General features: G+C 41.8%; 3 protein-coding genes across 5 annotated transcripts; 2 read left to right on the forward strand and 1 right to left on the reverse strand.

Moving 5' to 3' along the window:
* Positions 1-15,542: 15,542 nt before the first annotated feature.
* On the reverse strand, positions 15,543-16,485 carry rps29 (ribosomal protein S29). The gene is made up of 3 exons (XM_073039630.1): positions 16,324-16,485; positions 16,044-16,143; positions 15,543-15,672 (listed from the first exon to the last, which is right to left on the reverse strand). Exons 1-3 carry the CDS (start codon positions 16,383-16,385, stop codon positions 15,664-15,666), a joined length of 171 nt encoding a protein of 56 aa, XP_072895731.1. The 5' UTR covers positions 16,386-16,485; the 3' UTR covers positions 15,543-15,663.
* An 8,079-nt stretch (positions 16,486-24,564) lies between these two features.
* Positions 24,565-54,607, forward strand: lrr1 (leucine rich repeat protein 1). 3 transcript variants are annotated; one of them, XM_073039634.1, is made up of 5 exons: positions 24,565-24,679; positions 32,391-32,584; positions 32,662-32,760; positions 52,278-53,005; positions 53,716-54,607. In XM_073039634.1, the coding sequence occupies exons 2-5, from the start codon at positions 32,396-32,398 to the stop codon at positions 53,966-53,968; spliced, it is 1,269 nt and encodes a 422-aa protein (XP_072895735.1). In that variant the 5' UTR covers positions 24,565-24,679; positions 32,391-32,395; the 3' UTR covers positions 53,969-54,607. The 3 variants fall into 3 exon arrangements, with proteins under 3 accessions (XP_072895735.1, XP_072895733.1, XP_072895732.1); XM_073039632.1 differs by lacking the exon at positions 24,565-24,679 and adding an exon at positions 31,634-31,913; XM_073039631.1 differs by lacking the exon at positions 24,565-24,679 and having other exon boundaries at positions 32,248-32,584.
* A 2,151-nt stretch (positions 54,608-56,758) lies between these two features.
* On the forward strand, positions 56,759-60,001 carry mgat2 (alpha-1,6-mannosyl-glycoprotein 2-beta-N-acetylglucosaminyltransferase). The gene is made up of 2 exons (XM_073039635.1): positions 56,759-57,097; positions 57,356-60,001. Exon 2 carries the CDS (start codon positions 57,380-57,382, stop codon positions 58,682-58,684), a length of 1,305 nt encoding a protein of 434 aa, XP_072895736.1. The 5' UTR covers positions 56,759-57,097; positions 57,356-57,379; the 3' UTR covers positions 58,685-60,001.
* The last annotated feature ends 4,114 nt before the right edge of the window (positions 60,002-64,115 follow it).

Genomic DNA, 64,115 nt, shown 5'->3' on the forward strand with positions numbered 1-64,115 from the left:
TTCGCCCAGGCATTCACGGTGTAACCCATTGCAAGCGATATTAAAGCTATTGCCTGTTCATATTAAGATTGATCATGATATCAAGATTCTCTAAAATGAATACAAAAAAATTAAAACAACTTCAAAAAATTATGCAAATCGTTCTTTTATTTTTAAAATTAAATTTGAGCAAGTCAATAATTACGTAACCTGAATAACAACTGTACTTCAAATCCATTATTTGAACCGTGCCAAAGGAATTTAAACCGAGTGGGGAACCCCAAAGGATTAGCAAACACTGGGAAATGGAGCCACAGACTACAGCTGGCTCATTGCAGAGTAAGAGCTCTAAAAATGTTAGAATAAATGCCTTAGCTAAAACAGGAATGATAAAGGCTAAGTCAAACCATGCAGTTGTTTGACTAACATCAACTAATTACCCCAGATGTATTGTAAAGAAGATGAAATAGTTTGGTTTGAAGATGCTGGCCAATGGGGAGCTGAAAAGCATACAATCCATGCTAACGCTGCGCCATCTAGTGGTAGGTGATGATATAACACCAACCAAAAAAATGTGAGTGTTATTATTGAATTGAAAAGCAGTTTGGACCCTTTCTGAACTATTTTTTAAACATTTGAATTGTTATTGTTATTAAAATATAGATCTGGGCTATTATTATAAAACACTATATGGTAAAGTACTCTTTTTTTCTCTTTTTTTTACTAACCAGCTTTGTCTTGGTAATGGGTGTAGATTTTTTTATAATATAATTAACCATATTATTGTATTTCATAATTCAATTTATTTTATTTGATTGATCATGAATATGGATACCGTGATTCTATCGGTGTGATTTATATATAGTGCATTTTGTGCTATCTTATTTTGATTTATAATAAGTATCCTTACGAATTCTGTATTTGTGCATATGAAATTTAATTAAAAAGTATCTATCTATCTATCTATCATAAAGCTGTGCCAAACATGTCCCTACCTTAGAACTGCCTAGGCTTTACCCATAGCCCTCTATTTTTCTAAGCTTCATGTAGCCATCCAGGAGTCTCTTAAAAGACCCTATCGTTTCCACCTCCACCTCCACCACCGCTGCCAGCAGCCCATTCCACGCACTCACCACTCTGCGTAAAAACTTATCCCAACGTCTCCTCTGTACTCACTTCCAAGCACCTTAAAACTGTGCCCTCTCATGCTAGCCACTTCAACCCTGGGGAAAAAGCCTCTGACTATCCACACGACCAATGCCTCTCATTATCTTATACACCTCTATCAGGTCACCTCTCATCCTCCGTCGCTCCAAGGGGAAAAGGCTGAGTTCACTTAACCTATTCTCATAAGGCTCCCCAATCCAGATAACATCCTTGTAAATCTCCTCTGTGCCCTTTCTATGGTTTTTCCTCTAAATAACCTCCAGCATTGTCTTTTTTAACTAGTTCCAAAAGCACACATTTCTCAGAAGAGTTGTATGGAAATTCCCATTATAGGAACAATTCTGTACACATTGAAGAGTAAGAATTTGTTCAACGTGTACTCTTCAAAGCAGTCAGAATCAGGTTCATTATCACTGACATGTGAAATTACTTGTTTTGTGACAGCAGTATGGTGTAAGATGTTTTAAAAAAAATAAATAAACAAACAAACAACCTGAAAGAGGAGTGGCAAGGTAGTGTTCATTCAGCAATCTGATGGCAGAGGGGAAGAAGCTCTTCCTGAAACACTGAGTGTGTGACTTCAGGCTCCTGTACCTCCTTGATGGTAGCAATGAGAAGAGAGCATCCTGGATGGTGAGGGTCCTCAATGATAGAGGTTGCTCTTTTGAAGATGTCCAGCAATGCTGGGGAGGCTTGTGCTTGTGTTGGAGTTGCCTGAGTCTTCAACCTGTCACTCCTGTGCATTGGAGGCTTCATACCAGGTGGTGAGACTGATTGTGGATGATCAGCCATGATCACAGTGAATGGCGGTGCTGGCTAGAAGGGCCGAATGGCCTACTCCTGCACCTACTGTCTATTGTGATGTAACCAGTCAGAATACTCCCCATGGGAGATCCGTAAACATTTGCTAGAGTCTTTGATGATATACCAAATCTCTTCTGAAAGCTCCTAATGAAATATATCACAAACAAAAGGAAATCTGCAGATGCTGGAAATCCAAGCAACACACACAAGGTGTTTCAGCCTGAAACATTGGCAATAATCTTTTTCAAAGATGCTGCCTGGCCTGCTGAGTTCCTCCAGCATTTTGTGTGTGTTAATGTAATATGTAGTCGCTGGCATTCACTTTTTGTGATTGCATCAGTATGTCCTCTGAGATGCCGATGCCCAGAAATTTGAAACTGCTCATCCTTTCCAGCACTGACCCCCTCACTGAGGACTAGTGAATGTTCTTCTGTCTTCCCTTTTCTGAAGTCTACAATCAATAGGCCAGGCAGCATTTTGTGTGTGTTGCTTGAATTTCCGACATCTGCAGATTTCCTCGTGTTTGCTCTACAATCAATTCCTTGGTCTTGTTGACATTGAGTAGAAATATTTTGCTGTGGCATTGCTCTACCAGCCGGTCTGTCTCACCCCTCTACGAGATTCTGCCAACAGCGGTTTCATCAGCAAGTTTATAGAATCTGCCAGGTGTGCATTTTGAAGCTGCTTTGTAGCTACAAATTGTTAGATAAAGACAAGCATTTAAAGTGTTTTATAAAGCTGGTGTGAAGTGATTCTCTATTGTTAATGCCTCACAAACTGCTTTAATCAAGAGAATTTTACTACCTGCAGAATTGAATTTGAATTGAATTGACTTTATTACTTACATTGTTCACATATGAGGAGTAAAAATCTTTATGTTACGTCTCCGTCTAAATGTGAAATTTATAGAACTTTGTAATAAATAGTATGTACAACAGGACAGTCAATATAACATAGAAATACAATCGTATCAGCGTGAATTATTCAGTCTGAAGGCCTGGTGGAAGAAGCTGTCCTGAAGTCTGTTGGTCCTGGCTTTTATGCTGTGGTACCGTTTCCCAGATGGTAGCAGCTGGAACAGTTTGTGGTTGGGGTGCCTCGGTTCCCCAATGATCCTTCTGGCCCTTTTTACACACCTGTCACTGTAAATGTCCTGAATAGTGGGAATTTCACATCTACAGATGTGCTGGGCTGTCCGCACCACTCTCTGCAGAGTCCTACGATTGAGGGAAGTATAGTTCCCATACCAGGCAGTGATGCAGCCAGTCAGGATGCTCTCAGTTGTGCCTCTGTAGAAAGTTCTTAGGGGCCTATACCAAACTTCTTCAATTGTCTGATGTGAAAGAGGTGTTGTTCTGCCTTTTTCACCACACAGCCAGTATGTACAGACCACATGAGATCCTCGGTGATGTTTATGCTGAGGAACTTAAAGCTGTTCACCCTCTCTACCCCAGATCCATTGATGTCCATACCGGTTAGCCTGTCTCCAGTCCTCCTGTAGTCCACAACCAGCTCCTTTGTTTTTGTGACATTGAGAGAGAGGTTGTTTTCTTGACACCAATGTGTCAGGGTGATGACTTCTCTGCAGGCTGCCTCATTATTATTTGAGATTTGGCCAATCAGTGTGGTATCGTCAGCAAATTTAATTAGTAGATTGGAGCTGTGGGTGGCAACACAGTCATGGGTATACAGAGAGTAAAGGAGGGGGCTTAGGACACAGCCCCGAGGGCCTCCTGTGTTGAGGGTCAGAGGGACAGAGGTGAGGGAGCCCACTCTTACCACCTGCCGGCGATCTGACAGGAAGTCCAGGATCCAGCTGCACGAGGCAAGGTGAAGGCCGAGATCTCTGAGCTTCTTGTCAAGCCTGGAGGGAATTATGGTGTTGAATGCTGAACTGTAGTCCAGGAACAGCATCCTTCTTCTCCAGATGTGTAAGGACGGTGTGTAGAGCGATAGATATTGCATCATCTATTGATCGGTTCTGTCGGTAGGCAAATTGTAGGGGATCCAGTGTGGGTGGTAGCATGCTGCAGATGTAGGTCTTGACCAGCCTCTCAAAGCATTTGCTTATTATTGAGGTGAGTGTGACAGGATGCCACTCGTTCAGACATGTTACCTTGGTCTTTTTAGGTACAGGAACAATGGTGGATGTTTTGAAGCAGGAGGACACTCTACACTGGGAGAGGGATAGATTAAAAATGTCAGTAAACACACCTGCCAGTTGTGCCTCGCACATCCTGAGTACCCACCCTGGGATGCCGTCCGGTCCCGCAGCCTTGTGACTGTCCACTCGTTGGAAACAACTGTGTACTTCAGCCTCAGAGATTACCAAGGTGCAGGTCGCTTCGATGTCTCTCCTCGGGGGCTCAGTGTTGGTGACATCAATCCGAGCGTAGAAAAGGTTCAGCTCATCTGGGAGAGAGGTAGCGATGTTGGGAACTCCACTGCATGTAGCTTAGAAGTCTGTGACGGTATGCAGACCTTGCCATAAGCTGCGTGTGTTGTTGGTGGAGAGTTGTGTCTGGAGTAGCGTCTACATCAGAGGTTTCAACCACATCCGAAAACAGTGACATCTATATTCCTAGCCAGAATGAAGGTGATTAGTTAACTCTCCAACAATCACATCTAGAAACAACAGCTGGACTTATTTTTAAAAATATGAATTACAGAATCACTTACCTGTAGTCCGAGTATTTGCTGGAGAATTTAATGCTTCTTTGGATACTGTTGTTAAATTATTGCACTGGTACAGCACATGAGACTGGAAATACGACATTATTAGGCAGGAACTTGGGAGCAGATGTTCTCAGGGAACTGCACGGCAGAAATGTGGGAAATGTTCAGGGAACATGTGCATGGTGTTCTGCATAGGTATGTTCCATTGAGGCAGGGAAAGGATGGTAGGGTAAAAAAACCATGGTGTACAAAGCATGTAGAAAAGCTAGTTAAAAAGAAAACAAAAGCTTACAAAAGTTTCAAGAAACTAGAAACGAGTTTAGAGCTCTAGAAAATTACAAGGGTGCCAGAAAGGAGCTCAAGAATGAAATTAGGAGAGCCAGAAGGGGCCATGGGAAGGCCTTGGCCAGCAGGATATAGGAAAACCCCAAGACATTCTACAAGAATGTGAAGAGCAAGAGGATGAGCCGAGTGAGAATAGGAACAATCAGGTGTGAGAGGGGAAACGTGTGCATGGAGCCTGAGGAGGTAGCGGAGCTACTTAATGAATACTTTGCTTCAGTATTCACCAGTGAAAAGGACCTTGGCAATTATGGGGATGACTTACAGCAGACTGAAACACTTGACTGTATAGACTAAGAAAGAGGATGTGCTGGAGCTTTTGAAAGGTATTAAGTTAGTTAAATCGCCGGGACCAAAAGAGATATACCACAGGCTACTGTGGGAAGCGAGGAAGGAGATTGTTGAGCCTCTGGTGATGATCTTTGCATCAGCAATAGGGATGGGAGAAGTACCAGAGGATTGGAGGGTTCTAAGCATTGTTCCCTTGTTCAAGAAAGGGAGCAGAGATAACCTTGAAAATTATAGACCAGTGAATCTTACTTCAGTGGTGGGCAAGTTGTTGGAGAAAATCCTGAGATGCAGGATTTATGGGCATTTGGAGAGACATAGTCTGATTAGGGATAGTCAGCATGGCTTTGTCAAGAGCTGGTCATGCCTTACGAGCCTGACTGAATTCTTTGAGGATGTAACAAAACATATTGATGAAGGTAGAGCAGTGAATGTAGTGAATATGGATTTCAATAAGGCATTTGATAAGGTCCCCCAGGCGAGGCTCATTCAGAAAGTAATGAGGCATGGGATCCAAGGAGACTTGGCTTTGTGGATCCAGAATTGCCTTGACCACAGATGGCAAAGGGTGGTCGTAGATGGTTTTATTCTGCATGGAGGACAGTGACCAGTGGTGTTCCGCAGGGATCCGTGACCCCTCCTCTTTGTGATTTTTATAAATGACTTGGATGAGGCAGTAGAAGGCTGGGTTAGTAAGTTTGCTGACACAAAAGTTGGGGGTGTTGTGGATAGTATGGAGGGTTGTCAAAGGTTACAGCGGGACATTGATAGGATGCAAAACTGGGCTGAGAAGTGGCAGATGAAGAACAACCCAGATAAGTGTGAAGTGGTTCATTTTGGTAGGTCAAATTTGAAGACAGAACATAATATTAATGGTAAGAATCTTAGCAGTGTGGAAGATCAGCGAGATCTTGGGGTCTGTGTCCATAGGACACTCAAAGCAGCTACACAGATTGACAGTGTTGTTAAGAAGGTGTATGGCATGTTGGCATTCATCAACCATGGGACTGAGTTTAAGAGCCGAGAGGTAATGTTGCAGCTATATAGGACCCTGGTCAGACCCCACTTGGAGTACTGTGCTCATTTGTGGTAACCTCATTACAGGAAGGATGTGGATACTATAGAGAGGGTGCAGAGGAGATTTACAAGGATATTGCCTGGATTGGGGAGCATACCTTATGAGAATAGGTTGAGTGAACTCGACCTTTTCTCCTTGAAGCGATGGAGGATGAGAGGTGACCTGATAGAGGTGTACAAGATAATGAGAGGCATTGATCATGTGGATAACCAGAGGCTTTTTCCCAGGGCTGAAATGGCTAACACAAGGGGGCATAGTTTTCTGGTGCTTGGAAGCGGGTACGTGGGATGTCAGAGGTAAATTTTTCACACAGAGTGGTCACACTGCCGGCAGAGGTGATAGGGTCTTTATAGGGACGCTTAGATAGGTACATGAAGCTTAGAAAAATAGAGGGCTATGTAGTAGGGAAATTCTAGGTAGCTTCTAGAGTAGGTTACATGGTTGGCACAACATTGTGCACCAAAGGGCCTGTAATGGGCTGTAAATTTCTATGTTTCTAAAAGGAGTTGACTACAAGTTCTGCCCGGACACCATTTTATTAACTCATACAGTGGTATCAATAGGCACACTGCACAACTGCAATGCCAGGCGTTCTTCCCACTGCAGTTGTTACTTCTCGCCACTAGATGTCGCTGTAGAGGAGGCAATACAGAGAGCTCGCTGCAGTGTTCATGTCCATCCCCACCTAGTGTTAAGAGTTGGAATTGCAGCATCAAAATGTTCAGTGGGCAGATCACTTCAAAAAGTTGGAAATCGGATCTCAAAAACACAAAACAAGTATTTTTTTTTATTTAGCTCAATTTTTAATCAATATGAAAGTGATGAAACTTCAGAGGGAAAAAAAGACACAAAATGATTTAATTAAAATGAAATATTAAGAACTTATCCAAGCACAGTAGTATTGTGGTTAGCAGGACATTTTACAGTACAGGTGACCCAGGATAAATACCCGGCACTGCCTGTAGGGAGCTTGTATGTTCTCCCCATGACCACGTGGATTTCCTCTGGGCTCTAGTTTCCACCCACAGTCCAAAGAGTCCCAGTTGGTAGGTTGTAAATTGTCCCATGATTAAGCTAGGATTAAATTGAGGGACTTGCTGGGTGCTGTGGTTCAAAGTGTTACGAATGTGCCGCAACTCTGAGGGGCCGAAGGGTACAAAGTCGCCCCCTCCTTTTTGAGAATCGCAAGATCGATATTAATTCGGGTCTGGGACCCAGGAAATGAGAGAGAGACGTCCAGAATCCACAAGGTTTGGAATGTGTCCTGGCCTCAGCGAAACAAAACCACTGATAACGGCCATTGTCTCTTGGAGACGGAATTGTGTATTGAGTACTGTACTATTCATTGAAGCCCCTCGGGGACGACCAGAGTGGTCTGGTTGAGGGATTGCATCATCCCAACCTGATTGACATCTGAGACCCCGTGAGTAAGGATAAAAGAGGGTCTGGGGAACAACCCCTTTCGACGCACCAGGAGAAATGCTAGAGATCCCGTGACAGCATTTAATAGCAAAAGCCGGTGGGGGCTCGTGTGCATCCTCCTTTGCCTGGGTGGCGAGCTCACCACGGAAGAACAGTTTAGCTAAAGGAGAGGTCACAATTGAATAACCACGACAACGAGACCCCTGACGGATCGAAATCATAAAGGAAAGCTGGCAAGTTATTCTCCTAAATCTCTCTCTCTCCAACAAGTGAAACACAGCGGTCCCCAAAGGCTGCAGCCTGTATGAACTGAGTGAACTTTATATTTCCATCGGACAATACATTATCCCCTAGATAACGATAGAGCTTATTTCTTATTGATTATTAGTATACCCGCACTTTTAGATTTAGTATTGATGATGTATATTATCTGTATATTTGCATTGATATTATTTTTGTGTATTTTTACTAATAAATACTGTTAAAAATAGTATCATCAAACTTCAACGGACGTCTCTATCTTTGCTGGTAAGTAACCCAGTTACAGGGTTCGTAACAAAAGGCCCAATCCTGCAGTATATATATCAACAATAAATAAATTGTTTTAAGTAGGTTAGGTGAAAAATATTTGTTGAGCATCAGCCTTGAATAATTTAAACCAGAAAGTGTAAGGAAATTCCACAATGTCAGATGAGCAAAATGCGTCAACTAGATTGCAGAGAATGGTTTAATTTGAAGAGTGTACTAATCACTGCATCAATAAAATACTGAATTAATTGTAAACCAACGTTAAATTAACTCCAACTAAAAACTGACCAAAATTTCTGAACCACCAGGAACAATGGGATTTCTAAAGAAACTTTTAAAACAGAAGTGGCTGAAGAATTTGTGAATCGTGCCCATAGATGATTGACCCATAGATGCGATTAATCCATCTGCTTGCTCCACACAAGGAATTATGACATAGAAGTACAGAACTATGACTTCAGAAGCAGGGGTAGAGGCCTTGGCTCCTCACCCCTGCATTACCTGCCAATTAAAAAAACGATGACCACAGAATTTTCATGCTCACAGATTATTGCTCATTATGATCATTTATGTTCAACGTGCTGAAAACTGATGATAGTTACTAGCTAAGTCACCAGAATCATGGCCATGTGTGGTCTTATTTGGAAAACTGTAGTACTGTAAAGAGGTGGGCATTTGTACCAATAACTTGTGATTTTTTGTATTATTAAAAGATGGTAGAAAAATCTCTGACAGTATTTCAGGAGGAGGTGAGAGAAATTATGGAGGATTTCTAATACACACCTGTTATGACATGGACTCAACAGGCCTAATACTCTTCTTCCATAACGTGAAGAAATATACTAGGAACAGCCAACGTCTGTGACAGATCAGAACTGAGTTATTCTTATGTCAACTAGATTAATGTAAGTGTGTGTGTACTAAATTAAGAAAAATGTTACTAGTTTCCACACAAAAGGGGCTTGGAATACGGCTGTTGTTAACAATATCACTCTAATGTGTGAGCTGACGTTAGGCTAGGAGTTCTGATATCAGTTCAGAATCTGTTTATTCTGGAACAAGTTGAACTTCAGCAGCACGGGGTGATTTGAACCATACTAGGTGGGTGGAACACAATGATGAACTGAATGGAGTTCTGGGTGAAATCAGTCACCATCAGCTGCTACAATGCGTTAGGTGGGGCGCTGAAAATGTATAAACCACTGGGGTGAGAAACCTACGACTAGGTACAAAAGAACAGTGAATTTGGATTTCTATAATAAGGCAAACACATATCCAAAAACGGTGAAAAATAATAGCAAGAAAGAATGCAACAAAGCACCAAAAAATTAATAAACATGCAGACTGGCAAATTAATTTCAATCGAGTGTGAGGGGATGCATTTTAAGAGAAGTAAGAAAGCTACAAACTTTAGAGGAAACATATTTAGCATCATGATTCTAGAGCATGGAAGCTTGTTCTTCCAAATGTATCAAAATTCAGATCTTAATTTGCAAAATTATCCCTCTCTGCAAGTATATTATTCTTCTGTGTGCAATGAATTAAATCAAACTTTATCTTTGAAACACTGCATGATTCAGTAAGCATTTTTCAGTTTGAATGGTGACATGGTTTGCTGTTCCATATTTTGTTCAACCCACTGATCCTTTATAGAGAGAAATCTGTGATACTTATCAAGAAGTAAGCTGCCATTTAAAATTGTGAATAGTCTGTCTGCAAGCAGACTATTTGGGTGCTGCTGGCATTTCATGTCTATCCCTGATCACCCTTGAGAAAATAGTGATGAGCCTTCCGCCTGAACCACTCAGATGCTTTTGGCAGGAATTTCCACAATTTAGAATCAGCGATGATGAAGGATCAGCAATGTACTTCCAAATCAGGTCTGTGCATAACTAGGAAGGAAACATGCAGGCAGTGGTGCACTCAGGCATTTTCCTTTCAAATAACCACATTTTGTACACACAAGACAAAAAGTAATAGGTAACGTTGATAGCATTTATCATTTGCGGAAATCATCAACAATCACCTGTTGTAATTTGTGTCTAAAATGTTGGAGGTTTTTTTGTTTGGTCTTATCTGTTGCTTCAAGGATGAGGTCACTTGCCTGGATGAACATAACAAGCTGGTTCAGTGTCAGATTAATCCGAAGGTTCATTTATATATGGCACACCATTATTCTTGTTGGTGCAACCTTCAGATTCACAGTTATAATTTCCTGTACACAAATGCAATGGAGAACGAAATAATCATTACTCCAGATCTGATGCAGCACAAAAAACCACAAAGGTAAAGAACACAACTATAATTTTTAAAAATCAAAATAACACAAACAGGTCTGCAGATGTTGGAAATCCAAAACAACACACGGAAAATGCTGGAGGGACTCAGCAGGTCAGGAAGCGTCTCTGGAAATGAATAAACAGTCCATGTTTTGTGCCAGGACCTTTCTTCAAGACTGAAAATGAAGGGGGAGACAACCGAATAAAAAGTGGGGGTGGCCAATGTTCCCTCTAAGGTGCGTGCACACATCTTTAGCTACTAGCACACAAAGGAACTTAAACTGCGCACAAAAGATTGTCACCCTCTACCTCATTGGCATGGTCAGTATATTTCATGATCATACACAATCACGTTTCTTTCCCCAGTTTCTGATGCAGACATTCTTGACAATGTGGAGTTTGTTATGACTTCTCTACAGATTTCACAACTGGCTTATACTGTTTCTATTGAAGAAATTATTTAGTGCATACACGTCATTGGCACTGGGCAAAAAATTGCACAGCACAAGATTTTTGCACACACTGGTCATTACAAATTAAAGGGAACATTGGTTGGGGGAAGGAGGATATCTAGAAGGTGACAGGTGAAGCCAGGTGGGTTGGAAAGATAAAAGGCTGGAAAAGGTGATATGAGAGGAGAGTGGACCATAGGAGAAAGGGAAGGAGGGCACCCAGGGGAAGATGATAGGCAGGTGAGAAGATACAAGAGGCCCAAATGGAGAATAGAACAAAAGGGGAGGGGAAGTAACATTTTATCTTACCAGGAGAAATCGATATTCATGCTATCAGGTCGGAGGCTACTCAGACAGAGTGTAAGACAGACAATAAATACATAGCTTATATACATAGTTTGATTGCATGTCCATAAAGTGATGCTAGGCTGTACATAAGGTGACTGACAGGAAATAAAGTAGTGGTGGAGTTAGTGGGTGGAGGTGTTGATCAACCTTACTGCTTGTGAATGCTACGAGGCCTCCTCCCTGATGCCAGTGGGTGGAATTTTTCATGTTACCGGGCCTTTTCAGCACCTTCCAGCGCCATGTCCTTGATGGTGGGTACGCTGGCACCAGTGATGAACTGGGCAGTTCCAACTACCCGTTGTAGAGGCTTCCTGTCCATCGCAGTGCAGTTTTCGTACCAAGCAGTGATGCAGCTGGTCAGGTTGCTTTCTACTGCGCACCTGTAGAGTGATGAGAGTATGGATATGCTCTCTTCAGAAAGTTGATAAGCATATGAGCTTTGACTGTGAAAAATGTGTTCTGAAACCATGAGGCGACATGCGATGTGCACTCCCAGGAGTTTGAAGCTGCTCGCAGTCTCCACTGCTATGCTGCCAGTATGGGGGAGGGGGTGAATTCTTCTTAAGTCAACAGCCCTTGTATTGTTGACATTGGCCTGGCACCAGGCCTCAAGCTCTTCCACCTCTTCCCTGCAGGCCACCTCATCATTGTTGATGAGCCCCACCACTGTTGTGTCCCTGAACCTGCGAATGTGGTTACTCGGGTGTCTGTGCCGTCAAGAGTGAGCAAAGTGTACATCAATGGCCTCAGAATACAACCCTTAGGGGGTGGAGGAGCACCCACATTGAGGATGATGGGGACGGAGGAGCGGTTGTGCATCCTGACTATCTGAGGTCTGTTGGTTAGGAAGTCCCAACATTCAGCTGAAGTGGTGTGTTTCGACCAAGGAATAGGAGTTTGTTCACCAAAGCCCATGGGACAATAGTGTTGAATGACAAACTGAAATCCAGAAGCAGCATTCTTAGACTACGTCCACACTAGACCGGATAAATCCATAATCGAAGCTTTCTCTCTTCGTTTTGACCCTCCATCCACACTGAAACAGTATTTTCCTCCCCCAAAAACAGAACGTCCTCCAGAGTGGATGAATTTGAAAAGGCCGATTGGGCAGTGGACGGGGTAACTGGAGATTTTTAAAACACCGTTGTGATGTGCCAGAACAGATGGCGGCAGCAGCGCAGCATTTCATTGTTTTCTTGAACGCAACCCCCCCCCCCCCCCCACATAACCTATTTCAGGACAGACGGCAACGAGACTGAAGCCAGAAGAGTTAGAAATGTACTCACCAAATACTTTGACCCATAACTTACTGAATAAATAAGTATACTCACTTTGCCATTTTCTGTCCTTGCTTGTATGAAGGTGGTTTACCTATTTATGCAAATACCTCTGACAATAGATGTGTAACAGCTTAATGTAACATTGTATGGAAATACAAAATAACACTGATGCAGTCATGTTTTATACATTTAACAAGGTGCTTTATTAATGCAACAGAGTTAGTCAGTTTTTGAATGTTCCTCATCAGTTGGGTCATACTGTCCATGAACTCCGTCAGTTGCCTCCATACGCTCCAGCAATTGTTTTTTTAGTTTTAAGTCCTCCTGCGCGAGAGCCAACTGTCTGTCATTTGGTAATTTCCTTTTAAGTTTTCCTAGTCTGTTTACTGCACAAACGCACTTTCACAGCGAGATTCAACATCAAACATGTTGCTTGCTTTCTGTAGATATGTCCTGCATATATCCAGGAGATTCGCCCAAATACCTGTTTTAATGTGGACACCTATCGTTTTTACACGAAACTGGCGTTTTAAAAATTATTCGGTCTAGTGTGAATGCAATCTTAAATAAGTGTCCTTGTTTTCTAGGTGTCAGTATCTGTTAAGTGATTCTGTCAGAATCTGATTAAGGATCTTGGTCCGAAACATCGACTGTTTCCTCTTTTCCATAGACGCTGCCTGCACATAGACGCTTGTTACTGCAAGCACAAGAACAGACCTTTTGGTCCACTGTCTGTCCTGCAGAATTAAACTAAATCACTTTTAACAACACATGACCCATCTTTCATTCATATTAACAGCTTCTTAAACACCCTTTCCTCTATCAGTGTCAAAATAACTTTCCCCCTCTCACCATAAATAAATTTCCTTTAGTACTTGACATTTTTACCCTGGGAAAGTTTGCCTATCCTACCCACATCTCTCATAATTTTAAACTTAAATTATCAGGTCTCCCCCTCAGAATCCAACATTCCAGCAAAAATGTTTGCTTAAGCTTTTCTTATAGTTCATAACCACTAATCATGGCAGCATCCTGATAAAATCTCTTCGGCACTTTCCAAAACCTCCACCACCTTTCTTAGACAACAATTGTACAGTCCCTGGGGATCAAGGATGACTTGCTGCCAATCTGCTTTTGAGTGCAAAACTTAGTGAGACCATTGTTGAAACCATGCTCTCTTCCACGAAAAGAGCACAACTTGGCTGACAGGATGTTGCATTTCTTAAGTGAGACTGAAGGGATCCAATTCATTCAGAAACATGTGTCTATATACAACAGACAAAAAAATGCTGGAAGAACTCAGCAGGTCAGACATCTATGGAACAGGTAGAAAGGGTAAACAGTTTACATTTCAGGTCAAGACAAAATGAAATATGCATCATATATATCATTAAATATATAAAACTAAGTGCAAAAAAATCAAAAATAGTGATTTAATGATCATGGACGATTCAGAAATCTTAATGGCCCACAAGGTGAGAACATTCCTATAACATTGTCTTCAGGTTACTATACTACCTACATGGGCATGTCCTGGCTGGTGGGGGTACTTAATAATAGATGCTGCATTTGAGTTATTTTCTTTTGACCTCAGTGCCTAGACTCATACTCATGATGGAGCTCTCCGAGTTTACAACCCTCTGCAGCTTTTACCAATCCTGTGCATTGGCCCCTCCATACCAGATGGTGATGAATGCTTTCCACAGTACAGCTGTAGAAATTTGCCAGTCATCAATGACATACCAAATCCTCTAATCCTCTGCAATGACAGAGCTAGGTAACAAGCGTTTAGGGAATCACTGGGAATACAGAAAATCTGTAACCTGAATGTAACTAGGACCTCAGTTCAGGGAAGCATTGGTTCGCTTTAAGTATTTTCCAGTGCCTTGAGATACCAGTCTCAGAAGCACATGGGGAGTGATTGTTGCCCAGCAGATTCTAGGTCCCCAAATTAACTTCCAAGTGTTGAAATTCCTGCATACGTTTTTATTCCGCTGCACATTGCTCAGTATAACCCTACACCACAAGGGGGTGAAAATCTGATAAACTGTACTGAGGAATCCGGGCTCCAATTTAATTCAAACCATCATATTGAGGCCTGTTTGGAGACAACATTTTTTTTAAAAAAAGGAACTCAATGGACCAGGTAGCATCTCTGGAGGTAAAGGGATGCTTAACACCCCAAGTCAAGATCCTGTACCAGAATAGATTTGCAAGTATCATTAGCAGGCCACTCACTACAAGTTGTGAATTCTGAGCCTTAAATTAAATTTTACCTCATCTCTCATTTCCAGGATGTAGTTTAGAAAACAATAATGGTGTTGGGTGAGACTGCCCTAAGACAGCTTGAGATCAAGATGGTAGTGCAAAGCACTCAGAATGTAATGACTATAGTGACATTGTATAAGAGCTTCTACAGAAAGCAGGAGGAAAAGGGGAACTGGAGAGAAGGCCAGTTGAGACTGAGGGTGGTTCAGAAGCAGATAGGGAATTACGATGCACGAAACAAGGGGACAAAGGTTCACACTTCTAAGATCACAAATGCAGAATATATTTCCATTCTTTAAAAATGCTTTCTGGACTATGACATGGAATAACTCAAAATTCTACTTGCATCCTCAAACCCATGCCAGACCAAAGATGCAAATGTGTAAGATCCTAAACTTCAGGTCTATGTTTTAAATCCAAACTCAACACCAAGGTTTCTGCCAGAATACACAATGTAGATCAGTCTCTCACCCTTATTGATAGTGCTTGGACTGCTTCTAAACACACACCACTCCATTTCACCAACGTGCTTATAAATTTCCAAGTTGCATTTGAGTAGCAAAAGCAGACTAGAACAAATGCTGATCACACACCCAATATATTTAATGCTATGAAAGACAAGTCTCAGCACTAACAAGAAGGAACTTTATTTACAAAATTGGAGCATTACAAAACGTTTGCTTCTGTCAGATGATCACAGCTGAGTAGGTCAGGGTTCTTTTTCCTCATTGCAGTCTTGCTCCATTCGTAATTTAGTCCAACTACAGGAAAAAAAAATAAGATTAGGCATTTCAATCAGAAAAGCATTTACAATCAAAAGGTAACAACACATCAGACATTCACAGCACACAGACATGAACAGTGACTCATTCGATTCTGACAGTGTACTGAAATAGCAATCAGTGCAGGAATCGAAGTGACAGCTTCTCTATAAAACGGATGGAATCCAAAGACCATTTCCCACAGAAGTCGGAGTCTTGAAATAGTTTATACCCCACTTATGTTATCCTACCCGCAATAAACTCCCAAAACATGGGGCGACGTTATTCCTCCATCCAGCCAGCAGCTCAGCAGGCGAGCAAGCCGCTGGAGATCGCAAGGGGAGAGGTGGGCCAGGTACCCGATTTCTTACCTTGACGAAGCCGATGTCCTTGGCGTACTGTCGAAAGCATTGCCGGCACATGTTCAGACCGTACTTCCGGATCAGTCCGTGACGGTTCGCGCACACGCGGCTGCGAAATGACAATAAAACAGGGGGAATTAGGAGGGCGGGATGGTGAACCGGGCTGCAGGCCTGGGATGGGCCCGAACGCCGCCTGAAACTTAGGCTTCATCTGCACGTTCCTAATACCACGGATGCCGCTGCCCCATGGCCCGGGTACCGAGAGACACCACGGCGATAGAATACGCACCAGGAGCGGGAGCCCTGTCCGAATTTTCGGGGGTGAGACCAGTAGAGCTGCTGATGGCCCATGTCGGCGCGGCGGTGGATCCAAAAGAGAGAGAGAGAGTGTAGGCCGCGCACGCGCTCTTCAACCCCTTCCCAGCGGCCCCGGCGTTCTCATTTGAATATCACGTTAATTAGCATGCGCCGTGACGTAACGCAGAACTAATTCGCAAGTCTTCCACGCAACCCCGAAAAGTTGCTGTCTTCCTGCAAATTTCCCCTTGCTACTCCACCCCTGCTTTGTTGGTATTGGCATGGGTATCGACATACAGTAACAAAATAATTCCATACATCTATTGAAATCCTGAGATTCTGCAGATGCTGAAAACCTTCAGCAACACACAAAATGCTGGAGGAACTCAGCATCAATAAAGGGAAATGGCCTGCTGAGGGGCCTCAACTGGAAACATGGACTGTTCCCAGCTGCAGAGGGCCCCACCTTCTGTTCACCCCTTTCCTCCTTTGAGGAAACCCTTAAAAATGTCATATTGCCCACATATATAATCCTGATGTGAAATGTTATTTGATAATGTATATGAACTGCTCTGGAATGTTTCACTACATTAAAAGAACTAATTAAATGCAAAACTGGACGATGGAAAGCTGACATAAAAGCAGAAAATGCTGAAATAATGATCGGGTCGAGCAGCACGCAAGGAAAGGATTAGGTTTTCAAGTCAAAGATCTCATCTGGAAGTTACTTTGAAATTATAAATGTTCCTCTGAAAAGAAGACATTAGAAACAGAAAAACCGACAGCACAATACAGACCCTTCGGCCCACAAAGTTGTGCCGAACATGTCCCCCCATCTTAGAAATTACTAGGCTTACCCATAGCCCGCTATTTTACTAAGCTCCATGTACCTTTCCAAAAGCCTCTTAAAAGACCCTATCGTATCCTCCTCCACCACCGTTGCCGGCAGCCCGTTCCACACACTCACCACTCTCTGAGTAAAAAACTTACCCCTGACATCTCCCCTGTACCCGCTCCCCAGCACATTCATGCTTTAATTTTTCCTGACTAATTATATAATCATCCTTGTAAATGATTTAAAAGAGTATTGTATCTTGGGTGGCTGGAAAGTATCTCTTGCACAGGGGAATGTTGACCTAAGCATTCGACCAGTGAACTAGTATGTGGACAGGTTTATCGGGGTTGCTAGCCAAGGTTTCTGGTGGGTTGTAGTTGTATCATCATGATGTGCCAAGTTGTATGAGGTGGGTAATCAGGGCCTTGACCATGATTGTCCGTGGCAGCTGTACCAGGGGTTTTAATTGTGACCTGAGACCACTTCTTCCAACACTTCCTTTCATGGCATCTGAGTGACACTGCCCAGCATCCAAGTAATTGGACACTTCAGCTGACTGGGTGAACTGTCTTGGCCAGGACCATGTTATTCCTTACTGAGTCAGTTCGCATTAGTTGAAATTTAGTTGATGGTCTCGTTTAAGCCAAGGAGTTATACAAAACAGACACAAGCCTAAGGCATTGCTGCCAACCAAGGTGCCTTTGTGAGCTAGTTCCATTTGCCTACAATTGGCCCGTATCCATCGAAATCTGTCCTTGCCTTGAACCTGTCTCAACATCTTTCAATTGTTGTAATTATCCTCATGTCTACCACTTTCTCTGGCCGCCCGTTGCACTTACCCACTGCCATCTGTGTGAAACACCTGCCTCTCGGGTCCCTTTTGCCTCTTACTTTAATTCTATGCCCTCAAGTTTTAGACTCCCCTAATCTGTCAAAAAAAAAGATTCCTTGTGATTTTATAAACTTTTATTAAGTCACCCCTTGACTTCCTTCATTCCAGGGAATACAGTACCAACCTATCCAGTCTCTCCTCATCTCAAGCCTGCCAATCCCAGCAAAATCCTTATGAATCTATTGTGCACCCCCCTCACTGAAATACTTCCACCCGACATTATAGCAACTGGAGCTGTACACAATACTCCAGGTATGCCCCACCTCACCATCTACAGCTGTAATATGACGTCCCAAACCTGGTACTCAATATCCCCTCAGATAAAAGCAAGCATGCTCTGCGACCGCTTTGCCTACATGTGTCACCCCCTTTCAGGGGACTGGTATGTACGTGTACCCCCGACACCTTCAACAGTATTCCTCAGGGTCCTCATTATGTAAGCTCTGCCCTGGTTTATCTTCCCAAGATCCATAATTTCCCATTTGTCTAAGATAAACTTGATCTGCTTTTCCTTAGTTCACTTTCCCAGTTGATTGAGATCTTATTTATAAACTTTGACAGCCTTCATCACTGTCCATCGCACCATCAATCTTGGTATCATCCACAGATTTAGGAATCAATATTCAAAGTAAATTTATTATCCAAGTACATATGCGTCACCATATACTACCTTGAGATTGAATTTCTTGCAAGTGTTCACAGTGAACAGAAAGAAACACGATAGAATCAATAAAAAACCACACAATGCTGCGGGACCGGACGGCATCCCAGGGCGGGTGCTCAGGATGTGCGCGGCACAACTGGCAGGTGTGTTTACAGACAGTTTTAATCTATCCCTCTCCCAGTGTAGAGTGCCCTCCTTCTTCAAAACATCCACCATTGTCCCTTTACCTAAAACGACCAAGGTAACATGTCTGAACGAGTGGCATCCTGTCACACTCACCTCAATAATAAGCAAATGCTTTGAGAAGCTGGTCAAGACCTACATCTGCAGCATGCTACCCCCACACTAGACCCCTACAATTTGCCTACTGACAGAACCGATCAATAGATGATGCAATATCTATCGCTCTACACACCGTCCTTACACATCTGGAGAAGAAGGATGCTGTTCCTGGACTACAGTTCAGCATTCAACACCATTATTCCATCTAGGCTTGACAAGAAGCTCAGAGACCTCGGCCTTCACCCTGCCTTGTGCAACTGGACTTCCTGTCAGATCGCTGGCAGGTGGTAAGAGTTGGCTCCCTCACCTCTGCCCCTCTGACCCTCAATTCAGGTGCCCCTCAAGGCTGTGTCCTAAGCCCCCTCCTTTACTCTCTGTATACCCATGAGTGTATTGCCACCCACAGCTCCAATCAGCTAATTAAATTCATTGACAATACTACACTGATTGGCCTTATCTCAAATGATAATGAGGCGGCCTACAGAAAAGAAGTCATCACCCTGACACAGTGGTGTCAGGAAAACAACCTCTCCCTCAATGTCGCAAAAACAAAGGAGCTGGTTGTGGACTACAGGAGGAATGGAGATAGACTAACCCCTATTGACATCAATGGATCTGGGGTTGAGAGGGTGAACAGCTTTAAGTTCCTCGGCATAAACATCACCGAGGATCTCACGTGGTCTGTACATACCGGCTGTGCGGTGACAAAGGCACAACAGCACCTCTTTCACCTCAGATGGTCGAAGAAGTTTGGAATGGGCCCCCAAATCCTAAGAACTTTCTACAGGGGCACAACTGAGAGGCTGCATCACTGCCTGATATGGGAACTGTACTTTCCTCAATCGCAGGACCCTGCAGAGAGTGGTGCGGACAGCCTAGCGCATCTGTAGATGTGAACTTCCCACTATTCAGGACATTTACAAGGACAGGTGTGTAAAAGGGGACCAAAGGATCATTGGGGACCCGAGTCACCCCAACCACAAACTGTTCCAGCTGGTACCATTCGGGAAATGGTACCGCAGCATAAAAGCCAGGACCAACAGGCTCTGGGCAATTTCTTCCACCAGGCCATCAGACTGATTAATTCTTGCTGATACAATTATTAGACAATAGACAATAGGTGCAGGAGTAGGCCATTCGGCCCTTCAAGCCAGCGCCACCATTTAATGTGATCATGGTTGATCATCCACAATCAGTACCCCATTCCTGCCTTCTCCCCATATCCCTTGACTCCGCTATCTTTAAGAGCTCTATTTAACTCTTTCTTGAAAGCATCCAGAGAATTGACCTCCACTACCTTCTGAGGCAGAGCATTCCATAGATCCACAACTCTCTGGGTGAAAAAGTTTTTCCTCAACTCTGTTCTAAATGGCCTACCCCTTATTCTTAAACTGTGGCCTCTGGTTCTGGACTCCCCCAACATTGGGAACATGTTTCCTGCCTCTAGCGTGTCCAATCCCTTAATAATCTTACATGTTTCAATCAGATCCCCTCTCATCCTTCTAAATTCCAGTATATACAAGCCCAGTCACTCCAATCTTTCAACATATGACAGTCCCACCATCCTGGACATTAACCTCCTGAACTCCTTCAATAGCAAGAATGTCCTTCCTCAAATTTGGTGACCAAAATTGAACACAATACTCCAGGTGTGGTCTCACCAGGGCCCTGTACAACTGCAGAAGGACCTCTTTGCTCCTATACTCAACTCCCCTTGTTATGAAGGCCAACATGCCATTAACTTTCTTCACTGCCTGCTGTACCTGCATGCTTACTTTCAGTGACTGATGAACAAGGACACCTAGATCTCATTGTACTTCCCCTTTTCCTAACTTAACACCATTCAGATAGTAATCTGCCTTTCTGTTCTTGCCACCAAAGTGGATAGCCTCACATTTATCCACATTCAACTGCATCTGCCATGCATCTGCCCACTTACCCAACCTGTCCAAGTCACCCTGCATTCTCCTAACATCCTCCTCATATTTCACACTGCCACCCAGCTTCGTGTCATCTGCAAATTTGCTAATGTTACTTTTAATCCCTTCATCTAAATCATTAATGTATATTGTAAATAGCTGTGGTTCCAGCACCGAGCCTTGCAGTACCCCACTAGTCACTGCCTGCCATTCTGAAAAGGACCCATTAATCCCTAGTCTTTGTTTCCTGTCTGCCAACCAATTTTCTATCCATGTCAGTACCCTACCCCCAATACCATGTGCTCTAATTTTGCCCACTAATCTCCTATGTGGGACCTTATCAAAGGGTTTCTGAAAGTCCAGGTACACTACATCCACTGGCTCTCCCTTGTCCATTTCCTTAGTTACATCCTCAAAAAATTCCAGAAGATTAGTCAAGCACGATTTCCCCTTTGTAAATCCATGCTGACTCGGACCGATCCTGTTACTGCTATTCAAATGTGCCACTATTTCATCTTTTATAATTGACTCCAGCACCTTCCCCACCATTGATGTCAGGCTAACTGGTCTATAATTCCCTGTTTTCTCTCTCCCTCCTTTCTTTAAAAAGTAGGATAACATTAGCTACTCTCCATTCCTCAGGAACTGATCCTGAATCTATAGAACATTGGAAAATGATTACCAATGCACCCACGATTTCTAGAACCACCTCCTTAAGTACCCTTGGATGCAGACCGTATGGCCCTGGGGATTTATCAGCCTTCAGTCCCATCAGTCTACCCAACACCGTTTTTTGCCTAATGTGAATTTCCTCCAGTTCCTCCATTACCCTAGGTCCTCTGACCACTATTACATCTGAGAGATTGTCTGTGTCTTCGCCAGAGAAGACAGATCCAAAGTACCTGTTCAACTCATCTGCCATTTCCTTGTTCAGCATAATAAATTCACCTGTCTCTGCCTTCAAGGGCCCAACTTTGGTCTTAACTAATTTTTTCCTCTTCACGTACCTAAAGAAGCTTTTACTATCCTCCTTTATATTCTTGGCTAGCTTACCTTCATACCTCATCTTTTCTCCCCGTATTGCCTTTTTAGTTATCTTCTGTTGCTCTTTAAACATTTCCCAATCCTCTGGCTTCCTGCTCATCTTTTTCTATGTTATACTTCTTCTCTTTTATTTTTATACTGTCCTTGACTTCCCTTGTCAGCCAAGGTCACCCCCTACTCCCCCTAGGATCTTTCTTCCTCTTTGGAATGAACTGATCCTGCACCTTCTGTATTATTCCCAGAAGTACCTGCCATTGTTGTTCCACTGTCATCCCTGCTAGGGTGTCCTTCCAGTCAACTTTGGCTAGTTCCTCCCTCATAGCTCTATAGTCCCCTTTGTTCAACTGTAATACTGACACTTCCGATTTTCCATTCTCCCTCTCAAATTGTATTTCTATGTTATATTGACTGAACTGTTATACATACTATTTATTATAGATTACCATAAATTGCACTTTGTACATTTAGACAGAGACGTAACGAAAAGATTTTTACTACTCATGCATATGAAGGATGTAAGTAGTAAATTCAATTCAACAAGATTGACAAACAACCAATGTGCAAAAGACAAAAAGTGGTGAAAAGAAAAAAACAAAGAAAATAATAATAATAATAATAATAATAATAATATAAATAAGCAATAAACATCATGAACATGAGGTGAAGATTTTCATTAAAAGTGAGTCCATAAGTTGTAGGAATAGTTCAGTGATGGGGTGAATGAAGTTGAGTGGTTATCCCCCTGGTTCTAGAGACTGATGGCTGTTCCTAAACCAGGAGGTGTGGGTCTTGAGGCTCCTGTACCTGCTTCCTGATCGCAGCAGCGAGAAGCAAACATGACCAGGGTGGTGGGGGTCCTTGATGATGGATGCTGCTTTCCTGTAGATGTGCTCAATGGAATGGCGGGCTTTACCCATGATGGACTGGCCATATCCAGTACTTTTTTTATAGGCTTTTCCTTTCAAGGACATGTTTCCAGACCAGGCCATGATGAAACCAGTCAGTATACTCTCCAACATATATCTATGGAAGTTTGTTCAAGTTTTATATGACATGCTGAAACTTCGTAAACTTCTAAGAAAGCAACGCTACAGACTGTAACATCAAAACGGCGAGTTTGTCTCCCTCTTGGCTGTGGAAGGAGTAACATCTCTTTCTCCCTTCTCAGTGAGAGTGGCTGAAGGATGTTGAACTGTTGGGGTGAATAGCATTTGTTGATGGACTGTAGACCATGGTCTCCCTTTGGGGCCTTGCTGTTACTTGCATGGTGGGTGGGGGGCGGGGGCTTTGGGGTTCTTACTTTTTTTCATTCTTTGGGTTTTTTTGTCTGTTTCGAGGATGTCTGCAGCAGGTAAGGATTTCAGGTTGTGTACTGTATACATTTGAAAGTCGAGGCGATGCCAGACATCCCACCTCTCCCGGAAGTTCCAGGACTCTCCCGCATATTGATAGCGGCTCCCTGACGCCTACAGATTATATACAATATCCCAGAAATTGATTTTTTTGAGAGGGAGAGGAAAAGGAAGAGCGAGAGCGAGAGTGAACATCCTGATTGGTCTCTCTTCGTGCTAAGTAGACCTATCCGTTTTCTCTGTGGGCAGGCTTTACAGTCGACCTCAAAAATAATGACAGTGTTGCTCGCTGCACTGTTTGCAACAGTGACTTTTCTATTGCCCATGGGTTAAAATGTAAAAGACATGTTGAGGTGAGTTTGACAGGTGTCATTTGTTCATTATTTGAACTAGCTGGCTAGCTGCTAAGGAGCTACTCTATTGACATCCTATGTGATGAGGCCAAACTCCCTATAGACTTGCTTAAATTTGTAATAGAATTTTAAAAAACTCCATGATAATATAAGTACATATTTTAATGTCACATTTTCTGCATATACCCAAATTGGTTTACAGATTGGACAAAATCACTAAACAAAGTATTACATACACCCTTGGAGGGGTTGACCGGGGGGCGGGGGTGCTACCTCTCAAATGAGTTTTTGCAGGGTGGGATGTCTGTGATGCCACGTTTTCTTTGCAAACACATTATAACATTATATATATTCTCATACAAATTGTTAATATATTTTACAAGTAGCAGAGGAACTAGCACCAGTCCCTGCAGAATACCACTGGTCCTCCACTACCACTTTCCACCAGTCCAATTTTGTATCCAACTGGCCAGCTCACCCTAGATTACATGTGATCTCAATTTCCAGATCAATCTACCATTGGTAAATATAACGAATTAATGGTAGCAGAAAGGCTTAAGTTTAACTTGCAGATTTTCTATGCCTAAAAAAAGTCAACCACCATATGCCAGAGACAGCTGAAACTTTTGGAACTGAAATATCTACATAAAATAATCTTTGACCGATCTGGAAAATTATGCTCTGTTTTCCTTTCCACGGATGCGGCCTGACCTGTTGAGCTGCTTTAATGTTATATTTCTAAGAGCCTTTCGTTTCCTTTGGTTTCCAGCTCCAGTTCCATGGCACATTGTGACTCCACAGCGCCGCCTCTGGCTCCAGCGAGATCACACCCCGTGTGAGCAGTGCGGGGTCGCCGCCGCCGCTCTCGGTTGCTATTGGTGGGGATTTGCACCAATCGGCTGCCGGGGTGGGAGGGGAGCCAGACGCGGGCAACCTGAAACCTCCGGTGGCTGGTGCACGGCGGCCCGGCTCGGTCCGGGTTGTTATTGCTCGGGCTGTGTAAAACGGTAAGTACACCTCAGTTGTAGACACTCGGGGCGAAAGGGTCGTGAGCTCGGCCCCTGGGGGATTAAATTCAGTGGGGCCGGAGGGTGTGTGTCACCGCTCTCCCTTACGTGTTGGGTCCGTTCGAGGCCTGCTGGTCTCCGTGACGGGCCACAGGTTTTGTTTGAAAACTTCGTGTACTTTCACTACCCCACCGGTTTTCTTCCCGCGTCTTGGAGATGGTCCTCCCCCCGTCTGACAAAATAACAATAAAAACAAGATTAGCTACTCAGGAAGTCAGATAACATCTGACGGGAAAGAAACAGTTGAATTTTGGAGTCATTGACTGTAGTAAAATATTGCAAAAGTGAGAAAGCTTGCAGTTTATTCCCTGACCTACTGAGTATATTCAATACTGTCTTTACTTCAGATTTCCTGTTTCTGGAGTTATGAAATTATTGTCTCAGGTATGTTTCTTCATTGTTTTTGGCAATTGGACATTTGCTGACTCAAGCATTTATTATGCACTCTTAAAAGTGTCTTCAAAGATGGCAGTAAACCTTGAACTGCTGAAGCCTTTTGGGTGAAAGTATTACCACAATGTTGTTTGAGAGGGAGTTGAGTTCGACTGTAATAGTAAACAAATAGTATATTTTCAAGTCAGGATGATATGTGGCTTGGAGAAGAAAATAAAGATATTGTCAAGTACTTGTTTTCCTTGTCCTTCATGATGGTAGACTTTGTGAGCTTGGGAAGTGTTGTATACACTTAGATACAGGAGCGGAATTAGGTCAGTTGGCTGAAATAAGCCTTCCATCCACCATCAAACTATGCTATCAAATACCTTGCTATGCTATCACTTACCTGAATTTAATCAGCAGCCTTTGGTAATAAGATAGCTTGGTGATAGAAATACTTGCATGGATAGTAGTTAAATGTCATAGTACCGACTTCAATTGGACAGTTTACCACATTCCAACCACACTCAGGGTTTCTACTGAGAAGAGTTTCCCAATCAGTCCAATCTCTCCTCGTAACTGATATGTGTGATTCCAGGCAACATCCTGGCGAATCTCTAATGCAATCGCATTCTTCCCTAATTGTGATGACCAGAACTGTACACAGTTCTCCAGCTATGACCTAACCAAAGTTTTGAAAAATTGTGCCATTACCTCCCTTCACTGGTACTCGGTGTTGTGGCTAACACTGTCCACTTCGTGGGTTCTTGAACTTCTCAAGCGAGGTCTCACTTCTTCAGTATTCTTGAGGACTTTGCTATTTATTGCATATGTCCTGCCCTGATCAGTCAGATGATCCTCTGACAACATTTAAATACTATTTATTACAAGTACTTCATTCCTTTCAATAATTAGCAAGTAATTCTTTGGTTATGAGCTAGCTGATGGGAACAGGGCAGCAGTAATGAGCATCGCAGTGCGAAGGGACAAGCCAGATTGCTGTCCTGTAGCTTGAATAACAAGATGTTTATGTGACCATTGAAGGTGAACATTTTTACCTTGACAAAAAGATGCCCCATCGGTGATAGGAACTGAAAAATGCTGGTCAGACACCATTTGTGGAAAAGCAAAACAACAGCTACTCATCACGGCCTGGATGGTGAGGCTCCTTGATAATGGATGCTACTTTCCTATGTAAATGTGTTCAGTGCTGGGGAGGGCTTTACCTGTGATGGACTGGACTGTATCCACTACTTTTTGTAGGCTCTTCTGTTTGTGGGCACTGGTGTTTCCGTAGCAGGCAGTGATGCAGCCAGTCAATATACTCTCCACCACACATCTGTAAAAGGTTGTCAAAGTTTTCGATGGCATGCTGAATCTTCATAAACTTGTAAGAAAGTAGAGGCACTGCCATGCTTTCTTTGCAATTGCACGCATGCTGGGCACAGGACAGTTCCTCTGAAGTGCTAACACCAAGGAATTTAAAGTTGCTAACCCTCTCCAGCTCTGATTCCCCTGATGAGGTCTGGCTCATGGAGCTCCAGTCTTCTTCTCCTGAAGTCAATAATCAGCTCCTTGGTCTGCTGACATTGAGAGAGACGCTGTTGTTCTGGCACCATTCAGCCAGATTTTCAAGCTTTCTCCTAATTGCTGATTTGGCCAATCCCAGTGTGTTGTCATAGGAAGTCATTCCTGCCTGTGGCCATCAAACTTTACAACTCCTCCCTCGATGTGTCAGATACCCTGAGCCAATAGGCTGGTCCTGGACTTACTTCCACTTGGAAAAATTAATTTATTATTTAATTATTTATGGTTTTATATTGCTATATTTCTACACTATTCTTGGTTGGTGTGACTGTAACGAAACCCAATTTCCCTCGGGATCAATAAAGTATGTCTTGTCAGCAAATTTAAACATGGCATTGGAGCTTTCATCATCTTCACCTTGTCCTTGTACTGTCAAGGATGAATTGACATGCACTGCATATCCCTGTGTTCCTCTAGACTTGAATATTCTACCAGTTGTTGACCTGATGAAAGTCATAAGTTATTGAAACCAAATTTGTTAATACCAAACATTTCCCGTAGCTCTTGATCAGACTTGCACAATGGTGAGGAGGAATTTTAGACCATTCCTCCATACAAAACTCTTACAGTTCAATGATATTTCTTGGATAACTTGCATGAACAGCCCTCTTTAGATTATGCCACAGCATCTCAATTGCGACAAAGGTCTGGACTCTGACTTGGCCATTCCAAAACACGAATCTTCTTTTTAAACCATTCTGTTGTTGATTTTCGCTTGTGTTTCAGATCATTGTCTTGTTGCATCAACCACCTTCTATAAAGTTTCAGGTGATGGACTGCTACCCTGGTGTTCTCCTGTAAAATATCTTGATACAATTTTGAATTCATTGTTCCCTCAATGATTGCAAGTTGTCCAGGCCCCAAACCACGATGCTCCTTCCACCATACTTAACAGTTGGGACGAGATTTTGGTGTTGATGTGCAGTGCCCTTTTTTCTCCAAACATATCAGTGTGCATTCCTGCCAAAAAGATAAACTTTTGCTTCATCTGACGACAGAACATTGTACCAGAAGTGTTGTGGAACATCCAGGTGGTCTATTGGAAACTTGAGACATGCAGCAATGGTTTTTTTTAAGAGAGCAGTGACTTCCTCCGTGGTGTCTTTCCATGAACACCATTCTTGTTCGGGTTTTTTTCTTATAGTGGACACATGCACAAAGACTTTAGTGAGTACTAGAGACTTCTGCAGATCTTTTGCTGTTAACCCTTGGGTTCTTTTTCATGTCCTTCAGCATTGCACGTTGTGCTCTTGGTGTGAACTTTGCAGGATGCTGACTCCCAGTGAGAATAGCAACAGTACTGAGTTTCATCCATTTGTAGACAATTTCTCACACTGATGAGTGATGAACACTCAGGTCTTTAAAAATGCTTTGTAGCCTTTTCCAGCTTCCTGCATCTCTATAATTCTTCTTGTAAGGTCCTCTGAGAGTTGTTTTGATTGAAGCATGGTGCACATAAACAGATCTCCCTTAAGAAGCACAGGCTCTGTCAGTAACCTGAATTTGTGTCCTTTTTTTTAATATAGAGCATGGCACCTCTACAACCCTTGCTTCCAATCTCATCTCATTGATTGGAACACCTGATTCCAAATAGAAGGCATTAGCCCAGAGGTTCACATTTTTCTTTGAAAGTAGACTGTGATTGTTTAAATGGTGTACTCAGTATTGACAAGAAGTACAATTGTTGGTGTGTCATTAGTTTAGGCAGATTGTGTTTGTCTGATATTGTGACTTAGATGAAGATCAGACCACATATTATGAGTGATTAATGGGGAAAGCCAGGTAATTGCAAAGGGTTCACAAACCTTCTCTTGCAACTGTATATAGACCACGCTTCTTACGTACTTGTATTTCCCCCTTTTGTTATTAAAGGTATTGCTATCTTGTCAATCCAATATTCTACTCTCCTCCTCCGAAAAGCAGCACCTGTGTCAACTATTAGAACCAGACTTGCATCACCACATTTATTGTCATTTATCAATCTCTTAATACATTATTATCTTCATTTTGTAATCCTCATTTCCTCTATATAATTTGATTTAAAAAAAATTTACCTGTTAACATTTCCATGTACTCTGTGCATTCCTAATCCACCACTTTGTTTCTTTCACTCTTGTAGCTTTAGCAATAAGCTCTGACTAACTGTCACAAGCCTTCCTGTCACAAGTCTTCGTCAGTCTTCCTAGTGCTTGTATGTCCTTGATTCTAATCCCTGTCATTGATTGTTCTGCCATTGGATGCTGGACCCCAAGCAGCTGGAGTTATCACTCTAACCTTTTTTAACTTTTTAAGTCTTCAAACTCCATAATCAACTTATTGAAACATTACACAAGCAGTTCTTCCCTTGTTCTGGGGGTGGGGAGAGTCTGAGAATACCTTATTTAATTTTGCCAAAGGTGCTGTACAAATGCATGTCCCAAGTGATAAGAATTTATCTCATAGAAAAAATTGTCCTGGCATTTCTGATCATCTTATGGAATTAGCAAAGGACTAGGAAATGATGACTTTCTGTAGATTATGTCAAAAGAAACAAATGGTTTATGAAGAAGAAAATGTTTTTTAATTGTTAAGAGCATTTCATGGATTCTGGAAGGGTTTTTTTTCTCTATATAGGTTCCGGAGACTAATAAATGTTTCTTGTGAATCTTATATATATGAGGCTGCACTGTAGAGTCTTCATAGAGGCAAGATGTTTCATTTTGTAAGAAAAATGTATTGAAATCAGCAGCTCAGAATCTTCTGAGTGGACTGACAGGATAGTGGGTTACTGACTCAGCATCCTGCATTCTAGAATCCTGAATCACACTGAAGTCAGCATATAGTTTTAACTTAAAACATTCAGATGATGATGAAAGACAGGAAAAAACAGGAAATGTGGAAAAACTCAGATCAGCTGGTATCCAAGAAAAGATCTAAACAGTCTGTATTTTAAGTCAAAGACCTTTCTCTTCAGAACTAGTTTTAAAAAATCAAACATGTTTTAAGTTGCAGAGAAGAGGAAAAGGCAAAAGAAATTGATACACTTGAGGCCAAGAAGTGGCGTGTCTCAACAAATATTGACAGACATGAGCAGTAGTGAAGTTGGCTGATGGAGGTAATTAATTTATCTATAGCAGATGTTAATAGAAGAACAATGAGAATAGGGGAGAATTTTTGAAAAATGCTGAAACCAAGATATCGCAGATGATGGAAATCTGAAACAAATCAGAGAATGATGAAAATATTCAGCCTGTCAAGCATGAACAATGAAGAAAGGGAAACCCTGAATTAATGTTACAGATCAATTGCTTTTCATCAGAACTTGCCAGTTCTAGAACAAGCTAGAAAGACAGTTATCTTAAATAATTGAATTTGTTGCCATGTCTGGGAGCTGTAAGGTGCATCATCAAAAGGTGAGATGTTGTATGTAGGATCATTGCCCTGCCAGGCACATTCCAACACTCAAAACTCAATATTGAATTCGATGATTCTAAATAACAGACCTTTTCATTTTGTTCAGATCTGGTCAGTAATCTGTAATGCTGTCTTTTTTTTTCTGCATGTTACCTGATTTGTTTCCAGTATTTTACAATTTTATTTTAGATTTCCAGCATCAGTTTCAGATTTGCCCATCAATAATGGAATTAGGAGGTGTGTTTTGGCATCCCCTGAAATGGACTTTATCACAGGCTGGGTGATAAGCAGCCCTATTTAGTGAATGTATTGGTGGTTCACTCTTCCAAATCCCTCAATAAAATCCCTTTAGTTAAGTTGCAACTAAAGATGCTTAACTATACAAGTTTATTGCAAGGCACTTTGAAGCTTTACTGAGGTGTTGCTTGTTATTGGCAACATAGCTCCTGCAAGCTACATGTGTTAACTTCCTAATGGTGATGGTGGTAACTTCCTAATGGCATTGTCCCTGTGGGTTTTCCCCTGATTCTCTGGTTTCCTCCCAGTCCAAAGACAGTACCAGGTATGTTAATTGGTCCTTGTAAAATTGTCACATGATTAGGTTAGGGTTAATTGGGGTTTCCGGGTTGCTGGGACAGCTTTGCTCGGTGACGGAAAGGTCTACTCTGTGCTGTATCGCTAAATAAACAAAATCATAATTTTGAATGAACTCATTTAGTTAATGGTAAAGTTCCTGAGACATGTATAAAGTCTGGTGTGAAATATTTCCATGTTTGTAACAGATTTTTTTCAAACAGTGGATCTTGTTAAAAGTTTTGAGCTACAGAGGAGATTCGGATGGTGTCTACGCTATTTTGTATAAATCAGTGAAGAAATGCACTGAAACTGGTGCAATAAGAACTTGCATTTGTATGACTTCAGTCTTTTAGCTGACAGTCTTTGCACCACACCGGAAGTTTTGCGTTTGTGTTCGTTGGCTAGTGTGTACCACAAGGATAAATTTTATTTTGGAGATTCATATAAAAATTATATAAAAAATTCTATTAACACTACTTGTCGTTTTTATTTATTAATGTTGGGTTCTTCAGAACCTCAGCTGAGGTAAATCTTTACTATTAAAGGTATTGAACACTATAAATTATTAAACCGTTGCAAAAATTGTTAGCGTTTGCATTGTATCGTCCTCAAAACTTAGCAGAATTATTTTGAGAATACTTGGGCGTTTTTCTATCAAATAATAACTAGAAAAAGCGCTTTCATATGGTAGTAATAAACGAGGGGATTGACGCGGGCTACAGGAGTAACGGGTGAATTCCACGAAAGTATCCTTTCCACCCTGAAATATGCTTATTAGTTACAAGCATCTCGCTGCGATTTGTTTTCGGCTTATGACGACTACTGATTTGCATAATGATGTGGCGAACGTGACGGGCTCTCGTTCACAATGTTCTCTGGTACAAAACTGGCCTCTTCGGTTTGATCTTTTATTGTACCCTCGTGGTTGTATTCTACGTGCCACGGCGGCGTTTCCTCATGGCGGTTCCAGCATGTAAATAGTATCTGAAAGATATTACATTGGATGTGGACAGTCATATGTTTTGCAAACAAAATTGAAGTCTTGTTTAACCATTCTCTGCGAACTATTGTGAACTTTCGTAATCATTAACTCAATAAGGGACATATGAAAAAACTCGTTTGCGAGGATATGTTATAGGTTTAAATCCTGTTTGTAGTGCTGACAAAACTAAAGCAACATCGAAATACAATAGAAAGTGTGTATATTTATTGGAGATTGGGAATGGCACTTCCCGGAATATGGGTACGTTTGGCAGAATGAAGCAAGTGACCTTTCTCCCAGTTGGCGTTTTTTACAAACCTTTACAGAGCTTTGGTCCCTTTACAAGATTATTTTAAAAAAACAATTTTCATAGTTTATTGAAATGATCTAGTTTCCCTCTTCTCTAAATATTCTCCCTCCCCACTGTAGATTTGATCCCCGAATCTCCCGTGTCCGCCTGTGTTATTCAGTTCTCCCTCTTCACCGCTGTAATTCTCAATGACCCACAGCTGTATTCGGTTGATTGCCGCGGAGGGGAGGGAAGGGGGCGTTCTCTCCATTGTGTGACGCGATCTGAGCTGCCTTCAGAGTCGGCTTTAACCGCAGAATCAGCCAATCGGGAATGAAAATACACTGCATTCATGCTAGCAACTTGTTTATGTGCTAGGCGTCCAAGGGAATGCTGTATTCGCCAGTAGTCCAGAATTATGTCTACAGTGAGCGATCATTTTATTACAGATACTATGAAGCTCCAGTGTGAAGTGGAAGTCATCAATCGGATGCTCCCAACCTTCGGTATGAGGAACAGAGGGAAGGGCAACCGAGCAGTTCTGTCAATAGGAAAACACCATGATCGAGGCATCAAAAACAACTCGGCAACCATTCATCTCTTGATTTGTACAATAAAAGACAAATCGGGCTGTAAATATAAGGTGAGTGTATTCTTACATAACTTAACATGTGAACTTTATAAAGCCTAGAATATATTTTAATGAATATCTCCTTGCAGCTGAAAGAAAATATAGAGCAGTTTTTCACTAAATTCGTGGAGGAAGGAAAAGCTACCATCAGACTCAAGGAGCCAGCAGTGGATGTCTGTCTAAATAAGGTACAAAGTGGCATTTTCTCATATCTCAGATTTAAAAGTTAAACCTGTATGTGTTAAAATTGAAATGATTAATTATTACTTAATTAGGTTCAAGAAGCAAGTGTACACACACTCAGGTTTTGCTGTGATTAATGTAGTAACTATGATAACAGCCTTTTTTCTGCTCAGATCAGCAAGATGGAAGTTAGGGCACAACTTCAATGAAACTTGTGTGTGGCTCATAATGGTCCTATGCTACTTTGGACAAACCAAGCACAAATTGTATCACCATTTTGCAAAACGCCCCTGTTCAGTCTGCAAGGATGACTGAGCTTCCAATTGTCTAACACTTTTTATTTTCTATTCCATTCCCATTCTGGTCTGTCTTACAGTGTCCCAGTAAAGCCCATAATGAGCTTGAGAAAAAGTACTGATTCTTTGACTTGGCACATTACAACCCTTATAATTATATTCAATGATTTCAGATAGCCAGCCTTTTGCAGTTAGTGTTCAATCAGGTCATTTAACTCTTTATTGATTCTGTCTGACCTGTTGAATATTTCCAACATTCTTTCTAATTAGTTTTGCAGCAACTGCAGAGTTTCTCTCACTACAGTATTTTTTGTTCTTTCCTCTGATCATTTTAATTTCCTTCTATTTGTATCTCTTCCAGACAAATCAGCAGTACTTAAAAAGCCTTTGTCAGCCTTTCTCAGCTAACACCACCATCACATGTTGGTCATCCCCTCTTGGTCTCCGTCCTCTTAGAGACATTCCCTTTGTTCTCTCCATTGCCGTGACCCCCACCCCAACCACCCACCCACCACCACCACTTCTCTATAACTTAAAACATACTTGAATTCAACTATTGCTAACTACAATGCAGGTTATCAGCTGTTTTTTCAGTCCCAACAGAGAAATTGCTGTATATCCAGCATTTTTTTACCTTTATTTCAGAAACTTGGCAAGTTTATCCGGTTCAGAGAACTATCAATATGCATATTTGTCTTGAACAGTCAAGGATCGATGTTCATATCACATGTATAGAACCAGAGAACATTACAGCACAGAAACAGGCCTTTTGGCCCTTCTTGGCTGTGCCGAACCATTTTTCTGCCTAGTCCCACTGACCTGCACCTAGACCATATCCCTCCATACCCCTCTCATCCATGTACCTGTCCAAGTTTTTCTTTAATGTTACAAGTGAGCCTGCATTCACCACTTCAACTGGCAGCTCATTCCACACTCCCACCATTCTCTGTGTGAAGAAGCTCCCCCTAATGTTCCCTTTAAACTTTTCCCTTTTTACCCTTAACTCATGTCCTCTGGTTTTTTTCTCCCCTAGCCTCAGTGGAAAAAGCCTGCTTGCATTCTCTCTATCTGTACCCATCATAATTTTATACACCTCTATCAAATCTCCCCTCATTCTTCTATGCTCCAGGGAATGAAGTCCTAACCTATTCAACCTTTCTCTGTAACTCAGTTTCTCAAGTCCCGGCAACATCCTTGTAAACCTCTGTACTCTTTCAACCTTATTAATATCCTTCCTGTAATTAGGTGACCAAAACTGCACACAATACTCCAAATTGGGCCTCACCACTGTCTTGTACAACCTCACCATAACATTACAACTCTTATACTCAATACTTTGATTTATAAAGGCCAATGTGCCAAAAGCTCTCTTTACTACCCTATCTACCTGTGATGCCACTTTTAGGGAATTGTGTATCTGTATTCCCAAATTCCTCTGTTCTACTGCACTCCTCAGAGTGTCCTACTATTTACCTTGTATGTTCTACCTTGGTTTGTCCTTCCAAAGTGCAATACCTCACACTTGTCTGCATTAAACTCCATCTGCCATTTTTCGGCCCATTTTTCCAGCTGGTCCAGATCCCTCTGCAAGCTTTGAAATTCTTCCTCGCTGTCCATTACACCTCCAAACTTTGTATCATCAGCAAATTTGCTTATCCAGTTTACCACATTATCATCCAGATAATTGTCATTGATATAGATGACAAATAACAATGGACCCAGCACTGATTCCTGTGGCACACCACTAGTCACAGGCCTCCACTCAGAGAAGCAATCCTCCACCACCGCTCTCTGGCTTCTCCCATTGAGCCAATGTCTAATCCAATTTACTACTTCACCATGTATACCTAGCGACTGAATCTTCCTAACTAACCTCTCATGCGGGACCTTGTCAAAGGCCCTACTGAAGTCCATGTAGACAACATCAGCTACCTTCCCTTCATCCACTTTCCTGGTAACCTCCTTGAAAAACTCTTAATAGATTGGTTAAACATGACCTACCACTCACAAAGCCATGTTGACTCTCCCTAATAAGTCCCTGTAGATTGTAGATCCTATCTCTTAGTACTCCTTCCAATAATTTACCTACTACTGACGTCAAACTTACCGGCCTATAATTTCCTGGATTACTTTTAGAGCCTTTTTTAAACAACGGGACAACATGAGCTATCCGCCAATCCTCCAGCACCTCACCCGTGGATACTGACATCCTAAATATATCTGCCAGGGCCCCTGCAATTTCAACACTAGTCTCCTTCAAGGTCCAAGGGAATACTCTGTCAGGTCCTGGGGATTTATCTACTCTGATTTGCCTCAAGACAGCAAGCACCTCCTCCTCTTTAATCTGTATATGTTCCATGACCTCACTACTTGTTTGTCTCATTTCCATAGACTCCTTGCCAGTTTCCTTAGTAAATGCAGATGCAAAAAACCCATTTAAGATCTCCCCCATTTATTTTGTTTCCATACATAGTCGACCACTCTGATCTTCAAAAGGACCAATGTTATCCCTTACTATCCTTTTGCTCTTGACATACCTGTAGAAGCTCTTAGGATTATCCTTCACATTGACTGCCAAAACAACCTTGTGTCTTTTAGCCCTCCTGATTTCTTAAGTATTTTATTGCACTTTTTATACTCCTCAAGCACCTTATTTGCTCCTTGTTGCCTATACCTGTCATACATCTCTCTCTTCTTTATCAGATTTCCCATATTGCCAGGAGCTTATGTTTCTCAGTTCTGACACTGTTTGAATGTGTTCTCATAGTGACCTGTAACGTGGCCAGTTTCTTGAAAGTTCTTAATTGCAGCCTCTATGCAGTCAAAATGTATTTCAAAAACAAACTTTTTCAGTTTATGCAGAACAACCTCCAACAAAATATGATTACCTTGTCCTTTCTGATCATCTGGTTTCTAACCATATCAGCTAGATAATTTTCACCCATTATTCAAATACTTGCAGGCATTTCTTCAAAATTCTTATGATCTTCTTTAATGTTAAGATCCATAACGAACACTTTACCTTTCCTTCCAGTCTTTTCCTTGTTTTCAGTGGTGGAAATTCAGACAATGTGCTCTGCAAGCTTTGCAATCTCCTTCCTACGCCATTCCAGCTGTCTACCTCTACCCCGTTCCAAAACATGCCTCCCATTTTCATTTTGATGCCTTCAGCTGCTTTACAAATTTCAAATTACACAAAAGATGCTGTATAAATGTCACCATTCAGCAGGAGCATGCTTTTTTCTTTAAGTTGAAATGCTATGGTTTCAAGACCTGTTTTGGGGATTGAGGGCATAACCCAGGCTAACACCTCAATGTTTTGAGGGAGTGCTGCATGATCAAACTGAATCCGCAGATGTACTGATCTTTTTTGAGTTATTTGGGGAAAAACAGGCTCTCTGAAACAAAATGTTTGTTGTATAACTTTTGTGAAACCTGACTGCGGTGTTCCTTATGTTAGAACATTGGCTACATTTCAAGATACTTTTCTCACATTAAAAGTAGAAGATATTATTTTAATTCTTGTTTTGAAGATGAGCTGATTTGATCAAAGCAGATAAGTTCCTGAGGAGTTTTGACAAAGTATTTGTGATGAGCATGTTTCTTGTGTAAGTTCCTAGAAGTAGGGGTTGCCAATTTAAGACAAATGTGATGATGTTTTCAAAAAATTAGAGGCTTATGAGTCTTAAGGATTTTCTCCATTGAAGGTATCCTAAGACTCTAAGCCACTGCTTCTTGAAGAGTTAAGCAGATACTTCATAACGAGGACAAAAGGTTACTGGAGCAAGTAGGAACATGGATTATAGTCAGATTGGATGTGATTTTGTTGAGTAGCCTTGATTGGCATTCTTCTGCTCTTAATTCGTATGTAAATCCTTTGTCATTTAAGGAATTGTCTTTCTTAAAATTTCAATTTCAGGCAATTTTGTTTAGCTATATATACTAAAGAATACAGTAAATGGTAAGTGCGGGAAATTAGTTCTGATTTTGAAGGTAGACAGTATAATCAGGGAAAATCTGTTTACCGGTAACTTTTAACAGTTTGACATCATTTAGCCTATTTAAATGTAAGCAACGTAGTACATGAGGTTAATCAATTACACCATATGTGCACTTGTCTGTATGCTTGTAGCTATTTGAATAACCTTTGTTTCATGGAAGTCACTTTGTTACATTGTCATGTTGCAGATCTTAAATGAAATAAGTAATTAGCTGAGGATTGTGAGACAATGGAATGTTATTGTGTCTCAGGATGTAAAGTCACTTAACTCCATATTTTTCAGTAGTTTCCACCCTGGCCACATTATTAGGTACACCTGTATGCCTCATTAATGCAAGTATTTAATCAGCTAATCATGTGGCAGCAACTCAATACATAAAAGCATGCAGACGTGGTGAAAAGGATCAGGGTGACGAACGGCTGAGTTGGGGGTTCAACCAGTGGTGTTTTCCCTTAACTTTTGGTTGGCCAGTTTGTTTAATTTTACGTATTTTATTAATTTATTTTCCTCCCCTTTATTCAGCCTAGTAGTTTGAAAGGGTTAGTTTGTAGCCTATGGCTGCAAAGGGGGGAGGGGTGGGGCTGAGATTGAAGGAGAATGGTGGGTGTCTGTGGAATACTCCAGAAGTAAGGGTAGCCAAAAAAGAGGTGCTTCAAGTGAAAGACCTGATGTGATAGGGGACAACAAACTGAGGAAAATGGGTGACTTAGAGGAATTTGTAGTTCTGTATAAAATTAAAGGTCAGAAGGAAGGGGAAGGAGGATTTAGAGCCCTTAATCCTTTGAAAGTGGCAGCAGCGTTAGAGAGCCAAATAGGTAAAGGATTTCAGGCCAAGATTTTGTATAATGGATTGCTGAAAATTTGTTGCAAAGATGTTGACCAATATAACAGTGCTAAAACGGCGGGAAAATTGGTTGTGAAAGTGGAGTGTATTACTCCAAAAGAAAGGAAGGGAGTTAGGGGGGTAGTGTATGGTATTTGGTCTGGCGTGACTGAAAAGGAAATTTTGGACAATATTAAAGGTGGTCAAGTGATTGAAGCTAAGTGATTAAAATCGAGAGAAGGAGGTGATTGGGATTCTCCTGTCCTACTGGTTTTTGCAGGTGACGTCCTTCCAACTAGAGTCTATTTGGGAGCATGTCTTACCAAGTTAGAGAATATATTAGACCTCCCTTGCGTTGTTATAATTGCCAGAGATTTGGACACGTTGCTAGTTCATGTCGAGGTAAAAGATGATGTGTGAAATGTAGAGAGGATCATGATATTAAAGTGTGTAAGGCAGCGGCACCTAAATGCAGTAACTGTGGAGGGGACCATGTAGTGGCATTCAGAGGATGTGAGTATTTTATCAAGGCAAAGCAGATACAGGTTGTTAGTAACCAACAAAAAATATCATATGCTGAGGCAGTAAAGAAAGTTGATAGAGAGCAAAGGATAAGTAAAGAAAAGATTTGAACAATGGGGAGTCAGCACATTCCACGTTCTCCAGCTATGGTTCCTGCAGACATGTTATTGATGACTAAAGTGTCTTTTATGGCATTTGTTGTTGATGTGCTGGTTGGAGCTAAAACTACAACCAAGAGGTTGGATATGGTAAAAGTAGTTGTTGGAGCTGCAGAGAGATTCTTTGATATGAAACAGGTTTTACCGGAAAAATTACATGAGTATATGACAGACAGACAATCACTGAATACTTCCCAGTTGTCAGGGTCACAGAGTATGGAGGAGTTTTATGTGGATGAAGAGGCCAATAATTAGTATTTGAATGTTTTTAATATTACAATGGCATGCAAGAAGTTTAATTGCAAATGGTCAAGAATTAACAAGATTTACTTTACTTTATTGTCACCAAACAATTGATACTAGAGTGTACAATCATCACAGCGATATTTGATTCTGCGCTTCGCGCTCCCTGAAATAGAAATCGAAGTAAATATAATAAAAATTTAAATTATAAATCATAATTAGAAAATAGAAAAGGGGAAGTAAGGTAGTGCAAGTCAGGTCCGGATATTTGGAAGGTACGGCCCAGATCTGGGTCAGGATCTGTTCAGCAGTCTTGATTTGTTAGAACTTTTAAAGATGAGCCTGATTTGATCTGTAAACAGGAGACATGGTTGAAGCCTCATTTACATTTTGTGATCTCTGGGTATGATAGTTTGAGAGCTGACAGAACGGGTAAATCTGGTGGAGGGTGTGCAACTTTCATAAAAACAGAACTTCAGTTTAGACTTGATTTTAAATCTAACCTTGAAATTGTGGCTGTGGAGGTTTGGAGCTCTCGTGGTCAAACAACTTTGATTAACTTTTATAATCCATGTGATATGATGATATCAGATTTTGATGAAATTATGAATAAGGTAAGATCCCCAGTAATCTGGGTTGGAGATTTCAATGCTTATAATCCTATATGGGGTAGTGAAAGTAAAGATAGTAATGGAGCGGTAGCAGAGGGGTCTCTAGGTAAATACAACATGGTACTTCTAAACGATGGAAAGCCTACAAGATTTAATATTGTAAAGAATACTTGTAGTCACCTAGACTTATCAATCACTTGCTAAAAACTTAGCCTGTGTTGGGGAATGGGAGGTTGTGGACAGATACACACTAGGAAGTGATCACTATCCTATATTATGTAGATTTGGTAGAAATTTGATAGTAGAAGTTGAGGAGAGGGCTGCTAAGTATAATTTTTCATTGGCCCATTGGGATGAGTACCAGGAGAAAGCTGTGGATATAATAGAGGAGATTGATAGCGAGGGCTTCATAGACGAATGAATTCCTCTGTTCTATAATTCATAAAGTTGGTCAGTTGACTATTCCGCTACGGAATGTTCCTAAGGCTCGAGCATTAGTTCCGTAGTGGAATAAAAATTGTGATATAGCAGTAAGAAACAGAAATAGAGCTTACAAGAAATTAAGAAAGTACCCAGTGTTAGATAATGTTATGGAGTATAAAAAGGAAAGAGCAATAGCAAGGAGAGTAATTAAAAATGCGAAGAGGGATAGTTGGAGAAGATTTTGTGGAACCCTGGGCACTGAGACACCTATAAAGCAGCTATGGATGATCATTCACAGAATGTCAGGGATATATAGAAAACCATCTATCCCAGTTTTGCTGCAAGGAGGTATTGAAGCTGTAACCAACAAAGAAAAGGGTGATATGTTCCAAGTGTTAGAGTTCTGGAGAGCCAGGTGATTTGAGAAAGAAAATTATGTTAAAGTTGGAAATTGGACAGGAGTTTGGATGATAATATCTTCATAAGTTTGTTTTTCTCCCTTCAAGAATTGCAGGAAGCTGTTCAATCAGGTTCAAACACTTCTGGTAGGGATGGACTGTGTTATGAATTGCTTAAGCATTTAGATGACTCTGTATTAATAGAAATGCTAGCTTTGTTTAATTCAGTGTGGAAAGAAGGAAAGTTACCAGTAGAATGGAAGCATACGGTGGTAGTTCCAGTTTTAAAGCCAGGTGAAGACGAGTCTAGTCCTAGTTTGTATCGACCTATAGCTTTAATGTCAGTGCTTTGTAAAGCTATGGAACGAATGGTCACCAACAGACTTATTTATTTTTTAGAAAATAAGGGACATTTTGCTGCCTATCAAAATGGTTTTAGAACTGGAAGATCAACAATGGAATCTGTTGCCCTTTTAGATCATGATATTAAAAAAGTGTTTCAAAATAGCGAAGTAATGGTAAATGTATTTCCAGATATTGAAAGAGCATATGACTCACTGTGGAAGGACGGTTTATTAATTAAACTCTATGTTGCGGGAGAATGTTTAATTGGATCAAAGATTTCCTTAAGGAAAGGACAGTTCAAGTAAGGATAGGTAGAACAAGCTCCAAGTCAGTTAAAATAGGTGATGGTACCCCTCAAGGAAACATCAGTAGTCCAGTTCTTTTTAATGTCATGATAAATGATATCTTTGATCAGATAGGGACAGGATTTGGCAAATTGCTGTTTGTAGACGATGGTGCAATCTGAAAAAGAGGAAGAAACGTCAAGTATATATTAAAGCAGGTACAAAAGGCTTTAAGATCAGTTGAAAACTTGGCAAATAAATGGGGTTTCAGCATTTCTGCTTCTGAGTCCAAATATATGATTTTTGGCTTTAGAAGAAAGATTCCTGATTTTGAATTGTGTCTATATGATTCTCCATTAGAAAAACTCAAGGTATTCAAGTTTTTAGGTGTCTAGTTTGATGAAAGACTTACTTGGACAATTCATATAGATAAAACAATTGAAAAGTGTGAGGAAGTTTTAAATGTTATGAGAAGTATTGCTGGATGTGGCTGGGAAGCAGGACAGGAAACTATGTACTTAATATATCTAGCTATGATTAGATCAGTTATTGAATATGGTTGTATTGCTTATGGTTCTGCTGCTACAGCAGTGTTTGAAAAATTAGACTCTTTGCAGTCTAAAGCACTTAGACTCTGTTGTGGAGCTTTTAGAACAACATCAGTCCCTATATTATGTGTGGAGATGGGAGAAGCACCTCTACGTTTAAGACGAGTTAAGTTGGGCCTGCAGTATTGGGCAAAACTAAATGGCTTCAATCACAGCTGTCCATCAAAATGTCTTTTGCAGGAAATGTTGGAGCATCAAAGTAAAATTAAAAGATGTCCATTTTTAGATTTGGTTAATAACTGGGCTGTGAAATTGAAACAGATCGAGGAAGACATAGCTGACCAAATGTGCTTACCACCCGTTCCTTTTTGGCTTTTGCCAAAACCAGAAGTAGACCTTTTTCTCCTTTTTCAGCTTCAAGGAAGCAGGGCAATTTCAACAGTGTTGATCATAAATGAATATTTAAATAATAAATTGGAATCTTATCTGAAGATTTTTACTGATGGCTCAATGGACCCAGAGAGCAGTAAGGCAGGATTTGGGATATACGTGTCTCAACTTGGAATTGAGATTAGTCACTGGGTTTCAGATGGTGTTTCTGTCTTTGCAACAGAATTATTAGCAAACCTCTGGGCCTTATGGTGGATAGAAGACTCTCGACCATGCAGGGTTATCATCTGTTCGGATTCTGCTGCTGCCTTAGGGGCTATAACAGGGAATAAATCAAAAGCTTGTCCTGACATAGTTCTTTCCTTTCAGTTAGTCCTGACGAAGGGTCTCGGCCCGAAACGTCGACAGTGCTTCTCCTATAGATGCTGCCTCCTGCTGTGTTCCACCAGCATTTTGTGTGTGTTGCCTGACATAGTTGTTGAGATTCTCTTAGTTTTGTTTAGAGTAGGGAAGATGGGTTGTGAAGTCAGATTTACATGGATACCTGGGCATGCTGGGGTGGAGGTAAATGAAATTGTGGATGGCATTGCAAAGTCTTCCTTGCAGAGCGGGCAAGTAGGAATTAGAGTATCCCTAGGCAGAGCAGAATTGAGAAGTAGGATTTTAAAAAAAAGGTATAGAGAAGAAATGGCAGGAGGATTGGAAAAATGAATTAAAGGGAAGGCATTTCTTTTCTAGTCACCCACTGTTTAAAAAGGTCTCAGACTGTTACTCTTTAAATCATAGAGATATGGTGAAACTAACAAGACTTATGTTGGGGCATTGTGGGCTAGACTATTACTTAAAGATAATAGGAAAACATCCCACTGGATTATGTGACTGTGGTAGTCCAGAGACAGTTCAACATGTTTTGCTGAGTTGCAATCGATATAAAATTGAAAGAAGCATATTGTTCAAGAGGCTGTCCAACTTAAATGTATTTTGTTTTTCTATTAAATCTTTGTTTGGCCACCAAGAGAACCACCATCTGATTGAAGAGTTTATTATTCAGTTTCTACGTGTGACTAGTTTATTTTCGAAAATTTGAGTTTCTTGAAATTCCATAATTAATTTTACATCCTGCGGAGGGCAGTAATACGCCTAGGTGCATCTAAACTGCCGGAAATAGAAGAAGAAGAAGAAGAAAAGGATCAGTTATTGTTCAGACCAAACATCAGAATGGGAAGAAATGTGATCTAAGTGATTTTCACCATGGAATTATTGTTGGTGCCAGATGGGGTGGTTTGAGTGCCTCAGAAGCTGCTGATCTCTTGGGATTTTCTCACACAGCATTTTCTAGAGAATGGTGCAAGAAAACATACTACCTAGTGAGCAGCGGTTCTTTGGGTGAAAACACCTTGTTAATGAGAGGGGTCAGGAAGGAATGGCCAGACTAGTTCAGGCTGACAGGAAGGGGACAGTAGGCCCTCTGATCTGGGTTGACCATGAAGGTTGCATCCTACGCAAGCCAGTGCAGTCCAACGTGGAGAGCAAGCTGTTGCCCATGCAACAGGCTCCTCTCGGCACACAAAACTGTTAAGTCTAAAGGGGCAGCTGAGACCAATCAGTTTGACACCAGCAACAGCACAAGAGTTGCCAGTCAACATTGAACTCGATGTAGGACTGCCTTAGGCACTCCAGCTCTGGATTTCCTTCCCCGTGAGTGGGTATAGTCGCAAGGCAACAGAGGTTTGAGATCAGTGCTTTTCTTCTCCTAGATGAGCTGCCAACCATGGCTGATGAGCCCCATCTGCCTGAAGTGACTGGTCTTAAAGTGCCAGTAACCCATCTCTTCCCCTTCTTTCAGTAGAAATGGTCCTGCCAGACTTAGTAGATATAGTAGATAAGCCACATGTGGTTGTCAAAGGCTATTTGAGATGCACGCCATTGGGAGCATTTAATAGGTAGTAAAGGCTCGACTCCATTACTCCCCCCCCCCCCGGCTATGTCAACGTTAAGGAACCAGAAGGTGACAGTAACCCAAATAAAATGCATTACAATAGTGGTGTGCAGAAGCATACACTCAGTGGCCACCTTATCAGGTACAGGAGGTACCCAATAAAGTGCACACTGTATATATTTCATTGAAAGGAAAATTGTGACAACAGTATTTTGAAGTGGTTCCAAATTGTTCAAAAGTGACAAGCATATGCGTGGGTAAAAGATTTATCTCTAATAAAAATTTACTAAAGGAAAAAGTAGAATGATTCAGAAAGCTGAAAAGAATTAATACTGGGAAGAGTTTAAAGAAGCTAGACATACTTTATAGATGAGAAATCCATCAGTTAAAAGTGAACTAACTATAACTGCGTTCCTGAATAAAAAGAGCATGAGACACATAAAATGCTGGAGGAACTCAGCAGGATGGGTGATATCTCTGGAGAAGAATAAGCAGACAACATAGGTGCTGCCTGACCTACTGAGTTCCTCCAGCATTTTGTATTTGTTGCTCTGGATTTCCAGCAACTGCAGAATCTATTAGGTTCTGAAAATAAAGTTGCACTGTATAGAATCTGGAAAGTAAAAGTAAATTTCAAGTCATATAAGTCAGTGATAATAAATTTGATTATAATTCTGAGCTGAGTGAGCCAGTTGATGTGATGTGTTTAGAATCTCAGAAGAACTCTTAAGTTGCAACATTATAAAGTCATCATCATGATCAGAAGTCTGTGATGTATATCAATGGGGGAATCAAGTGTAATATATCCAAGTTTGCTGATGATATAAAACTAGGTTATATTAGGATGCACAAAGGTTCTATGGGGATATAATGAATGGGCAAGTGCATGGCAGATGTAATATGTAGGAAATAAGAGGTCATCCACTTTAGTAGCAAAAAAGAAAATTTAAATAGTGATATTGAATTTGAGGGACCTGGGTGTATATCATTTAGATTACATGTAAGAGCAACAAGCACTTAGGAAAATATCTGGTCAGATTGCATCTAACATATTGTGCACAGGTGTGGTTTCCCTAACTAAGCAGGGTTACAATTGTAATAGAGGAGGTGCAGTGAAGGTTCACCAGATTGATTTGTGAGATGGAGGATTTGTTAATCGAGGAGAGATTAAATAGACTGTGCCTATGCACTTAAAGAAGAGTGAGTGATGATTTCATGAAAATGTTAAAAAAAAATTCTCGAGAGGCTTGTTAAGGTAATCAGAGTAAATATTTCTCCCTACTGAGGTGGGGGAGGGGGTTGCAGTTTCAAAATAATGGGCTGACTATTCAGTTAACGGAGGAGAAGAATAGACTTTTTCAACCAGAGGGTGATGAATCTTTAGAATTCTCTATCCAAGAGGATTGTGCTGTAGTATATTCAAGGCCAAGATCAATAGATTTTTGGATATTAAGGGAATCAAAGCCCTCATGACTGATCTTTCCCATTAAAAGATGAGTTATCTTTAACTCCGTTTGCCAACTTATGGTGTATTGGTACAATATTTGTAAAACTACAAATGCAGAGGGGTTCTATTAAATTGCATAAATGTACTTTTTGGACAAATGCGCATGTGTGTGTGTGCCTCTCAGTGCTTCATTTTGATAATTCTGTGTTTTCATATGTAATTGTTCAAAACTGAATTCAAACAAATTTAAAAATAAGTAATGCTGCTTATTTGCATACAACTGGAACACCCCTCCTCCAATAATGTCAAAATGAGCATGGGTGCTGTACCTAAATTATTAATAGAGTGTTCGGAAATGAGATTAGGGGAGGTTAAATCAATTACATGTGAGAAGCAGAGAAAGAAGGGTTCTAGTAATTGAACTGTAGAGTTACTTGTTTTAATTCACAGAGACTGAAGATACATGGTAATCGTGTCTATCCTGATAATTATTGTAATAAATGTCAAAAAGAAATGTCTTAATTGCTATTTCAAAATAGTCACATAAACTGCTCAAGTGCAGTCATAATCCAGCTTTACTATTGTAGTGTGATAAAAATCAGCTGAAGTTTTCAATACCTACCACTTTAACAATGGCGGTTGAACTGGACTTGAAATAGCACTTTTAATTCTGTCTTGAACAGTATGAAAGTAAAGGGTGAGACACATGAGACGACAGTAGCAGGAACCTGGAGCAAAAAAAAGTTGCTGGAGGAACTTAGCAGTTTGAGCAGCATCTGGTTTTTTTTTGGGGGGGAGGGAGGGATGTAACAAATCATTGACTTCTTGGTCAAGACCCTGCATCAGGACTGAGGTGTCTAGGTTGGGATTGGTGTGGAGTGCTGAGTATTCGGATGGGATGAAGTGAGTGGGGAAGTTAAGGCAGTTGATGTGATGGCAGTAAGAAATGAAAACGTCAAGAGAGGATAAAAGGCCCAAATGGGGTGCAGAAAAGAAAGGGGAGTGTTGGAGATCTGAAAAAGAGCTATCAGTGAGGGGAGAGGAAAAGAGCACCATTTTTCTGCACAGAAGAGTGGGTCCAGAATTCATCATGCTGGGGCACAAGAGTACAAAAGTAAGTCCTTGGCAGATGATTAACCACTCAGCATCAAAGGGGGGTAGGTCAGAAGGGGTGATCGGGTGATGTGATGAAGACCTGACAGGCAATGGGGCAAAGCCTATATGGTCAGAAGTGGGAGACTAATGGGAAGGGAGGGTGAGGTGATGGGGGGAAGAGGAGGTTCAGGGAAAGGGGAGAGGAAGAGTGGTGCTGCAGGTAGGATACTAGGTGGGGGAGGGGCAAGGAGCCCATGGTGAGAACTGTGACATGGGGAAAAGGAGTAAGATCCAGTGGAGTGTTGTGAACCTGGAGCTGAGCAAGTTTCTGATCCTTCTGAGTTGATACGGCAGAGGTTGCAGAAGAATTTCAGACCCTGGTACATCTGGGAGAGTGAGGTCCCAGGGCTGCAGGAGGGAATCAAAGGCATGGCAGAGTATGGGATGTAAAGGGAAAACTGGGGAGGAGTGATGAATTGAATGCACGTACTTCAGATCCTAGCTGGGGGAAAAACTGCAAAAAATAGAAATAGAGCTGGAAGCTTGCAGAACAAGATGGCGATGAAGGCATGTCCTGATGAAGGTTGTGGCTGTAGTAATGTGTTTTAATAAGAATGTCTGAAGAGCTGGGGCAACAGTGAGAAGGAGTTGGAAAACTGCTGTCAAAGAGATGAAGAAAATCTCTTCAAAATCAGCATGTCTTGAGGAGACTTTGCAGTGAAGTTGCAGAAATGAGAGGCAGATGATGGAATCTGGAGCACAACCAAATAACAATAGACAATAGGTGCAGAAGTAGACCATTCAGCCCTTCGAGCCTGCACCGCCATTTTGAGATAATGGCTGATCAATTCCTATCAATACCCAGTTCCTGCCTTGTCCCCATATCCCTCGATTCCCCTATCCATAAGATAGCTATCTAGCTCCTTCTTGAAAGCATCCAGAGAATTGGCCTTCACTACCTTCCGAGGCAGTGCATTCCAGACCCCCACAACTCTCTGGGAGAAGAAGTTTTTCCTTAACTCTGTCCTAAATGACCTACCCCTTATTCTCAAACCATGCCCTCTGGTACTGGACTCTCCCAGCATCTGGAACATATTTCCTGCCTCTATCTTGTCCAATCCCTTAATAATCTTAGATGTTTCAATCAGATCCCCTCTCAATCTCCTTAATTCCAGCGTGTACAAGCCCAGTCTCTCTAATCTCCCTGCGTAAGACAGTCCAGACATCCCAGGAATTAACCTCGTGAATCTACGCTGCACTTCCTCTACAGCCAGGATGTCCTTCCTTAACCCTGGAGACCAAAACTGTACACAATACTCCAGGTGTGGTCTCACCTGGGCTCTGTACAAATGCAAGAGGATTTCCTTGCTCTTGTACTCAATTCCCTTTGTAATAAAGGCCAACATTCCATTAACCTTCTTCACTGCCTGCTGCACTTGCTCATTCACCTTCAGTGACTGATGAACAAGGACTCCGAGATCTCTTTGTATTACTCCCTTACCCAACTCTATACAGTTCAGATAATAATCTGCCTTCCTGTTCTTACTCCCAAAGTGGATAACCTCACACTTATTCATATTAAACGCCATCTGCCAAGTATCTGCCCACTCACCCAGCCTATCCAAGTCACCCTGAATTCTCCTAACATCCTCATCACATGTCACACTGCCACCCAGCTTAGTATCATCAGCAAATTTGCTGATGTTATTTTCTATGCCTTCATCCAAATCGTTAACGTAAATGGTAAACAGCTGTGGTCCCAATACCGAGCCCTGTGGCACCCCACTAGTCACCACCTGCCATTCCGAGAAACACCCGTTCACCGCTACCCTTTGCTTTCTATCTGCCAACCAGTTTTCTATCCATGTCAATGCCTTCCCCCCGATGCCCTGAGCTTTGATTTTACCCACCAATCTTCTATGTGGGACCGTATCAAATGTCTTCTGAAAATCGAGGTACACTACATCCACTGGATCTCCCCCCGTCTAACTTCCTGGTTACATCCTCGAAAAACTCCAACAGATTAGTCAAGCATGATTTACCCTTGGTAAATCCATGCTGGCTCGACCCAATCCTATCACTGCTATCTAGATATGCCACTATTTCATCCTTAATAATGGACTCTAGCATCTTTCCCACCACCGATGTCAGGCTGACAGATCTCCCTCCTTCCTTTCTTATAAAGTGGGATAACATTAGCCATTCTCCAATCCTCAGGAACTGATCCTGAATCTAAGGAACATTGGAAAATGATTACCAATGCATCCGCAATTTCCAGGGCCACCTCCTTTAGTACCCTAGGGTGCAGACCATCTGGACCTGGGGATTTGTCAGCCTTCAGTCCCATCAGTCTTCTCATCACCGTTTCCTTCCGAATGTCAATCTGTTTCATTTCCTCTGTTACCCTATGTCCTTGGCCCATCCATACATCTGGGAGATTGCTTGTGTCTTCCTTAGTGAAGACTGATCTAAAGTACTTATTAAATTCTTCTGCCATTTCTCTGTTTTCCATAACAATTTCACCCAATTCATTCTTCAAGGGCCCAACATTGTTCTTAACTATCTTCTTTCTCTTCACATACCTAAAAAAGCTTTTGCTATCCTCCTTTATATTCCTGGCTAGCTTGCGTTCGTACCTCATTTTTTCTCCCCGTATTGTCTTTTTAGTTAAGTTCTGTTGTTCCTTAAAAATTTCCCAATCATCTGTCCTCCCACTCACCTTAGCTCTGTCATATTTCCTTTTTTTAATGCTATGCAGTCTCTGACTTCCTTTGTCAACCACTGTGGCCCCTTTCCCCCCTTTGAATCCTTCCTTCTCTGGGGGATGAACTGATTTTGCACCTTGTGCATTATTCCCAAGAATACCTGCCATTGCTGTTCCACTGTCTTTTCTGCTAGGCTATCCGTCCAGTCAACTTTGGCCAGCTCCTCCCTCATGGCTCCATAGTTTCCCCTGTTCATCTGCAACACTGACACCTCCGAGCTGCCCTTATCCTTCTCAAATTGCAGATAAAAGCTTATCATATTGTGATCACTACCTCCTAATGGCTCCTTTACTGCGAGATCGCTTATCAAATCCTGTGCATTACATAACACTAAATCCAGAATAGTCTTCTCCCTGGTCAGCTCTCGTACAAGTTGTTCCAAGAATGCATCCCGTAGGCACTCTACAAACTCCCTATCCTGTGGTCCAGCACCAACCTGATTCTCCCAGTTCACCTGCATGTTGAAATCCCCCATAACTACTGCGACATTACCTTTGCCACATGCCAATGTTAACTCCCTATTCAACTTGCACCCGATATCCATGCTACTGTTTGGTGGCCTGTAGACAACACCCATTAGGGTCCTTTTGCCCTTACTGTTCCTCAATTCTATCCACACAGACTCTACTTCTCCTGACCCTATGTCCCCCCCTTGCAAAGGACTGAATCTCATTCCTCACCAACAGGGCCACCCCACCCCCTCTGCCCACATTTCTGTCCCTACGATAGCACGTATACCCTTGTACATTCATTTCCCAGGTCTGATCTCCCTGCAGCCATGTCTCCGTTATCCCAACAACATCATAGTTACCCATTCGCACCTGGGCTTCAAGCTCATCCGCCTTATTCCTGACACTTTGTGCATTCAGATATAGAATTTTTAACCCATTTCTCCTCTCTCTGTTTGAATCGCTGCCTATTGTGCTTAACCCAGCTCCCCAAACTCCCATCGGGCTATACGCCCCTAGAATTTTGTTGTCCTTCCTACATTTACTTATTCTTTCAACACATTTAACTCCATGTTCCGTCAGACCATCCCTCTGTACACGAGTCCTCCTTATCACTTGTTCCGCCCCACCTTCCTCTACTACACACTTAATATTCCGGAACCGTGTCCTTTATTCTTCCTCTCGCTATCCTCTCTCAAATTCTGGATCCCCGCCCCCTGCAAATTTAGTTTAAACCCCCCCCCCCCCCCCCCCCCAAGGAGCTCTAGCAAACTTCCCTGCAAGAATGTTAGTACCACTCCAGTTCAGGTGTAAACTGTCCCTTCGGAACAGATCCCACCTTCCCTGGAACAAGGCCCAATTATCTACAAACCTGAAGCCCTCCCTCCTGCACCATCCTCTCAGCCACGTATTAATCTTTATAATCCTCCTGTTCCTTGCCTCACTCGCACGTGGCACAGGTAGCAATCCTGAGATTGTTACCCTGGAGGTCCTGCTCTTCAGCTTTGCACCTAACTTCCTGAACTCCCTACGCAGGACCCCCTCACTCATCCTACCCACGTCATTGGTCCCCACATGGACCACAACATCTGGATTCTTGCCCTCCCTCTCGAGAATAACCTGCACCCGATCTGAGATGTCTCGGACCCCGGCGCCAGGGAAGCAACATACCATCTGAGACTCCCAATCTTCCCCACAAAGTCTCCTATCCGCCCCCCTGACTATAGAATCCCCTATCACTACCGCTCTCTTCTCTTCCCTCCTCCCTTTCCTAGTCACGGGTCCAACCTCAGTGCCAGAGACAGGACCACTGCAACTTGTTCCTGGTAGGTCATCCCCCACCAGCAGTATCCAAAACGGTATACTTATTTTTGATGGAAACGGCCACAGGGGTCTCTTCTCTCTCTCTCTCTGCTCCCCCTGCCTCTCTTGACTGTCACCCATTTGCCTACCTCCTGTCTTTTCGGTGTGACTGCCTCTCGATAACTCTTATCTATCTCTGCCTCTGCCTCCCGAATGATCCGTAGTTCATCCAGCTCTTGCTCCAATTCCCTAACTCGGTCTGATAGGAGCTGCAGCTGGATGCACCTATTGCAGGTGTAGTCATCAGGGACAACTGTGTTGACCCTGACCTCCCACATACTGCATACGGAGCACACCACTGCTCTAACCGTCTCCCCCATTACCTGATCCCAGATTAGTCAAAATAAATGAAAAGCAGGCTTCTTGCCGAAGTTCTCTTGCGCCGAAGCCCGCTGAGCCAAAGCCCAGCACTCTGCTCCTGCGCACTCCGCTGCCCGCACCGACACTGCCCGCTCCTGAAAGTGGGTCGCTTTTTAAAGCCCGCGCTCGCCACTGACGTCACCCGCGCTTGCGCAGCTTTACCTTCCTCAGGTATTCTCCAGGTAGGTCCGAGGGTCTCGGCCTACCTACAACGGCTGATCCTCCGATCTCCAATCGTATGTCGATCACGAGCACTCCTTACTCCCGCTCCGCTGCTCGCACCGACACACAGGAGGAATTCTGATGCAGAGTCCCAACCGGTAATGTTGAAAATTCCGCCCCACCTTCCCAATTAGCCCACTGCAGATCATGTCCTACCAGCAGTTTGATTTTTATTTTGAAAGTCAAAGTTAGTTGACCTTGGGTGATTTGGATTTCAATACCTTAGCTTGGGTTGACTTTTTTTTGGCTTGAATGTGTTAAGTATCTAAGTACTTGTAATGAGGAAAGGTTGAACTACTCCACCATAGCTGCCACTTCTACATGCACAGCTTTATAGGAAGTAAATTTCAACAAGGAATGTTATATAGATTGGTTATACCTCTATCTCCTATTACAATGAAACTCCAATAATCCACTATCCCATTGATGAGAAATCCCAATCATTTAATATCCGGTTCACCAGGCCCCTGTTCCCATTGAGATAGAGTTATAACTAATCTATACAACATTCCTTGCTGGAATGGACTTCCTGTATGCCATTTTTAAAGATCATTTCAAAAATATTATTCCAATAATTGGAATATTTGCCTACCTGCTCAGCAAAGTGAAGGTACAAGAAAATAAACGCTAATCGAAGTATTGAAACTCAAATGACATACATGTATCAGTAATCTTACAATCTGATTCCACTGTGTTTTCTGGAGAATAATTACTTGATGGAGCATAGCTCAGAATGGTAAAAACAAATGTCTATCAATAAATCAAAGTTAATATTTTTAAAATAGTACTTAAATGAAAACATCGAACAAATATTTGATAAGCTGTTTTCTTTTGTTAACAGGCAGATGTGAATAATTTGAGGAACTTCCTTTCAGCTTTAAGGCTGGCTCACCGAGGTAGTGAAATAGACAGTATATCACTGTCCAACCTGGCTCCAGTGAAAACCTCTGAAGTCGAAAAACCAAAAACCAAAATGGTAATAACGTCAAGAAAGGATTATCCTATTACTACAAATTTTCCATACTCTCTAGAATTTCTGCAGGTTTCCTTCTGCAAACTGGCACGTGTAGATATGCGAATGCTTTGCCTACGAAGACTACGAAAACTGGATCTTAGTAATAACCACATACGCAAACTTCCAGCTACCATTGGAGACCTTGCTTGCCTATCTGTGCTTGTTTTGCATAATAACTACCTGGAAACATTCAGCATCGGATTGTGTAATTCCACTTTGCAAAAATCACTGCAATTTTTGGACTTGAGCCACAACCATTTACGAGCTCTCCCTCTTCAGTTTTGTCAACTGCAAGAACTCGTTCATCTAAAGCTGGACGATAATGAGTTACTCCAACTTCCTTACAGGATAGGACAGCTAACTAAACTGCGCTTCCTTACAGCAGCACGCAACAAGTTGCCTTATCTTCCGTGTGATTTCCAGTTGCTATGCCTTGAGAATGTGGATCTATTTGGAAATCCCTTTGAACACCCCAACCCTCTCATTCCAACAATACATTTGCAGATACCAATGACTCTATTAGAGTCTGCAGCAAGAGCAACAATAAATTACAGGTAAAAGATCTTAACATTTTGTTTAAATTACAAAGATTATTAATGAATTTTCTGTAGTTTAGCAGCAATGTGAAATGGTCAATTGAGCATATTTAAAGTTACTTTCAAGAGATAATTAGTATCTAAGATCTAACTGCATTTCACACCTCCCACCCTCCCTCATTTTTCTTATTTTTGTTTGCCAAAACCCAAGGGTTCTAGAGCAAATGCAATATCACACTAAATGAGATTTACCTGAACCTTCCTTTTCAATAACCTTGACTAATCAAACTGTTGTAGTTTAGTAAGTTCATCCAAATTAAGGGGGAAATACTTTCTGTTAGAACCTCTTTGCTTTCTCCTTTCTCCCAAGGTGAATGTGATATGGCAACAACCTAATGACATTGATAGGGGAACTATAAATTCAAATTCATGGTTTGGATGAGCCTCTGATCTTCAAATGATACCTAGCTGCCTCAAAAAGATTAGAGCTTTTAAAATAACACAGCATAAAGTAATGCAACAAATCAACCTATTAATATTCTGCATCTTGCGTAAAATCTAGTATCAGACAGAAATTAATTTGCATTGTCATTTATCTCCATCACGGAAATGGTCTGGAATAGCTTTTAGGTACATTGTTGTTTAAAGGTTGCTTAAGTTGCATCCTGAATCATGCATAGATTCATTCTGTTCTAACTAAATATGTTTTTTCTTTGCTTTTTCTAAAGAATTACGTATGGGCCACATATCCTTCCAGCTCACCTGTGTCGAGATCTGGATTTGTTTAAAAGATGCCTTTGCAGAAGACCTTGCCTGAACTCTTTCATTCAAATTGTCGTAAATCTGAATTTACATCAGGTGTCCCATACGGTGGTCCTGGTGGACAATATGGGTGGTACTGAAGCCCCAATTCTCTACTATTTCTGTTCTTTAACTTGTTACTCACAGTTTCTTGACAAGTATCAACAACGTAACAGATAGTCATGAAATGTTGAAGTTAAATGGTAAACTGTGGAATATTCTGCCAACATTAATTTTTAACAATCTTAAGCAATGCAGTAACTTGATGTACATGTTAGCTGTTTTTCTAAAATACCCAGCTTTGCTACATACTACTTTGGTGAGTGAAGCTGAACAAAATGTACATTCTAGAACATCATGGCAAGGTTTTGGACTACAAAACTGAAAACAGTATTTTTGGGACAAAGACATTAACTTGAAAAGTTCTATATTTTAGGTCTTGAGTTAAAATTATCTTTAGCTGTTTGGCTACTATATTTTGTATTTACTCTCTGGAAAATTTTTGATAGGAAAACTTGCATTAGTAAACAAAGCAATTTAAGTAGACCTTGAGACTAGATTAAGTCATAGATAATTGAACTTTATTAAAAAAATTGCACAGCAGTATTCTGTGTAAAGAGATCACTGTTTTCTTTTTGCAATTCTTAAACCTAAAATACAGTATATGCATCTTTTTATTGAGAAGACAAATGTTTAATGAATTTCTTCCATTGTATGTGGCATTTTCATTTATATTTAATTAAAAAACAGTTATGTTCACTAAAATATACCAGACCAGTATTAAGTTAAAATATGCATTAAAGTCATGCTTGACTAATCTTCTGGAGTTTTTTGAGAATGTAACTATGAAAATGGACAAGGGCGAGCCAGTGGATGTAGTGTACCTGGACTTCCAAAAAGCTTTTGATAAAAGTCCCACATAGATGATCAGTGGGCAAAATTAGGGTACATGGTATTGGGGGCAGAGTACTGACATGGATTGAAAATTGGCTGGCTGACAGGAAACAAAGAGTAATGATTAACGGGTCCCTTTCGGAATGGCAGGCTGTGACCAGTGGGGTACCGCAAGGTTTGGTGCTGGGACCGCAGCTGTTTACAATATACATTAATGATTTAGATGAAGGGATTAAAAGTAACATTAGCAAATTTGCTGATGACACAAAGCTGGGTGGCAGTGTGAAATGTCAGGAGGATGTTAGGAGAATGCAGGGTGACTTGGACAGGTTGGGTGAGTGGGCAAATGTATGGCAGATGCAGTTTAATGTGGATAAATGTGAGGTTATCCACTTTGGTGGCAAGAACAGGAAGGCAGATTACTATCTAAATGGAGTCAAGTTAGGAAAAGGGGAAGTACAATGAGATCTAAGTGTTCTTGTACATCGTTCATTGAAAGCAAGCATGCAGGTACAGCAGGCAGTGAAGAAAGCTAATGGCATGCTGGCTTTTATAACAAGAGGAATTGAGTATAGGAGTAAAGAGGTCCTTCTGCAGCTGTACAGGGCCCTGGTGAGACCCCACCTGGAGTATTGTGTGCAGTTTTGGTCTCCAAATTTGAGGAAGGACATTCTTGCTATTGAGGGAGTGCAGCGTAGGTTCACAAGGTTAATTCCCGGAATGGCAGGACTGTCATATGTTGAAAGATTGGAGCGACTGGGCTTGTATACACTGGAAGGATGAGAGGGGATCTGATTGAAACATATAAGATTATTAAGGGATTGGACACACTGGAGACAGGAAGCATGTTCCCGCTGATGGGTGAGTCCAGAATTAGAGGCCACAGTTTAAGAATAAGGGGTAGGCCATTTAGAACAGAGATGTGGAAAATCTTTTTCACCCAGAGAGTGGTGGATATGTGGAATGCTCTGCCCCAGAAGGCAGTGGAGGCCAAGTCTCTGGATGCATTTAAGAGAGAGTTAGATAGAGCTCTTATAGATAGCGGGGTCAAGGGATATGGGGAGAGGGCAGGAAGGGGGTACTGATTGTGTATGATCAGCCATGATCACAGTGAATGGCGGTGCTGGCTAGAAGGGCCGAATAGCCTACTCCTGCACCTACTGTCTATTGTCTATTCTTGGAAATTTGATTCTATAACAATTTTTCATATTTATTTGAACAAAATCTTGTATTTTACTATTTGTAAATCTTGTTCCAAAATCTAAAGCATTTTCTATCTTCAATTTCAAGTAGGACTTGTGGTTTACAAGATAATTAATTTGAGATGCTGATGTGTGACCCCCTTCCTTCTTTGCAATGCATCAATGCTGCAAACCTTACTCAGATCCTGGATGTGAGAGTTTTCAGCCATAGGTTACATAACCAAGGTACTACATCCTGTTCAAAAAAAAACCATTGACAGCGAACCACTTAAGATGCCAAAAGGCATGTGGCCAAAAGCTCAGTCAGAGGTGAGTTTTAAGGTGTAACTTGAATGGAAGATAGAGGGATATGCAAACAAGGAAGAAAACTTTAAAATCAAAAACTCAGATTTGAGTTGCCTAACAAGGAATCGGTTTAAGTCAGCAAGAAAGAGATAATCCAAGAATACAGCATTGTATAGTGTCATGCAAAATGCTCTCCATTTTAATTTGTCACGTACATAGCTGCAGTTTATGGAAGAAGAGAGCCTAAAGGCAGAGGAAGAATGTTCTGAATGTCGAGAAGTTTAATATATAGTTGTTTAGTGCCCTGACTCTGTAAATGGATGTTCTAAACAAAGTGCAGGTGTTAACATGTATAACATGCACAGGTGCTTGGATGTTTAAATAAGTACATGAACGATGTACATGAAAGACGATGATACCAAATATTGATAACTGAAATTAAGTCGGACAGCATGAAAAATGTATTATTATTTTCGACAATTTATAAACAACACTCAAACATTGCAACAAACGCATCTGGCAGCTGTTAAAAAGTGTTTACAATTAATGTCAGCCCTCTATTTCTCGCTGGCAGCTCTATTGCCGATTGAGTATTTCGGGTATTTTCTGTTTAACGTATTTCCTAGTAGCAAATGGTTGAAAAGCGTTTTTTAACATACAGCCGCTCTGCAAACCAAATGCAGCCATGACATTACTTCCATGTAGTCGCAACGTCATAAAGTGGCGACGCACTAATTCGAGGTGCGACGCAATCGGGAAGACAGAAACGCCATCGAGTGACAGCTGAGCTGATCAATCACGACTAGGCTTGCGTTCGGCTGCGCACCAATCAGCGCGGAGAAGCGGCGGACGGCGGGTCTCCGGGGAGCCGGATGAGCAGAGGCGGGCGCGGAGCCGTTGCGGGCGGAATGTCGATGTCGGTTTAAATGTGAGGAAGGGCAGAGGGTGGGTGGGTGGCAGGGAGGGTTACACCGCGGGCCGGGTATCCGATATCCGCGCTGCGGAGGGTGGCGAGACCGGCAGCTTGGCGGTGGGAGTGCCGGTCGCCTCCCGTCCTTGCGCGGCTGGACATGATCCGGAGCGCGGCCGGCACCACACCACCGCCGTGTCTTTATTAATCGGAAGCTGCCGGCCGGCGCCGCCGTCTCTTGCCAGCGACATCACCCCGTATTTTGGTCTGTTTCAGTTGGAAAAAGGGGCGCCGGACGACATGAGGTTCCGCATCTACAAGAGGAAGGTCCTGGTGCTGGCGCTCGTCGTGCTGGTGGCCGCCTTCGGCTTCTGGACGAGCGGCAAGCAGAGGAAACCGGAGGCACTTCCGAGGGACGCCGAGACATCGCGTTCGCTGCGAGTCGGCGACGGGAAGGTGAGCCGGAAAGTTTCCAACGAGTCTCAGCCGGGCAGGTTGGAGAGACCAGAGGTCGACAACCTGACGCTGGGTTACCGAGGGGTCGTCTACCAGCTGAACTTCGATCAGGTGGTCAGAAACCAGGAGAGCATAAGGACGCGTCCTCCGGACGACGTGGTGGTGGTGATCCAAGTGCACAACAGGCCAGAAAACCTGCAGTTACTCGTGAACTCGCTCAGAAAAGTCAAAGGCATAGAAAACGTCTTGTTAATATTTAGCCATGACTTCTGGTCGCCGCAGATCAACCAGATCGTGGCAAGCATCGATTTTTGTCAAGTACTACAAATATTTTTTCCCTTCAGTATCCAGTTGTATCCCAACGAATTCCCAGGGCACGATCCCAAGGACTGTCCACGTGACATAAGCAAGGCGGATGCTTTCAAATTGGGCTGTATCAATGCTGAGTATCCAGATTCATTTGGCCATTATAGAGAGTCCAAATTCTGTCAAACCAAACACCACTGGTGGTGGAAGTTGCATTTTGTGTGGGAGAAAGTCAAGGTTTTGGAAAATCATAAGGGTCTAGTGCTCTTCATTGAAGAAGACCACTACTTGTCACCTGATTTTTATCATGTTCTGAAAAATATGTGGAGTCTGAAAGCTGAAAATTGTCCTGACTGTGACATATTGTCTCTTGGGGCATATGTGCGGGTTAGTAATTTTGAAGATAAAACAAATAAAGTTGAAGTGAAAACCTGGCGATCAACGGAGCATAACATGGGTATGGCTATGACCAGAGAGACCTATCAAAAATTAATACAGTGCACAGATACTTTTTGCAAATATGATGATTATAACTGGGACTGGACATTACAGCACTTAACAGTGTCCTGTTTGCCTCAATATTGGAAAGTTATGGTTTGTGAAGCTCCTCGGATTTACCATGCTGGTGATTGTGGTATGCATCACAAGAAAGCATGCACGCCAACTGTTGAAGTTTCTAAAATAGACAAAATTATTAGTAGTAATATGCAGCACTTATTTCCAGAAACAATGACAATAAGCAAAGTGTATCCATTGGGTGCAATTACACCACATGTGAAAAATGGAGGTTGGGGAGATATAAGGGACCATGAACTTTGTGCAAGCTATCGCCGTCTGCAGTAATTATGTAATAAACTTTATGCCATATCATGTTTTCAGTAGTTTAGTTTTCTCCTGTTGCAAGAACAGAAGCAGTGTTATACAATCTTTGAACTTCAGCCCTAAGAAAATGATTATTCCATGACATTTTTTCCTCCCAAAAAAAGATGTCCTGAAATTTATGGACCACAGAAGGCCTGGGTTTGACCTAGCCTCTGGATTAATTTCTCTCAGTAAGGGATGTTGCAATTGGTTTCATTATCCACCAAGTAGGGAAGAGGGAAAAATCAACCAAGGTTCCTATGTTTGATTGGTGTTAGTAACCACACTGACAAACAGTGCTGGGTGAAGCCTGGGAGTCTGGTCCCCAGGTAAATGTAGCTTTTTGGCATTTGCCATTAGATCCCAACAATAAGGTGCTGGAAGAATGCTGGTACATCAGCATTTTGATGCCTTTGCAAAAGAGTAGCAAAAAAAAAAAGATTTTTTTGTCTTTTAAAGAACCTAAGCCCTTTAAGCAAGTTACCATTCTTTGTACAGTATGTATTCTGGTAACTGAAAAGGAGAAAATGCAACTTTGATGGCAAAAGTCAAACCTCCTCATTTTACGCCGTTTAGTTAAGGCTCACTTTTCATTGTTTGATTTAATTTACAGGTGATACTTGTTCAAAATCAGCATTGTCACACTGTTCTTTTAATGTATTTACATTAAGAAAACGTTTTAATATGCCTTAATGTGTGATACTGTGGTGAGATTATCTTAATTTTATTATCCAGGTTATTTTTGAAACAAGTGGCAGTACTGTAACTGGAAGTACTTTATACAGTTCAAAATACTCACTCCTTAAAATACTCAGAGATCCGAAAGCAAAATCTGCAGCTATATTGGTGGATATTTTGCCAAAATGGAATTGGTACAAAGACTTAAGCAATTCACCACTAGAGTATGTATGAAATGGGGTGGTAAAGGGAAAACACAATCAATGAATGGCTATGTGAAAATTTCACTCATTCATTAGTACACTATATTGAAATTAGTACACTATATTGAAATCTTAGTCACGATACTGTTCAGTTCTTTCCTTTGAACACAAATCTGTAACTGATACTACAGTGAAATGTTTTTGTTCCTTGTTGGTGATGGTATTCAAAAAAAAAACCAGCATGCCTTTTCGCTGTGATTGCATTTATTAGGGTTCATCTGACTTGACAGATGGTGCTTCATGGCAGTTTGAGATACTGCTGATCCCCTGAAACTGCTCATTTTTTAAAAGCAAATGCCTTGGTTGAATTTTTTTGCTTTTCATTGTACAGCCTCCTAAAATAAAAAGAACAATACAATTCTTTTTGTGAACTGGAAGAGATGTAATGAGTCAAACATTGTTCTATAAGTTATCTGTACTTTAATTTCAGTTTCAAGTTATATGACTTCTGTTTTAAAACAAGCTATTTTACTTTCCTGTATGTCAAACACCTCCATACAATCTGCTTTTCATTAATGAGGTGGGAGGATAGTGGTGAAGACCCTAAGACAAGGAGCAGAATTAGGCTACTAGGTCCAATGAGTCTTCTCCACAAGACATTTAAGTTTGATCCCAATGTTCCATTCTTGCTATGTTGCCTGGAAGGGGAATGTCCTTTTTACAGTGACCATGCTCAGCAAAATTTCTTATTCAGACAAAACCTTTTGGAAAATGAAGATAATAATCTTTTCCCCATGGGAACAGATTTCTCCATCCTTTACAGAGGGAAAATCACTGGAAAAATTCAAGCGACAGAATACGGTCATGTTGTCAGCGAGTCTAAATGGAGTAAAACTGTCATTTAGATGAATGGTCCTCCCCCCCCACTAACAATCTCCTCTCTTAAATCCTTACCCCCGCTCCAAATCCAAACTCTCATCCCTGCAATTCCAGTTTCAGGTTCAAGATTAATATCATTTCCAGTATACAAGTGTAAGGAGAACAAAATAATTGTTGGTATGGATCGGATGCAACACAAAAATACACAGGATAAAAAACAATAATAATAAAAACATGATAAATATAAATACATAAGATAGCTTATGTATGTGGATTAATTGTATTTCCATAAAGTGACGCTAGGTTGTACTTGTGTGACTGACTGGAAATAATAAAGTAGTGGTGGAGTTAGTAAGTGGAGATGTTGATCAGCCTTACTTCTTGGGGAAAGTTACTATTTTTGAGTCTGGTGGTCCTGGCTTACTTGAGTCTGTGTGTGTGGATGTCTCCCATGAGATCATGTCAATGCTGCATCATTCGGTGTTTGGCTACCATGGAATGAAATATAGAACATAGAAATCTACAGCACATTACAGGCCCTTTGGCCCACAATGTGCCAACCATGTAACCTACTCTAGAAACTGCCTAGGATTTCTCTACCGCATAGCCCTCTATTTTTCTAAGCTCCATGTACCTATCTAATAGTCAATTTAAAAACTCTATTGCATCTGTCTCTACCACTGTCACTAGCAGTGCATTCCTTGCACCTACTTCCAAACACCTTAAAACTATGCCCCCCATTCTTCTTTCAAATCTGTAAAGTTGCCTCATTCTTCAAAACATCTCTCATAAATCTTTACTGATGTGCGCTTTTGAGCAGAGTAGATGTAAAGGAGTTTAGTCTTATTAAAGATGCTTGTGAATACACGTAATTTAGCAATGCTTGCTGAGTTGGCTCACATATGAAAATGTGAAATAAGGACTGAACAGCTGTCAGCATTCACAGATTTAGTGAGAGTTTACAGCTTGAGAGAAGGAAAAACTGATATATTAACAAAGAGGCAGTGTAGATTCTTTTTTTCTTCACTTTTTTAAAATAAATTTCTTCTCTGTTCCTCTCCAAAGACTTTGGAACTAGGTTATGTAGCACCGGAAAAATCTGCAATATAGTGTGTAATTGGTCCAGTTATTTGACTTTATGCTGTTAATCCATGAAGTTCGCAATGCCATTTCTTTACGCTTTTAGTATCTGGGCAAGCACTTAGCTTGCTGCAGATTGTCTTAACAGACTCCCGTGGGACCACTTTTGAATGACTTGATAGTTCAAGCCAGCTTTATGCAGATTACAGTTTACCTGCTCTTCTTAAAGGGATGGTGTAGTCAAGCTGAATGAAGTAGTGGAAATCATTCCAAAGTTCGTCGCAGTTTCTGGAAATGCTGATAGGATAGAAGCAACAGCTACACTGCAATGCTCTGATACAATAGAAACCTTGGGCAACGAAGGGGGAAGGTTTTGCATTCAGACTAGTTGAAGTAGCAGGAGGTGGCGGTGGCTGTGGAAATAAGCAGAAGGATGGAAGTGCCACAAAATGTTCAATGGCATGTTCCAATTGCAACAGTAGCCTCAGGCACTTCATAAGGAACTGTATCATCACTAATAAGCTTTTTAAATGTCCCACCAGATACATGAATTATACTAAGCTTTACATCCATATCCCACGTGGTGTGTTCACTGCCAGCAAGTCAAAAGGATGAATGTTCATCATGGTTGCTCTTATGGTCAAATCCAAGACATGAGACCATTGATAATGACAATGCTCAGACCTAATCCTCCTCCTTAAGTCTCAACTCCTCACAGCATAATCACATCTAATTTATAAGATACAAACATGCATCTTTCACTGCTCCCAACTCAAATCTGTAATTTGTCTCAGCATAAACATAATCTTGTGGCTTTCTCCTTTCAGAAAAATAATAATGGGAACCTTCGGGAATAAGGAATTGCTGTTGTCTTCATTTAAAGTGTGGCACCATATCTTTTCTGATAGCTCCACCAGTAAAGAACCTCCTCACCCCTTGCTTTATCAACTGTACCTCTTGGCTCTTCACCACCTCAGTTGCCAGAATGAGTTAATCCAGCATAGATATTTCAGCAGAGTAAAGATGATAATACATCTCCACCTGCTATCACCATTTAAGGTACTGACAATGTGCTGTAAGGTTAGGTAGTCTCTTTTTCATTTGGAATAGAGGCTCAAAATGGAGAGCATAGCTGCCATATGCATAATGAACACATTAATAACTCCTTCACATCTGATGCCAACAAGCTACTGTGAATTATTCATACTTTGTAGTATCAGAAAGTTGTATTGTTTGAAAAACCACATGCTTTTGCTGCCTGCTGTTTCCTGCCAACGAAGAAAATGATAAATTCTGCTCTTCTGAGGTAAATTGAATTTGTGAACTCCAAAAGACAACAGTGCACTCTACAAAATGTTGTAAATGTTCCCTGGAAAGAGACAGAAACACTAAAGTTGGCATTATGATTCTGGTCCTGCGCAATAGCAGTGGCTGTAGCATGTGGTGCGTTTCTGTTGTGATTTTCTGAATAAATTGAAACCTTATTGTTGTAATGTGAGCATTATAAAATAAGTAAATACTAATTAGGATAATGCTAATATAGCAAAACTCCCGCTAGGGGAAGCTGTTTGTAAAGAGGCTGGTTCCAGGGTGGGTGTAGTTTTACTTCCGTTTTCTGTCCGGTGTGGCTGTGTCTATACACATGCCATGCAGTATGGTTCAGTGAAAGCCTCTGTCCCAGATAAATAGACAATAGGTGCAGGAGTAGGTCATTCGGCCCTTCGAGCCAGCACCACCATTCATAGTGATCATGGCTGATCATTCACAATCAGTACCCCGTTCCTGCCTTCTCTCCATATCCCTTGACTCCACTATCTTTAAGAACTCTTAAAGTTCACTGTTAAAGTTGTTCCTTTGGGCGTGAAGTTGTCGAGTGGTCCTTTTTCAAAGTAGAAGATACCACATTTTATTTGGACGTGTCGTCCCGTTTCCTTTTTGTTGTTAGCTTTAGCTCGGCTACGGTGTGCCAGCCAGTTAGACGGCTGTGTATGAACAGCGGGGCCGAGGAGGAGCAGCGCGGGGACGAGAGGCGAAGGGCGCCGGTGTCCGGACGGGGACGAGAGGCGAAGGGGGTCGGTGTCCGGACGGGGACGAGAGGCAAAGGGCGCCGGTGTCCGAGCGGGAACAGCACGGGGACGAGAGGCGAAGGGCGCTGGTGTCCGAGCGGGAACAGCACGGGGACGAGAGGCAAAGGGGGTCGGTGTCCGAGCGGGGACGAGAGGCAAAGGGGGTCGGTGTCCGAGCGGGGACGAGAGGCAAAGGGGGTCGGTGTCCGAGCGGGGACGAGAGGCAAAGGGGGTCGGTGTCCGGACGGGGACGAGAGGCAAAGGGGGTCGGTGTCCGAGCGGGGACGAGAGGCAAAGGGGGTCGGTGTCCGAGCGGGGACGAGAGGCAAAGGGGGTCGGTGTCCGGACGGGGACGAGAGGCAAAGGGGGTCGGTGTCCGGACGAGGACGAGAGGCAAAGGGGGCCGGTGACCGGACGGGGACGAGAGGCAAAGGGGGTCGGTGTCCGAGCGGGGACGAGAGGCGAAGGGGGCCGGTGTCCGGACGGGAACAGCGCGGGGACGAGAGG

The sequence above is a fragment of the Hemitrygon akajei genome, chromosome 3 (genome assembly GCF_048418815.1).
Source record: "Hemitrygon akajei chromosome 3, sHemAka1.3, whole genome shotgun sequence".
Classification (NCBI taxonomy): domain Eukaryota; kingdom Metazoa; phylum Chordata; class Chondrichthyes; order Myliobatiformes; family Dasyatidae; genus Hemitrygon; species Hemitrygon akajei.

What these genes read in the sequence shown, in the direction of transcription:
- rps29 (XM_073039630.1), bottom strand. Translation starts at nt 16,385, where the DNA reads ATGGGCCATCAGCAGCTCTACTGGTCTCACCCCCGAAAATTCGGACAG. An exon ending in GGACAGGGCTCCCGCTCCTG is followed by an intron (nt 16,144 to 16,323) that starts GTGCGTATTCTA and finishes GTCATTTCGCAG; the next exon opens with CCGCGTGTGCGCGAACCGTC.
- lrr1 (XM_073039631.1), top strand. Translation starts at nt 32,360, where the DNA reads ATGTCTACAGTGAGCGATCATTTTATTACAGATACTATGAAGCTCCAG. An exon ending in AATCGGGCTGTAAATATAAG is followed by an intron (nt 32,585 to 32,661) that starts GTGAGTGTATTC and finishes ATCTCCTTGCAG; the next exon opens with CTGAAAGAAAATATAGAGCA. An exon ending in AGAGCAACAATAAATTACAG is followed by an intron (nt 53,006 to 53,715) that starts GTAAAAGATCTT and finishes CTTTTTCTAAAG; the next exon opens with AATTACGTATGGGCCACATA.
- mgat2 (XM_073039635.1), top strand. Translation starts at nt 57,380, where the DNA reads ATGAGGTTCCGCATCTACAAGAGGAAGGTCCTGGTGCTGGCGCTCGTC.